Source organism: Coturnix japonica, chromosome 33 (assembly GCF_054131305.1).
Source record: "Coturnix japonica strain WE chromosome 33, WE-NBRP24, whole genome shotgun sequence".
NCBI classification, from domain to species: Eukaryota; Metazoa; Chordata; class Aves; order Galliformes; family Phasianidae; genus Coturnix; species Coturnix japonica.
Genome location: NC_140695.1, coordinates 5,403,103 through 5,475,191, shown reverse-complemented (window position 1 = coordinate 5,475,191; position 72,089 = coordinate 5,403,103).

Sequence of the window (72,089 nt, the reverse complement as noted above, 5' to 3'; positions counted from 1 at the left end):
TTTGATTCGCCAGTTGGAGAATCAGGGAGTGATCAGTAAAACTCACTCACCTTTTAACAGCTCCATATGGCCAGTGCGTAAAGCCAGTGGAGAATGGAGGCTGACAGTAGACTACCGTGGCCTGAATGAGGTCACACCCCCACTGAGTGCTGCTGTGCTGGAGAGCAAATAATTCAAATTTTTCTATGAGCCAGTTTTGCTATTAAGTGAAGCAAAGTAAAAGGGCCTGCCCAGGAAATTCAGTTCTTAGGTATAAAGTGGCAGGATGGATGTCATCACATCCCAACAGTGATTGACAAAATCACTGCCATGTCTCCACCAACTAGCAAGAAAGAGACACAATCTTTCCTGGGTGCAGTGGGCTTTTGGAGGATGCACATTCCAAACTACAGCCTCATTGTAAGCCCCCTTTATCAGGTGATGCAGAAGAAGAATGATTTTGCATAGGGCCCAGAGCAGCAGCAGGCTTTTGAACAGATTAAACAGGAGATAGCCTGTGCCATGGACCTGGGGCCAGTACGGACTGGACAGGATGTAAAGAACATCCTCTATACTGCTGCTGGAGAGAAAGGTCCCACTTGGAGTTTGTGGCAAAGAGCCTCAGGAGGGACCCAAGGCCGACCCCTGGGATTCTGGAGCTGAGCGTACAAGGGGTCTGAAGAGTGCTACACTCCAACTGAGAAGGAGATCTTAGCCGCGTATGAGGGGGCTCGGGCTGCTTCCGAAGTAGCTGGTACTGAAATGCAGCTCTTTCTGGCACCTCGACTGTCAATGATGAACCGGATGTTGAAAGGGGAGGTTCTCTCCACCCATCATGCTACCGATGCCACCTGGAGCAAGTGGATTGCACTGATTAGACAACAAGCGCGGATGGGGAACCTCAATCGTCCAGGAATTTTAGAAGTGATCATGAACTGGACTGAAGATAAAAAGTTTGGAACATCACCAGGAGAAGAGGTGTCATGTGCTAAAGCGGCCCCACCATACATCGAACTACCAGAAAATGAAAAGAAATATGCTCTTTTCACTGATGGATCATTTCATATTGTAGGGAAGCATCGGAGATGGAAAGCTGCTGTTTGGAGCCCCACACGACAGGTCGCAGAGGCCACTGAAGGTAAAGGAGAATCAAGTCAGTTTGCAGAGGTAAAAGCTGTCCAGCTGACCTTAGATGTGGCTGAACGGGAGAGGTGGCCAATGCTTTATCTTTATACTGACTCATGGATGGTGGCAAATGCCTTATGGGGGTTGTTACAGCAGTGGGAACAAAATAACTGGCAACGGAGGTGTAAACCTATTTGGGCTGCTGAACTGTAGAAAAACATAACTGCTCAAAAAAAAGATATGATTGTAAAGGTGTGTCACGTGGATGCACACTTGCCCAAGAGTCGGGCTATTGCAGAACAACAAAACAACCATCAGGTAGGTCGAGCTGCCAGAATTGAGGTGGCTCAAATAGACTTGGACTGGCAGAACAAGAGTGAATTATTTCAAGCTTGATGGTTCCATGAGACCTCAGGCCATCAAGGAATGGACATAACATATAATTGGGCTAGAGACTGAGGGGTGGACTTAACTATGGATGCTATTGCACTGGTTATTCATGACTGTGAATCATGTGCCATAATTAAACAAGCCAAGAATATGAAGCCTCTCTGGGGGGAAGGCCAAGGCAAAAGTATAAATATGGGGAGGAGTGACAGGTGAATGATGTCACCTTGCCAGGATCTCATAATGATAAGCGTTTTGTGCTTACCATGGTGGAAGCAACCACTGGGTGGCTTGAAACATACGCAGTACCCCATGCTACTGCCAGAAACACAATATTGGGTTGTTAGAAACAAGTCCTATAGAGACATGACACCTCAGAAAGAACTGAGTCTCATAATGGGACACATTTCAAAAATTCCCTTAATAAATACTTGGGCCAAAGTTCATGGCATTGAGTGGATTTATCATATCCCCTACCATGCACCAGCTTCTGGTAAAATTAAAAGATACAATGGGGTGTTGAAAACTATGTTGAAAGCAATGGGTGGTGGAACACTGAAGCACTGGGAAAAGCATTTGCATGTGGTGCAAGGATGCTGTTAAAGTTCATATCCCACATGTGCCCTGTGTCTCATCACAGGATGTGGGGTGTGAGAAGGGCCCAGTCTGAACAAGCAGTCAATCCCAGTGAAACTCTGAACTTCAGATCCCTCAGTTCCAGTGCCCTCCTGTGCACACTCTCCCATAGTTTGATGTTCTTTATGTTCTGCATTGCCCAGAAGTGCACCCAGTGCTCCAGGTGAGGCAGTAGCAATGCAGAGCAAAGAGGGACAAACCTTTCTCCCACCCAGCTGGCAATAAATTGCTTGATGCACTTTAGGGGACTGTTGGCCTTCTTGGCTGGCTGGGCACACTGCTGACTCACTTAAAATTTTATGTTGAGCAGGACCCCCAATCCTTTTCAGTCAGACGTCTCTCATGTGTCCAATATACAGACAGTGTTTATGTCCAGGGTTGCCCATACCCAGGTGCACAATCAGGCACTTGTTCTTGTTATACTTTATGCACTTGGTGCTTAGTACCAACTGGTACCCACTTCTCTGACTTGTCCACATCTCTCTGCAAGTCCTCTCCACCCTCAGTGGAGGCAACAACACCTCCTCATCTGGTCTCATCAGCAAACTTGCTCAGAACATCTTCTAGTCCTGCATGCAAGTCATCTGCATAAACATGAAAGGAAAGTGGCCCTAAAATGGAACCCTGGGGAGCTCTGACAGTGACCATCTACCAGCCCAATGGAACCCACGGACTATAATCCTTTGGGACAGAACTACTGGCCAACTGCTCACCCACCACTGCTGGTGAACCTGAAAGGCAAAATGTCAGCGTGCTGGGTCAAACAGAGAAACACCAATATAGTTACATATAGCTGCATCAATTTATTGCCCGAAAGCCAGACTTTTATAGGAGACAGACAAGGGTGTCCAAAAATCACACACGCTAGTTGGAGGAAAGCTACTGCAATAACAACCCTATAACCCCCCTTCAAAGCCACGAGCCATTCATTCTTTTCCTAGAGATGTCCTTTGTTCTCATGCTGTTTATCCTGCTCCGCAGCTGCTGCTCTGTGAACTCCTTATCTCAATCCATAGCTGCTGCTCTGTAAAATTCTTCTTGTATTACAACACACCACGTTCTGTTTCTGTCTAGCTGTATGCAGGAATTTCTGTCCAGAAGGGTGCTGGAGAAATAGTATCAAAAGCTCTACTGAAATCCTCAAGGATTACATCAACTGCCTTCCCTTGTTCAGCTCAATGGATAAAGGTGTCATAAAAAGACCTGAAATTAAATAGGACCTTCCCCTCTGTATCTTGTGTTGTCTGTGACCTGTCCTTCAGTTGTTTTTCCATAACTCCCACCATCATTTTCTCCATAATTTTACCAAGCACTGTAGTGAGACTGACAGGTCCATAGTTGCCCGTGTCATCTTTCTTGCTCTTCCTTACAATGAGACAACATTTGCCAGCTTCCTGTCAACAGGTATGACCCTAGATTTATTAGATGCCATTGAAATGCGAGCCCAGAGCATGCTAAAGTGTCATCAGTGCAAGAACGTAGATGTGCCATAGCTTTGCAATGCCTTGAAATCCAGACTATGCCACAGATGGAGCAGAGAGGAAGATCTGCCTCTTCTGTTCTGAGCTCATCCTTTTGATAAGCTGAATATCACTACATACTCCATGGGGTCAGGTGCAAAAGACACAATGGGTGCCCTAAGCACGTGGCTGAGGTGGTATTTAGGATGGCCAAGAATACCTCCCTTCTGGCCCTCAGCTGATGCTCCAGAAGGAGGTGTCTATCTCATAGATTTTCCGTCACAGTTTACAAGCACTAGCACAAAACTAGGATCACCCAAGGCACCTTGGGCATCACTGAGAGACTGTGTATGAGTAGTGCAGTCCCTGTGGAATAAAAACCAAGGATTCAGATGAGGGACTCACACACAGACACCTCACTGTGCACATCTGAACTCAGCTAGGTGAACTTGTAGCTCCTGTGGTTCTTTGAAAAACTGATCCCAATTCAGCCCCAGGGTTTCCATCTGAGGATGAGATGCCTAACGCTAGAATAAGGATGGGATGGTCTGTTGATAACAGGACAAATGGAAACGGATTTAAATTAAAAAGGGGAGACATAGGTTAGATGTGAGGAACCTATATTTTTACACAGCAACACTGGAAAAAGTTGCCCTCAGAGGCTGTGCATGCCCAATGGATGGGATCCTGGGTTTACTCTGGGTTTACCCTCACGTCAGTCCATGTTTCTACTCATACTTTTGTCTAGGTGAACTCTCACTTTACTCAAGGTTTTACTCACAGTTTACCATCAGGGAGTGTGATCGGGAGATGGGCTGGTGGAGTGACTTGCTGGCATCCCCGAGGGAAGGCTGCCAGGCAGATACCCCCAGAAAAGTGGTTGACTCCCTGCCCTGTCACAGTCAGACAGACCTGACTGATGAGAAGGGTTGGAAGAGAGTCCCAACTCAACATCACAGGAGCTCCCCCATGCCTGCCTAGCCCTCGACCCCTGATCCATCTAAGCAACAGGTTTGACACTCTGAAATCTGAAGGAGATAAGAATGGGGAGGCAATGGAGGATCTGCCTAGGAGGAAACCTAATGCAAGGCAGTCACTACCAAGCCTTGTGACTTCCTCTGCCATGAAAGAAAGAAGGGTGGCCGTGGTGGGTGACTCCCTTCTCAGAGGAATAGAGGGCCCCATTTGCAGACTGGACCCCAGTTGTCAGTAAGTCTGCTGCCTTCTTGGTTTCAGGTCAGGGACATAATGAGGAAACTCCCAATGCTGGTTAGGTCCACTGATTATTTTCCACTACTCATAGTTTAGGTGGGCAGTGATGAAATTTCTTAGATAAGACTACAAACTATAAAAAGAGATTTCAGGAATTTAGGCCATTTAGTTCACAAAGTGGGAGATCAAGTGATTTTTTGTTCTATACCTTCAGTGGCAGTGAGGGACACAGAGCAGGCTTGGAAAGCAAAGCAATGAACAATTGTCTCAGAGGTTGGTACTGAGCCAGAAACTTTGAGTTCTTTGATCACAGGACAGTTTACTTGGCCCATGGTCTGTTATCCATGAATGGAACCCAACTGTCTCAAAGGGGGAAGTGAATCCTAGCATAGACGGTAGCGGGGCTTATCGAAAGAGCTTTAAACTAGCTACGATGGGGGAGTGGACAAAACAGGGCTTACCAGAGATAAGCCTAGGGAAATGCTGTTTGAGCTGGGAGAGAGGCAGATGCCTCAGCTGAAGTGCGTCTACACCAACGCACGCAGCTTGGTCAACAAGCAAGAGGAGCTGGAAGCAACTGTGCATCTGACAAACCATGACCTAGTTGCTATTACCGACCCATGGTGGGACCACTGCCATGATTGGAGTGCTGTGATGGATGGTTACAAGCTCTTCAGAAGGGATAGAGGAGGAAGGAAGGGTGGTGGTGTGGCCCTTTATATTAAAGAGAGTTTTGATGTTGAAGAGCTTGGGCTTCAGAATGAAGTGCATGTTTGTAAGGATCGGGGGAAAGGCCTGTAAGTGTGACATCTTGCTAAAGGTTTCTTATAGACCGCCTAATTGATGGGTGAGGCATTCTATGAGCAGCTTACTGAAGTCGCAAGATTGCCAGCACTCATTTTCTTGGGAGACTACAACTTCTCTGATATATGCTGGGAATATAATAAATAGCAGAGGAATCAGTCCAAGAGGTTTATAGATTGCATGCAAGACAGCTTCCTTAACACAGCTGGTATGAAGTCCTACCAGGGGTGGTTCCTTGCTAGACCTGCTCTTCACTAACAGTGAAGGACTGGTAGGAGTTGAGAAGGTTGGGGACTGTCTTGGGCAGAGTGGCCATGAAATGGTAGAATTCTCTATTCTTGGAGATGTCAGAAGGGTGACTAGCAAAACTACTATCCTGAACTTCTAGAGGGCGGACTTTGACCTGTTCAGGACACTTGTAGCACAGGTCCCTTGGGAGTCGCTCCTTATGGGTAAAGGGGTCCAGGAAGCCTGGACACTCCTCAAGATGGAAATCTTAAAGGCACGAGATCAGGCTGTCCCTGAATGCCATAAGGTGAGCCATAGGGGAAGAAGACCAGTGCAGATGAACTGGGAAAAACTATTGAGACTCAGGAAGAAAAAGAGAATCTCCGTCCTCTGGAAGAAGGGGCTGGGTACTTGGGGAGATTACAAGGAAGTTGCTAAGGCATGCAGGGAGGAAGTTAGGAAGGCACATTAATTCCCTGTCCCTTAATCCATGCCCAGAGCTTCTCAGCCATGTCACTGCCAACTGTAAGCTCCATGCAGAGTTCAAGTGGGACACAGAGGGCACAGCCTTCTGCTGGGTGGATGCAAGTGTTGGTGGAACCAGATGGGACAAAGCCCTCCCACCATGCCCTCCTGGGAAAATGGCCACCCCAAGAATGGCAGTCTGCCTCCTCCATGACCCCATCTGAAATGCTCCTGCACTGATTGATTATAGGGCTTTAAACCAGGTCCAAATGGGGAAGGGTGGGGAATTGGATGTGACAGAGAAGGGCTGAGGGATATTGTTGCTGTTGGAGATTGAATGGAAAGCCTCTGAGTTGTTCTATAGGATTGTGTGAGGATTCCTCAGAGAAAGTCTTGTTGCCAATACCCCGTCCTAAATCTTACTGTGTACCCTCTGGGGGTAACCCCAACCTACTGCTGCCCTAAAGTGCCTGTAGACCAGTGCGGGTAGCATGGGAAATAAACGGGACAAATCAAGAGAAAACCACAGAGCTTTTCCTTTCATGCAGGCTGCTGATTCTGAGCAAGGCCCTGAACATCAGTACCACAGTGTAGATGCAAGACCCAGACAGGCTAAATCAAAGCATGCTTCTGGAAGGGGATGCTTTCTGAAGAATCCTTACACTAATGAGAGGACCACAAACATTCACTCAGCGAACTCCAAATCTCTGTGCCTTTGCAGGCCTAGGGTCTTGTTTGGTTCACAGAGACACGGTGGGTTGATTCTCAGCTCTGTACTGTAGCAAATGGGGTACAGATTCTGCATGACGGATGGGCAAGGAAGAAGAGAAAAGGCTGCTGCCATCCATGAGAGGGCACTGAGCTCTGCCTGGGGATGGCAGAGGAGCCAGCTGAGAACTGATGGAAAGGGCTCAGAGAGGAGAGCGGCAGATTCTGTTCCTTGCTTCCTGATCAGGAAGAACAAGAAGAGGGGACAGGCAGGAATCTGAGTTACAGCTGGGATGGAATTGTTTTCTTCAGACTGTCTGCTGTGGTGCAGTGTTTTGGTTCTAGGAGAAAACCATTGATAACACTCTGATGTTTACAGCTGCTGCTAAGCAGTGTTGTACAGAGCCAAGGCCATGGTCAGTGGAGGGCACATGGAGCTGGGAGGGAACAGAGTGAGGACAGCTGACTGATAGTGGCCAAAGGGACGTTCTCTATCAGCTGACAGCAAGCAGAAATTGTATTGAAAGGGGTGGGAGTTCATCTCAGTCTCTTCACTGCTCAGGGCCCAGCTGAGCATCAGTCTGGTGGTGCTGAGCAAGTGCTTGTGCATCAGTTGTTACATACGATTCTATATCAACGGATATATAGTGATTACTATTACTCCTCTCCTTTTATCTCTCTTAGTAAACTGCTTTGTTACAACCCAGAAGTTGTACTCTTTTTCCCAGTTCTCATCCCCATCCCACTGGGAATGGGGCAGTGCACAAAGCACTGTGAGCTGCTGAGCCACATGTTGGGTTCAACAACCACAGTCATTTTGGTGCCTGATGTGAGGCTCCAAGGGTTGTGGTAACAGCACATCTGTCCAGAGTGGACAGGGCTTTGTGGGAGTTGGAGATGTGCAGGCCGTGGTGCTGATAGTTTCCCTATTTGTGAAGCTTGCTGAGTCTTCTCATGAAGCTGCATTTCACAGCTCCTTGCTTGCTGCTTGTTTTCCCTGCTGCATCATTTGTCAACTCTGGATGCTGGATTAGGGTATTTATTTTGCTATGCTGTTTGACCTTGGTTTGTACCACGATAAAATTGGCAAAGTGAAGTTTTGTGCACATTCGGCTCTTTGGACATCTTTGGGTTTTGGAAGTAATATTGTTGGTATGATTAGGAATTACACATTTTACACTGTCATCTCTGGGAGACCAGGGGTATTCAAGGAGAGACTGGATATTGTGTTGAGGGACATGGTTAAGTGGGAGCTATTGGTAATAGGTGAACGGTTGGATTGGATGATCTTTCAGGCCTTTTCCAGCCTTGGTGATTCTATGATTCTAGGATTGAGGTTAAACAATTATTCAGGAATATCAGTGAGAGATCTGCCCCAAGGTGAGAAGGCTCTGCATGGCAGGGGGTGTGGGACAGTCTGGGCAGCTGCCTGGAGTGGTGGGCACCCCCAGGGCTTTGGAACTTCATCTCCGAGCAACTGCAGGATCCTGAGAAACTGGTAGAATATTGGAGACAGGTCTGCTGTGGCACTGGTAATCCTAAAAAGGCCCAAATGACTGCAGTGTGCCAGGGCCTGGCCCACACCTACTGAGCTGTGTTCAACACTATTCAGCATCTTCAAGGGGAAGAGAGCTGGATCTGCTGACATTGCTGCAGCCTCTGCAACTCCTGGCACAGTCCCTGCAATAGCTCCAAGTTTTTGCTACACATCCTGCAGTTGCTCCAAGCTCTGGACAGATCCCACTGTCACTCCACCCCTCATAAGGAGCTCTGCGGTCACTTATGCTACAGGTCCTGTAGCTGTTCCAAGTATTGAGATAAGAAAATTAAGCAAACCACTGAGTGCTGCTGTAGAGACGACGGGACTGCTGTGAGACACACAAGACCTTCAGGCCTGTAGAAATGAGAGGACTCGAATCCTCTGTGCACTGTATCAGTGTAAAGAGAGGAGGAATGAAAAGAACTAGTTGTGCTTCTATCTGTGGCTGTACCTTCCCCAAATCCAGACAAAGTTGGATAAGAGAAGAGCTAAGGAAAAGCGTATTTTGAATGCTATTTATTTATCTCTTAACCTATTCGGGGAATCTGGTTCCATGTTTACATGAGCTCTTGGAGTGAGAAAATGGATAGTAGGTGTGAAAGAAGTGAAACAAATTTTTATTTATAAGTTCAATAACATTTTTTTGCACGTTGCTATATCTCACATAATCAATCAATCAATCAAAGATGCATAAAAGATGAAGAACCATCACTGGGAATCATGCGATGAAGATGTGCACTTTATTGAAGCGGGAATAGTGAGTATTGCAACACCTTCCTGAGAGCGTGCTTGATCTCCCTGTTCCTCATGCTGTAGATAATAGGGTTCAGTGTTGGAGGAACCACTGAGTACAGAAGTGCCACTGTCAGATCCAGGAGTGGGGAGGGAATGGAGGGGGGCTTCAGGTAGGCAAAAGCACCAGTGCTGAGAAACAGGGAGACCACGGCCAGGTGAGGGAGGCACGTGGAGAAGGCTTTGCGCCGTCCCTGCTCAGAGGGCATCCTCAGCACAGCCACGAAGATCTGCACATAGGACACAACTATGAAAACATAGCAGCCTACGTCTAAACTGATAGTAAAAATGAGAAACACAACTTCCCTGAGATTTGATTCTGAGCAGGAGAGCTTGAGGATCTGGGGAATTTCACAGAAAAACTGGTTGACAACATTGCCTTGGCAGAGAGGCAGTGAAAACGTACTGGCAGTGTGCAGCAGGGAATTGAGAACCCCAGTGCCCCAGGCAGCTGCTGCCATGGTGGCACAAGCTCTGCTGTCCATCAAGGTCCCGTAGTGCAGGGGCTTGCAGATGGCAACATAGCGGTCATAGGACATGATGGTGAGAAGGGAATACTCTGCTGACATGAAGAAGGTAAAGAAAAAGAGCTGTGCAGCACATCCTGTGTAGGAGATGGCCCTGTTGTCCCAGAGGGCGTTGGGCATGGCTTTGGGGAGAGTGGTGGAGATGCTGCCCAGGTCGAGGAGGGCCAGGTTGAGGAGGAAGAAGTACATGGGGGTGTGCAGGCGGCGGTCGCAGGCTACGGCTGTGCTGATGAGGCCGTTGCCCAGGAGGGCAGCCAGGTAGATGCCCAGGAAGAGCCAGAAGTGCAGGAGCTGCAGCTGCCGCGTGTCTGCCAACGGCAGCAGGAGGAACTCACTGATGGAGCTGCTGTTGGGCATCTGCTGTTGTTGGGCTTGGAGTCCTGCTCAGAGTGCAGAAGATAATGACAAGTCCAGACCATTCTCAGAGGCACTACTCCTGCTATACTATGAAATGTTTTAATTCTCCTACAACAGTGTACATTTAGCACCATTACTTGCATTTAATTTCATGTAGATCAGCATTCCTTAAGCAGAAGCAGCATATGGAGCTCTAACCTTCCTCTTATTTTCTTATCCCTTCTCCCTGGATATTTTCATCTGTTTCATGTCTCATATCTTTACCCCAAGTGCTCTTAGAGCCCCCTACCCGAGCTTCTGTGGCATTCAGTTTCAGTTAGAAAATGCTGCCTGTTTGTAGGATAAGTGAATTATTCATGCCTACAGAAAATGAAGATAATTCCATCCTTCGAGAAAGGGGAGGCTGAAAGCACATCATGTGTGAGTGTTCACAAAACAAGCAATTGATTGATGAAAAATTCTCAGAACTCTTATTGCCCCTTTTAGATTTCTGACTCCAAACCTCTTTGCCTCAGAACAGGAAATGGAAACCCCCTGCCTTGGCTCTCCTCTTGCAAAGTGCCCTCAGAAACATTCAGTTGTGCAGTGGAGCTGTGATCCCCTGCCCCAGGCAGCAGCTGTGGCAGCACAAACCCTGCCGGGGGCTCCTTACCCCACACGTCTCCCCGCAGCGCCCTGGGCAGCTCCCCGGGCAGGCTGAGTGCTGAGCCTGGCAGGCGGCAGAGTCCCATACCCGGCACACAGCCCCTGGGGCACAGCAGGGACCCTGCTCTGCAGGACAGCCCTGGGCACCCGTCTCAGCTGGAGCAGAAAGCTTTTTCCACAGTAAAGAAACATGCAGTGCCTGCAGTCAGATCTCCTATGGGATGACCCAGTTATAGTTACCCCTTAATTAAAAGCAGCTCATGGTCAGCTGTGAGACTTACCTTGTCATGGTCTGTGAGCAATGCTCCTGCAGTGAGCTCACAGCCCGCTCACACCACACACATCCTGCAAGCTCTCTCCAATTTCTCTCCTCTCCTTCTGTCACCTGCAGGCTGTGCTGTGCACGAGATCTGCTCCTGGGCACAGCTGTCTCTCTGCAGCTCTGCCCACTTTTATGAGCTCCCTGTGTCCCAGGAACCTGGACAAGCAAGCAGCAGATTATGTCATTTTTATCCTTCCCACTCATTTCCCCTGACATGTCCCTGGGTCCTCATGGCCAACAGCTCCTGAAAGACAACAGCATCATGACTGTGCTTTGAAATCCACTCAATTAACCACCACATGTCCAGTGGTCAGTGACTGATTGGAGACATATGGGGAGTGCTCCCAGAGATCGTTTGATGAAACAATAAGGGCAACCAGACAAGGAAGGCGAGGTTTGGACTTTCCCTGTGCAGGGCAGTGATCCAGCTGAGGCAGCGCAGGAGTCTCATCCCTTGACAGAAATCCTGGAGCTGAAATGGGATTCAGCTCCCCACAGAACCACAGGAGCTGGGATTTCTCTGGTTCAGTTCAGAAGTGAACAAGGAGTTGCCTGCATGTGAGCTCCTGCTCTGAGTCCTCGGTCCTTCAGCTGGGAGGCAGCAGCTCACACACAGACACTGGGTGATGCCCAAGGTGCCTGGGCTGCTCCTGATGTTTGCAAGTGCTTGTAAACCGTGTGGGAAATCCCTGAGATAGACACCTCCTTCCTGGGCATCAGCTGAGGGCCAGAGAGGGGATAGCACCGGCTGTCCGGTGAATTCACTCACAGCTACAAGAGCAGCACAGGGCCTTCAGGAAAGCCATGCCCATGGTGTGTCCGTGCTGCTACGTCACCTCCAAGACCCACGATCGGTCTAATGTTTGTGTGCCACCTTCTGCACACTGATTCTATAGATGAGCTATCCAGTCAGGCAATGTCCAGTGATGCTTTTCAATTAGGATATTTACTTCTGTGCTTTTGCACTAATGCAAACACCAACACACAAGAAGCTAGAAATCTTGGTAGAGCTGCAGGCCTGAGCTCCTGTTTGGACCATGGGGACACAGTTTAATGGTTTCCACAACTGCACTGTAGCACAAGGGGGATACCGAGTCTTTAGGATGGATGGGCGAGGAGACAAAGAAGGGCGACTGCCCTCTGTGAGAGTGCACTGAGCTCTGCCTGGGGATGGAAGAGCAGACAGGTCAGAGCTAATGGAAATGGCAAACAGAGGAGACCATCAGTGTCTTTTCCTGTCTTCCTGATCAGGGAGAGTAAATGGAAGGTGCCCTCTGCAGACAGATGGGAATCTGATGTTGTCTGTCCCTTGTCCCATTTGGTGGCCTTTGTCACTCCATTATCTGTGGCAGGGACAGCACAGCAGGGCATGTGGCATCCAGCAGATCCATGGAGAGCACAGATGGCAGCTTCTTGACCAAGCAGTGGAGGAACCAAAGAGGAGAGGTGCTCTGCTGGATCTCATACTCTCCGGCATGGAAGGACTAGTGGGAACTGTGAAGGTGAAAGGGGCATCAGGCCATGTGCAAGATGCAAATGTATCTCTTTTAATTTAATTATTTATTTTGAGGCTGTAAGCTTAATAGTTGATCATAAATGTCAATAAAACTGAAACAAATAATTGAAGACAAAGATGGAAATCAATGAAAATGTGTTAACCCTTCTCAACATGAAAAATTCTCATGAGTCTTGTTCCATTTTAAGTTGTAAATATGAATCTTTGAGGTGATTTGATGTCTTTTTTTTTCTTTTACTGAAACTACAATGTTTTCCAGAACTGTGTTCGCTGGACACAAATGCCTTCAGGTTCAGAGACACAGACAGCGGTGCCAGTGCCAATGCCCTGTGACTGTAGCCTGGTGCCCAGCACTACTCTTCCCTGCTGCCTATTTGATGTGCCTCATCCTCCAAGTTTTTTCAGCTCTCCTAAAGAAATGGCCATGGTTAAGGGCATGTTTTCAGCAGGCCATTTGGGCACACACTACTCCCACTGCCCTCCAGATTTCTCCATCCCTTGCTCTTTGTTCAGTCAGATACCTCCCAATTATCTGTCTGATTTCTGACTTTCAGGGGGATTACTGGAATTTGTTCCATCTCCCCAAAGTCTGATGGAATGTGTTGTCAACTCCTTCACTGTGATTTGATCTATCCCTTCCTATCTATTCTTTTTCTTTTTCTTCTTATACTTTTTCTTTTTCTCAATCACTGTCTCTTTTTTATTAAGGCACAAAGTCTGAAAGATGTTCATTAATGTCAGTAAAAGTGAAAAACAGAGTTGGAGACAAAGATATAAATCAATGAGAATGTGTTAACCCATCTCAATGTGTGAAATACTCACAAGTCCTGATCAGTTTTAAGTTGATACCTCTCAACTACCTGGCTGATCTATCCCAGGAAGATTACTGGAATTTGCTCCATCTCTCAGAGTCTGATGGCCTCTGTTGTCAACTACTTCACTGTGATTCAATCTATCCTATCCTACCTCAGAATAAATCATTTCTTTTAAAAATATTCCATATGAAAGACAAACTTCAATAGATGCCGCTTGAACATGGCATGCAGTTGATCACTGTGTTTTACTGTTCATTCAATTGCATCACCTTTCTTTCCATTTGCTGGCCAGATAAAAAAGAGAAATCTTTCCTTTTCCATGTGTAGCTGGTTCTCTGAGGAAAGCCAGTGGGAGTTGGTGCAAAGCAGTTTTAACACTGAGCGGATGAATGCAGAGGAGAAGAGTGATGTGAAGAAAAGTGATGCAAGTCCCATAGGTCCATTGTGAGCAGAAATTGGGTGGGGAGGTTGAGAAGGACCTTTGTCAACACAGTAACAGTACAGAACTCATTGGGACATCCTGGATTGGTATCAGTTGCACAGTGCTGCTTTAATGTCTTCTTTAAACCCAACTATAAATAAATAGACAATAAATTTATACTGGATTCTTTAAGCTCTCTCCAGATATCCCTCCTTTTTGCTGAACAAGTTCTGATAACCTGAAGAAGATAACAAGATGGCATAAGGCACAGGAGATTCTTTAGGTTATAATGGGCCCCAGGGTGCATTTGATGCTGAGTTCATCAGCCTCTAGTGCAGAGAGAAGTTTGCACAAAGTGCTCAACAAGACAAAGTAGGAAGTAACAGTGAAGTTTCTTGGAGTATTAATGGGCCCACTGAGGGCCATTACCAAGTAAGCTTCCCAAGGGACTTGTTAGAGAAGATAACTGGAAGCCATGACTACAGGCAGGCAAAGGCACTGGCATGCTAAGAAACCTCTCCTTTGCCTTACAAAGCAGACAGGTCAAGCCCTGATTGCAAGACCAGTGGTAGAGAGATCCTGTCTCTCATGTTGGCTCCTGGCATTTCCTGGGGCAATGGGTTGGAGGTCCGTATGATGTTAAATGAAAGACATGGGGACAGAAGATCCCAGGCTCTACATGTGGTGCAAGGACGCTGTGAGGTTCATGTCCCATATGAGACCTATGTTTCATTGCAGGATGTGAGAAGGGATGTGAGAAGGGCCCAGTCTGAACAAGCAGTCAATCCCTGTGAAACTCTGAACTTCAGATCTCTCAGTTCCAGTGCCCTCGTTTGCACATTCTCCCAGAGTTTGAAGTCCTTTATGTTCTGCGGTGCACAATCAGGCACTTGTTCTTGTTATACGTTATGCACTTGGTGCTTAGTACCAACTGGTACCCACTTCTCTGACTTGTCCACATCTCTCTGCAAGTCCTCTCCACCCTCAGTGGAGGCAACAGCACCTCCTCATCTGGTCTCATCAGCAAACTTGCTCAGAACGTCTTCTAGTCCTGCATGCAAGTCATCTGCATAAACATGAAAGGAAAGTGGCCCCAAAATGGAACCCTGGGGACCCCGACAGTGACCATCTACCAGCCTGATGGAAAAAACTGACTATAATCCTTTGGGACTGACCTACTGGCCAACTGCTCACCCACCACATTGTGTTTCTGTCTAGCCATATGCAGAACATTCTGTCCAGAAGGTTGTTGTGAGAAACAGTTTCAAAATCTCCACTGAAATCCTCAAGGATTACATCAACTGGCTTCCCTTGGTCAACTAAACGGATAACTGTGTCACAGAATGAGCTTAAATTAAACAGGACCTTTGCCTCACAAACTTGTGTTGGCTGCAACCAATGACAGAATTGTCCTTCAGCTGTTTTTCCATAACTCCCACCATCATTTTCTCCATAATTTTACCAGGCTCTGGACTGACAGGTCCATAATTGCCCATGTCATCTTTCTTGCTCTTCCTTACAATGAGACAACATTTGCCAGCTTCCTGTCAGCTGGCATGACCCTAGACTTCTTTAGATGCAATTGAAATGACAGCCCAGAGCATACTAAGGCGTCATCATTGAAAGAAAGTAGATGTGCCATAGCTTTGCAATGTCTTGAACTCCAGAGTATGCCACAGATGGAGCAGAGGGGAAGATTTGCCTCTTCTGTAGTGAACTCATTCATTTGGTAAGCAGAATAACACTACCTGATACATGAGGACTGTGTCTCTGCTCTGCTCTGCTCAGCTCACAGGGCAGAGGTTCAGGGTGTTGCTCTCATGTCAATGCAGGTAAACTCACTTTAACCTTTTTTCTTCTGTAAATGCTTCCTCTGTTTGTATGCTCAGATACACTTCCACATTCCCTCAAGTACACTTCCATATATCATTAACAATTACACTTTCTTATACCATCAAAACTGTTTGTCAAACAGTACAGTTCTACAGTTCACATAAACTCCCTTAATACAGTCTGTATTCTTCAGTTATAAACACTGTGCCACAGAACCAGCACTGATTGAACCACCTCCCTCACACACTTCCTCGCAAGCAGTACATAGTATTACATAAATGGGTTGACACTCATTGGTCGGGTGGAATGTACACCTCTCCTCAGGACAATCTTACTAATCTACAGAGTACAAACTCCCGTCTTCTTACATACAAGCAGAAAGTACATATGAGTGGACAGACAACACAGTCTTTCACTTTGTCCGTGTCTGGCCATTTCCCTCACAGGAGGAAGGAAACATGGATCGGGACTCGGCACTCACCCTGCAGCTGTTCTGTGTCTCACTCACACCACACTCACTCTGACATTTAGATCAAAAACCATGGTTTATTCATACTACACAATGCTGACAACGTTTTCTAGCTGGAATCTTAATAACACTCATACTCTGGTCGACCAGTTGCAAACGTTAATGTTTTTCCCAGAGTCGGCTTGACACACGGTACCAAACACTTAAAGCAGATGATAATATTGAACATACAACCTATAACCCCCGTGATTACAACTTGGAGAACCCAGGCTACCATTTGACAGGCTATCCACTATATCCCATACCCGTAGGAGAGACCAACCTAGGTCCCTCCTATTGTCAACTACCTGGGAGAGAGTATTTGTTCTTGTTTCCATTCATATGACATACAGTTCCCTTTCATAGGAACTCACCCAAGGAGTCTTCCTACCCCAGCTGGCAACCAAAGCCATGAGCTCACGTCCCTGGGAGCAGCACGTATGGCTGTAAACTGTGTAGGATGTCTCCTCAAGACATATGGGCTCCACTTACCATACACATACCTGGTCCACCTATGGGTGGTCCTTGTCTGTCCCTGCAGTGATCAGGTGAGGAAGGGAGTCCTTCAGAGAAATCTCAGGGTGCGCCAAAAGTGTCTCCCTCTCAGCTGGTCCTGCAGCGAACAGAGCTGGTCCCACCTGGGCCGCCAAATTGACTACAGGAATTGAACTCTATAACCTCTATAACTGATACAGTCTCCCATGACATACTTATACCAAAGCTGAGGAAGTATGGGATAGGTGATTGGACAGTGAAGTGGGTCGAGAATTGGCTGACTGGCAGAGTGCAGAGTGTTGTCGTTGGCGGTGCAGTGTCTGGCTGGAGGGCTGTAACTAGCGGCGTCCCCCAGGGGTCTGTGCTGGGTCCGGTCTTGTTCAACATCTTCATCAACGACCTTGATGAGGGGATAGTGACCACCCTCAGCAAGTTTGCTGATGACACGAAGTTGGGAGGATTGGCTGACACGCCTGAAGGCTGTGCTGCCATTCAGCGAGACCTGGACAGGCTGGAGAGCCGGGCAGTAAGACACCGGATGAGGTTTAACAAAAGCAAGTGTAGAGTCTTGCACCTAGGGAGAAATAATTGCATGCACCGGTACAGGCTGGGGGAAGAGCTGCTGGGGAGGAGCTCTGCTGAGAGGGACCTGGGCGTCCTGGTGGACGACAGATTAACCATGAGCCAGCAGTGTGCCCTTGTAGCCAAAAAAGCCAATGGCATCCTGGGGTGCATTAAAAAGAGCGTGTCCAGCAGGTCGAAGGAGGTGATCCTCCCCGTCTACTCTGCCCTGGTGAGGCCTCATCTGGAATATTGTGTCCAGTTCTGGGCTCCCCAGTAAAAAAAAGACAGGGATCTCTTAGAAAGAGTCCAGCAGAGGGCCACTAAGATGGTGAAGGGCCTGGAGCATCTCCCCAATGAGGAGAGACTGAGGGAACTGGGTCTGTTTAGCCTTGAGAAAAGAAGGCTGAGAGGGGACAGGATCCAGGTTCTATAAATATTTGAGGTGTGGGGGGCAAAGTGTTGAGGCCAGACTCTTTTCAGCAGTGTGTGGAGACGGGACAAGGGGAAACAGACAGAAACTGCACCATAGGAAGTTCTGCACTAATGTGTGCAATAACTTCTTTACGGTGAGAGTGACAGAGCACTGGAACAGGCTGCCTAGGGTGGTTGTGGAATCTCCTTCTCTGGAGATATTCAAGACCTGCCTGGATGCTGAGCTGTGCAACGTGGTGTAGGGAACCTGCTTTGGCAGGGCGCTGGACTCAGTGGTCTCTGGAGGTCCCTTCCAACCCCTACTATTCTGTGATTCTGTGAATATCATGGAGTTGTTTGGATGGGGAAAGACTACCCCTTTGAATGACCTTTTGTCAGGGCATGTCCTGGGATTCCTAGGATCCTCAAAATGCAGCACTGCTTCTGTCACTGAAAAATGGGGCCCTGTGTGGGACGGAGGGAGGGTCCATGAGTCCCTGGCCCACCTGACTGAGTATTTCCATGGTCTTAGCAAAGACATACTTACAACCTGAGAATGACAGTTAGCTGTGTTCATGGTGGCATGGCCACTTTTAATGGCCTTGAACTGTCTGAACATAACTGAAGAGGCTCAGGCTGATGCAAATCAGCTATTGAATGATAGTGTTGAAAAATTGGAAAGACAGGTGGCAGTTTTGATGGGAAAAAACCTAATTCAATCATTCTCCTATGGAAGATCAGTAACAACTGTCTGGAGGACCATGGGGGCCCTGTACAAGGGAATCTGTATAAAATGGACTCTGTAAATGAAGGCACTAAAAGGTCAGATTTTGAGGTTCCATTTGGACTAGATCTATTTGAGATCTGACTGATTGTAACCCAAAAATGAAAAAAAAAAAAAAAAAAAAAAATGCAGGATAGGCTGGTGGGAGTGCCCTGACCAGTGTCCACCCCCCAAACCCTGCTGCCCATAATACAGCAGCTGAACTGATGGATATAGTACAGTGGTTTAGACAGAAACCAAGAGAGCATGCCAGCATAGCTGCTTTGGTTATGGGACATGGAGGCAGAAAGTGCTATGGTGAATGGACTGGAAATTTCAAAACTGACATCCATTACTACTAACCCTGCCCTCAGGCAAAGACTTTATGCTCTTGTCTGGAGGGCTTATCGCAATAAAGATTGGCGGATTTGCTGCGTAGACCGGTCAGAACTCAGATCTGCGTTGTGCTTCCTGCGGCACCAAACGCCCAACAGTGGCAGTTCCGCTTATTGGCCAGCAGGTGGCAGCAGAGACCACGGAAAGAACGTCTGCGGGACAGACCCTGGGGATCCGTTCTTTTGATTATAGGGGAAGAACACAAAGATGGAAGAGGAGGGAAGGGGGAAAAAAAAAAGAAAAAAAAAAAATCAAACCACAGCAAACAAATAAAAACTTCTCCAAACGTAGCAAACGTGAATGTCTGTCAATAAATTAATGAGTAATTAAATTGATATCCCTTTCCCGCCCCCCCCCCCCCCCCCCCCCCAAACTTCTGAGATGAAAAAAACCCACTTCTTTTAGAAGAAAACAGAGTAGTAACAACTTCTGTACCTACATTCACCACTCTGAGATCCTGTCTGGGTCTCCCAAGGCTTGTAAATAACCACTGGGTCGGTTCTGATGTCGCGTGATTTGTTGTCAGTTCTCTCATGGTTCTCCGGTCAGTTCTCCGGTGCCAGGATCTGCCACAGGGCATTCTGACCACGGGCATCATGTTTCTACGCTGCCGCCTGCATTTAACAGGCAATGGGACTGCCCAGCATGTGCAAGGCAGCACCTCTTTCACACCACCAGAATGTTTAAGGCTGTTGGGATTGTTGTTAGCGTCCCATTAACACTGAGGCTAGAGATACCCTTAGGATTGACATTACTATTAGCATTACTTTGATGGTGCCCTATCTGGGTCATTTCCAGGGGATGTCAGGAGTAAGGCACAGTGTCAGGAGAAAAAGAACAGACTCTGTTACTTTATAAACGTGATAATAGAGAGAGTTCATTGGAAAAAATACAACTCTTAAATAATGCAAAGCATGCTTCTGATTGGATGCAGGCATCATCTGGGCTCTGATTAATATTACTCTTAAGGTAAAGATTATTGTTACCATAATGATTTTTTTTTTGGATTATGATCAGGGTTAAGGTTCCTTTTGCTACAAACTTCTAGCATCATTTTTGTTGTTGCATTTGGAGTTAGGGACGATTTTAGAATCAGGGTAAGGGTTAGGATTAGAGTTACATTGCTGGTTAATGCTGTTATCTTTACAGCTCCTGTGAGGGTTGGGGTCTGGGTCAGGTGTTTAAAAATGAAATGAAAAAAGAATTAAAAAAATATATTGAAAGCTTCAGATTTCCTTAATCTTTGTGGGAATCATATAATGTGCAACTCAGATCTACCTCTTCGTGCAGTGACTGCCTGTAAATTTGCTGGAGCCTAATATAATATGGCCTTGTGCTTTCCACTAACTCACCTTCATTTCATTTTCATTACATTTGCTTGGTAGTCAGATTTTGGTGTGTGGATATTTTAAAACAATCTAACTGACATTAGCAAAAAATTAAAAATAAAATTAAAAAAAATGCACAACAGCATCGTATCAATTTTTATAGATAAGATAAAGAAGAGCAGTTTCCCTTAGTTTTCTGTGCCTCTTTACTTTCTTACCCTCTCCCCTTGTGTGAGAAACTCTCAAAGTCAAAGATTTCTAGTTAGGCAAAGATGGCAGCGATAGCAGCAGTGCTTATTCATTATTGCAATACTGCGCGCACATCCCCTATTGGCAAGGGAGAAACTGCACACCAGTCAGTGAAATCAATTCTGTTCTGTGCCCTAAACCCACTGCAGGTGATGCTCTCATGGCTCTCATTGGTTGAGCATCTCAGGCTCACAGACTCCTCGAGACTGTGGCTAGGATTCATTTCCATAGAAGGTCAATTACCAACCTCTTGTTTTTAGGTCTGCCTTGTACTTTTCTGCGGACAGAGAAGGGCAATGTTTCCAAAAGTCAGTACATTCATTCTGTCCTGTGCTGGGCTCTACCCACCCTGTATTTATCTTGTGCTTGTCTCAATTCTCCCCATGTCAGAATGCCCCCAGTCTGAACTTAATTCTGTTCAGCAACTTTCTTGGTGGAAAAACTACTTATACAGCTGTTTTACAAGAGGGTTATACATTCAGTTAGGGCCTACACTATGTACTGAAAATACTGGAAACTTCCACTGCAAAAACACAATCTACCTCTCCCATCTGTGCAGCCTTGCAGACCCAGAGCATGCCAGGTTATTTCTGCTTTCATAGCATTTGCATGCTGTAGGGTGAGCACAAGGTTCTGCTGCTTGATTCTTCTGCAAGAGCTGCCTACCGGCAAATGGTTGCAGGGATGGAGGATGTGACAGAAAGCATTTGTCTCCACAAGAGCAGAGTTACATTCAGTGCAGAGTGTGAGAGTCAGGTTGGTGTGGAAAAGCACTGACACGCTGGGGATGATGCAGTGCTCACATGTCTAACACTCACAGACATTACTGTCAGAAGGATGGTGCTGTGTTGTGCTTCTACCTTTGGCAGCCCCTGGAGAAATGCTATGGCACACAGAACACCTTTGTATTGCACTGACTGCTGCCATGCAGCATGGATTTAACACACCAAATCCAGAGGAGCATGACTGCATCTAACTGCCCTGAGAAAAACTACTGTAGCTGAAGAGATGAGGAGGCAGCTGCTCATCTGCAGAACAAGCAGTACTGCCAGACATTGGGCCAGGTGAGCACCTCCTGCTGCAGCGTGATGATGACAGGGCTGGAGATGATCTGCAAAGCCAGCTTAAAAGTGGGAGACGTGAGTCAACATGGCAGGAGGACAGAGGTGTTAGGGAGCAGCCAAGGCATCAAAGAGTATCAGAAGGCTTTGAAAAGTATCACAAAGTGACAGCCAGGAAGACTGGGATATATCATGAGCAGCAACCTGGATGCTAGAGATTATTTGCTCCCATACAAAATGGTAGAGATCTTGCTGCAGACATCCCAAAGCCAGGCAAAATGGGAACCCAGAGCTCTGCCTGCACGAACCCCACAGCCATAGCATTGCAAGCTGAGCTGCCTTGCTGTTTGTTGCATTCATCCCAATCCCTGTGATTGAAGACTCAGAATGCAGTCGAGGCGATGACTGAGCATGAGAGTGACTTTATTCAATAAAAGACAGGAGGGCTTGAGAGGTCAAGGGTGAAGATGGGACTCCTCTTGTCAAGATGAGAGTGGCTCAGAGCTGGTGCTGCTGCCTGGTGCCTGGGACTGGCAGCCTGACTCTAAGTCCCCATCTAAGATGCTCAGCTTCACCTCACTGATGCTGCCCTGCTCCTGCATGGTGGTGCTGCTGCTGGGACACTCGGGCTGTGCTTGGGATGGGCAGCACTGCAAAGGCGCTGGGTCACAATCCAGGCAGGTGACTGCTGTGTCTGGCAGGCTCAGGTCAGGAGCTTCAGCAGAGCCAGGAGATATGAGAGCATGAACGTGGATGAGCCCCTTGTGTCCATCACTGTTACCATGTGGAAGGCTGTCATCCGAATTGCAGCGATTCATGCTTAATAAGAACTCTCCATTGATGGAAAGACACTGCTTGGTTTGGATCTTTGGGGTTGACAAGGGCTCGAATCACCTAGGAAGGCATAGAAACACAAGGGTTAGTTTCAAACATTTGCAAGTTGAATCATGAAAGGTTGTTGATACTTGGTAATAGAGTGGCGGCAGGAAGAAGCAAGTAGGCTTGAAGCAGCATAGCCACTGTCTTGAAAGTGATCCTCATTCAGGTCCAGCTCGTGTGTTGTTTCACTGTAATCTGCTTCTTTGGGTCTACCTAGTGGGCAGCAACACTCGAGCTGTTACTGATATCATTGAAAAGAACTGGAGACAATTGTTCTATTCCTAAGAGCTTCAAGGTGCCTAGAAGCACAAATAGAAACCAGCAGTATTTCATCACTTCACCAAAAGGAAGGTCAAACACCTGAGCTGTGAAGAGCAGTTACAGAACCTATGCATAAGATCACACCAGACATACTTTGTTCTAACAACAGTTATGGCACATAGTCCATTTCCTTCAATATTCCCAAAATGAAATGATGTGGAGCATTACAGGGAAAGAAACACTGCACACAGACACTATGACCCTGATTAGACTCAAGCAGCAGACTTAAAACAAGTCAGAGTTTTTGATTCCAGGATATTTCAGGACCTATCGTGTGAAATTCAGTTACACAACAGTGCCTAGGTGCCTGCGTTTCAAGCAACTTTCAGATCACAGCCATGTAAAATAAAAACAAATTCAGTGCAGAAATAGCAAGCCTGTACCTTAATACTCATGAGATTATCCATTTTTTACTGCATTCTGACTAAGTTCTTGTCACGGAGTTCTCTCTAGAGCTCACTCCGGGACAGGGGCACAAAACCCGGGGCAGCAGGAACAAAAGCCCCCCCCCTTTTTTCTCTCACGGCACGGTACGGCAATGCGGCGCGGCCCGGCCACGTGCGTTTAGGGAGACGGGGAAGGGAAGGGAGATTGCAATTAGGTCTAACAAAAAATGAGGGAGAAAAAAAGGTGATCTGAGAACGAATGGCAGTTTAATAACCTAATAACACTAAACAACAACAAGAGAGTTTCAACAAAGAGAATACCAAGTCCCCAATCTCACCGATGGAGCTGTGGAAGGCAGGAAGGTCTGACCACGTTGTCTCCTCGCAGGGAGCCGGTCCAGCAACCCCGTCCCCTTCCTCACTTCCCTTCCGGTGCCCCACCCCACATGCTCATTAAGGCAGTTCACAGAAAAAAACTTGTCCCCTTTACTCCCATTATGAAGCATGGTGTTCTGATGTGGAATACCAACACCAACCAAATTGCAAAACCATAACATTCCACCCCTTATTACACATCATCACATCATGCCTAACTTTTATCAACATATAAACAGAACAGTAGTTAACATGCATTACATATGTACATACAGATATATATATATATATATATATATACACACATGGAATCACAGGCTGCACTCCCCCAGCATCAAATTTCCCTGTGGCACGCACTGAACATCCCCATCCTTCTGCATCACCCACCAGGTGCACCCAGGTCCCTGTGCAAAGACAGTTCCACGGAGGGGCCTCCCCTTTCCAGAGGCTGGAAGGACCCAAACTGCTTTTCCTAGCATATTCTTTACATGCACCACAGGAACCTTGTCTCCCTCCACGGTACGCAGGGAGTTGGACTGTATAGGGCCGTCTCGGTTGGCTGATCCTCGGGTGTTTACCAGCCAGGTGGCTTCTGCTAGATGTTTCTCCCAGTTCTTAAATGTTCCACCACCCATCGCTTTCAGCGTGGTTTTCAGCAAACCGTTGTGGCGCTCGATCTTACCAGCAGCTGGTGCGTGATAGGGGATGTGATAGATCCATTCAATGCCATGTTCTTTGGCCCAAGTGCTCACCAGTGAATTTCTGAAATGAGTCCCATTGTCTGATTCAATCCTCTCTGGGGTGCCATGTCGCCACAGGATTTGTGTCTCTAGGCCTAATATGGTGTTTCTGGCAGTGGCATGGGGTACCGCATATGTCTCAAGCCACCCGGTGGTTACCTCCACCATGGTGAGTACATAATGCTTACCATTACGAGTCTTTGGCAGGGTGATATAATCAATCTGCCATGCCTCCCCATATTTATACTTTTCCCATCGCCCTTCCCCCCAGAGAGGTCTCATCCTCTTGGCCTGTTTGATCATGGCACAGGTGTCACAATCATGGATGATCTGCGCAATAGCGTCCATAGTTATGTCCACCCCTCGGTCTCTAGCCCACTTATGTGTTCCATCTCTGCCTTGATGGCCTGAGGTCTCATGGGCCCACCGAGCTAGGAATAACTCTCCCTTATTCTGCCAATCCAGGTCTATCTCAGCCACCTCAATTCTGGCAGCTCGATCTACCTGGTGGTTATTTTGTTGCTCCTCTGTTGCTCGACTCTTGGGCACGTGGGCATCTACGTGACGCACCTTTAGGACCATGTTCTTAATTCGGGCAGCAATGTTCTTCCATAGTTCAGCGGCCCAAATAGGTTTACCTTTCCGCTGCCAGTTGTTTTGCTCCCATTGCTGCAACCACCCCCACAAGGCATTGGCCACCATCCATGAGTCAGTATAGAGGTAAAGCACTGGCCATTTCTCCCGCTCAGCAATGTCTAGGGCCAGCTGGACAGCCTTTACCTCCGCAAATTGACTCGATTCTCCTCTTCCTTCCGTGGCCTCTGCGACTTGTTGTGTGGGGCTCCACACTGCAGCCTTCCATCTGCGATGTTTCCCAACAATGCGGCACGATCCATCAGTGAACAGGGCGAACTTCTTTTCGTTATCCGGAAGTTCATTGTACGGGGGAGCCTCTTTGGCGCGTGACACCTCTTCTGCTGGTGGTGCTTCAAACTTTTTACCTTCGGGCCAGTCCATGATCACTTCTAGGATCCCTGGACGGTTGAGGTTCCCCATCCGGGCCCGCTGTGTGATTAGTGCAACCCACTTACTCCATGTGGCGTCTGTGGCATGGTGAGTGGAGGGAACCTGCCCTTTAAACATTCAATTCAGCACTGGAAGTCGAGGTGCCAGGAGAAGCTGTGTTTCGGTGCCAATTACCTCAGAGGCAGCCCGGACCCCTTCATATGCGGCTAAGATCTCCTTTTCAGTTGGAGTGTAGCCCTCTTCCGACCCCCTATATGCTCTACTCCAGAATCCTAGGGGTCGGCCTCGGGTCTCATCTGAGGTTCTCTGCCACAAGCTCCAAGTGGGACCTTTCTCCCCAGCAGCCGTGTAAAGGATGTTCTTCACATCCTGTCCCATCCGTACTGGCCCCAGGGCCACAGCACGGGCTATCTCTTGCTTGATTTGCTCAAAGGCCTGCTGCTGTTCAGGGCCCCACGCGAAGCTATTCTTCTTTCGGGTCACCTGATAGAGGGGGCTCACAATGAGGCTATAATTTGGGATATGCATCCTCCAGAAGCCTACCACACCCAGGAAGGACTGTGTCTCTTTTTTGTCAGTGGGCGCAGACATTGCAGTAATTTTGTTGATCACATCAGTTGGGATGTGGCGACGCCCATCTTGCCATTTCACCCCTAGAAACTGGATTTCTTGGGCAGGGCCCTTCACTTTGTCTCGCTTAATAGCGAAACCAGCAGACAGGAGGATCTGGATTATTCGTTCTCCTTTTTTAAAAACCTCCGTCGCTGTATCACCCCACACAACGATATCATCTATATACTGCAGGTGCTCTGGAGCACCGCCCTGTTCCAACGTGGCTTGGATCAGCCCATGGCAGATGGTCGGGCTGTGTTTCCACCCCTGGGGCAAACGATTCCAAGTGTACTGAACACCCCTCCAAGTAAAGGCAAACTGTGGCCTACACTCTGTGGCCAAAGGGACAGAGAAAAATGCGTTGGCAATATCAATGGTGGCATACCATTTTGCCTCTTTCGATTCCAGTTCATACTGGAGTTCCAACATGTCTGGCACTGCAGCACTCAATGGGGGTGTGACCTCATTAAGGCCACGATAGTCCACTGTCAGCCTCCATTCTCCACTGGCTTTGCGCACTGGCCATATGGGGCTATTGAAGGGTGAATGGGTCTTACTAATTACTCCCTGACTTTCTAGTTGTTGAATGAGCTTATGGATAGGGAGCAAGGAATCCCTATTAGTACGGTACTGTCGTCTGTGTACTGTTCTCATGGCAATTGGCACCCGTTGTTCTTCCACCCGCAGTAACCCCACAGCAGACGGGTCCTCTGATAGGCCAGGCAAATCAGACAGCTGCTTAATACTGTCTGTTTCTATAGCAGCTATTCCAAAAGCCCATCTGTATCCTTTGGGGTCCTTGAAATGTCCCCTTCTTAGGTAATCTATTCCAAGTATGCAAGGAGCCCCCTGGCCAGTCACTATACGATGTTTCTGCCAGTCTCTACCAGTGAGGCTTATCTCGGCCTCCAATACAGACAGTTCCTGCGAACCCCCAGTCACCCCATGTATATGTATCCGTTCTGTCCCTTCGAAACCTGAGGGTATCAGAGTGCACTGTGCACCGGTATCCACCAGTGCTTTATATTTTTGTGGTTCTGATGTGCCAGGCCACCGAATCCACACAGTCCAATACACTCTATTATCCCTTTCCCCCCCCTGGCTGAGGGCAGGGCCCCTTTATTGGTTGTCTGCAGCGGTAGAGGCAACCTCAGTAGTGGCTGACCTCTTTTGTAATTTTCTTACCCGTGCTCGCAGTACAAAGTTGGGTTCGTCATGCCACTTCTTCATATCCTCTCCATGGTCACGCAGGTAGTTCCACATGGCACCACGTGACATAGGCTCAGTGCGGTCCTTCACTCGGGCAGGTGTGCGTTTGCGTCTGACAGCTGAGACTGCCACAGGTTCACTGTGGTTCCTTGCCGCAGACCAGCTCTTCTGCATGTTGTCCTGTCTTTTCTCCATTTGGTCCATTCTATCCACCATTTTACAGATGGCTGCGATGGTGGTACGGTGTGGCAGTAGTGAGTATTCGATATTTTGCAGTGAAAGGATGAGCTCAAAAATTTCAGGTCTCCTATCCAGCTCATCATACCTGTTAGAGTTCGTTAATAGTACACTGGAATACTTCCCTGGTGCTGACCGTATGAGTTTCTTGCATATTTCCGGAGTACCGCTCACCTTTTCTGGGTCATGGTAATCCTCTGGGTCCCCAGGGACAAACATGGGATCGAACAGCATTTCTGCCACAGCCATTTCTCTCAGGTACTGGATACCTTCCTCAGCTGTACTCCATTTTTCCAGTACAGGCTCCAAATCATTTTTGAGAAGACCGGTTGCCTTTACAGCTGATAGAATCCTCTCCCAGAGATTGGCGACTCCATCGAGACATCTGCTGATGCCTCTATCAATAGATGAGTCTCGAGCAATGTTTCCTAATTGACGAGCCTCATCGCAGCTTAGGGACATGCAGGAGGCCCCATTGTCCCAACACCGGAGCAGCCAAGTGACAAGGCGTTCACCTGGGAGTCGGGCAAACTCCTTTCTCGCACTTTGGATTTCAGTAATTTTCAGAGGTTTACGAGTAGAGGAAGCAGTGACTTTTCCCTCATCATCACTATCTTCTCCGCGTCTGTTAGTCTTCTGGGTTGCCTTTCTCGGTGGTTTTGGGGAGGGTCCCTCACCAGGATCTTCCTCTACTTCCTCCATCCGTTCCAGACGTGAGGGCACACGTTCCCATCTCTGGCCTTCATCGTCACTATCTTCTCCATGTCTGTTAGTCTTCTGAGTTGCCTTCCTTGGTGGTTTTGGGGAGGGTCCCTCGCCCGGATCTTCCTCTACTTCCTCCATCCGTTCCAGACGTGAGGACACACGTTCCCATCTCTGGCCTTCCACTGGGGCAACTGACACTGATGCTGGTGCTTCCTGTGGTCGGCTGGGATTAACTTGTTGCCTTCCCCTTAGGACTTGGATCTCATTCTCGAGACTCTCTATCTTTTTCATAAGCCATTCGATCTGAGATCCCCCTGATCTCCCACACTCACTCAGGGGTTCTATTAATTTCCCAAGGTCCCTCTGGTGTTCAGGGGTGAGATTACCTGATACTGGGGGTCCCGATGCTTCTGGCCCTTTTCCTGAGTCTCTCTGCACTATTCTTTGCAAGTCTCTCTGCAATTTATAGTAAACTACTACAATTAGAGAGACTAACAACACAGTATTCCAATTGACACCCCAGTCATACTTAAGGAATTCAGAGCATTCGTGAGCCAGTTCAAGCACGGTGCCTGTGATGTTCGTTAGTCTGGAAGGGAGCCAGGCAGATATCTCTATCCCTGCCAGCCATCGGCTTAATAAATCTACCCCTACCCCCAACATCAGGAAGTCCTTAAGCCAGGACCACAGGAACCTAGGGACTATCAGTCCTACATACAGGGCTGCTGAAAAAGACCACCTAATTACTGCCCAAAACATTGCCCTGAGCTCTGCCCGCATTCTCCACCAAAAATGTCACGGAGTTCTCTCTAGAGCTCACTCCGGGACAGGGGCACAAAACCCGGGGCAGCAGGAACAAAAGCCCCCCCCCTTTTTTCTCTCACGGCACGGTACGGCAATGCGGCGCGGCCCGGCCACGTGCGTTTAGGGAGACGGGGAAGGGAAGGGAGATTGCAATTAGGTCTAACAAAAAATGAGGGAGAAAAAAAGGTGATCTGAGAACGAATGGCAGTTTAATAACCTAATAACACTAAACAACAACAAGAGAGTTTCAACAAAGAGAATACCAAGTCCCCAATCTCACCGATGGAGCTGTGGAAGGCAGGAAGGTCTGACCACGTTGTCTCCTCGCAGGGAGCCGGTCCAGCAACCCCGTCCCCTTCCTCACTTCCCTTCCGGTGCCCCACCCCACATGCTCATTAAGGCAGTTCACAGAAAAAAACTTGTCCCCTTTACTCCCATTATGAAGCATGGTGTTCTGATGTGGAATACCAACACCAACCAAATTGCAAAACCATAACAGTTCTAAAACTTGCTCATCCCAGTTCACTTCAACAAGTTCCACCAGTTCAAGCAATGCAGTTCTGAGATCCGGTGTATGTTAGGCAGATAGAATTGAACAGTGCAGAAATAATCTCTGACAGCTTTAAGAGCTCTGTTCTGCTTACAAACTCTCAGTCCAAAACTATTCACAGTTTTAAGGAAATGAACACCTGAAGCAGTTGGATCATCTGCCATTTGCCGCATTCTGCTTCTTGGCATCATGATTAGCACAAAGGGTTTTCTGCTGTCCTGCAGAGATGGACAAAGTCCTGCTTACAAATGGACCAGGTTTCAGTGTACAGCAGAGTTTGTACCAGACTAACAAGCCACGTCATTCAATTCATGTGCTCAGGTTGTTATGCACTCCGAAAGGAAACAGAACTAACTGTTGGATTCTGAAGGCAATCTGTGGGGTCCTACATTACCTCCTGATTCTGGAAGAGGAAATTCTAATAGCAAATGCAGAACTTTGATCTTTGTAGACATGAGAAGAGCTGGCATTTAGGAACATTCATTTCAGGGAAATCAAATGATGTGTCTATATTTTTACTACAGATAGTATAGGGAGCAGCCAGTTGAAGAACCAGATACAAAAAAATCCAGCCCATTGGCAGGAAAATACTTCTCCTTAAATTCTGTATGCTATCATGGTACAGAATTAGGCTACAGTGCCACATAGGCCAACCAAGCGTAGAACCAAATCCACAAAATACTGGTAGACAAAGCAGCAAAAACAGGGACAATATTCAGCAGACTGTGCTGTGGCCTTTCTACCCACAGCTCAGCATGTTCTGCCATCCGAAAAGCAAGGCCTCTTGTCAAGCTCAGCTATTTCCCTTCTCAGTGTATTCTAGCACCACTGATACCCACTGGTATCCTCCTGTAGAGTGCCATCATATTGTCATCATCCAAAGGAAAAACCCACACAGCAGAGCATACAGCAGTACACCCATGCTCCAAATATCCGCCTGAAAAACAAAAAGACAAGCTTACAAACCTGAAGCACCTCAAATGGCTTCCTGACAGACTGGATTGTCTGCCCTTGCCAAAGCCCACATATAGCCCATGAAAAGCTGGCTCTTTCCCTCAGGAAATAAAACCTTATCGTCCCAGAGAAAGCATATAACCCTCATTCAATTGCCCTTTCACTCAGCTTAGAGCACTACTAAAACCAGCATCTTCACCTTAGCTCATCACACTGCTGCAGTTCCTTTTACAAGGATTTCACTGGCAAAAATGAAATCAAAGCCGTCACAAGGGATTTAGCACAGTTACGTGTTACTGGCTACGAGAGCTGTCAGCACAGTCACCTGTCTGGCTTTGCTGCTGTTCGGTTCTCTTTATGTAGAGGCACAACAAGGTTCAGACACAGTGCAGTTCTCACTTTGACTGTAAAGAAAAAGGAGGCTTGAAAAGCAGCGTGTGGAAAACAAAGAAACAAGAATTAGAACAACAGTGGGGCCATGGCACTTGTAGGAATTGCTCCGCCTTTAAAAGCGATTCAAGAAGGATGAGGGCATCCCAAACCAGACCAGTTTGGACAGATTAACAACTGCAAGTAGTGGGTTCCAAAATTCCAGACATGAAATCAAAGCTGGAAAAACTCTTCACATTTTCATCTCTCAATTTTTAGTTCATTGTGCATTACAACGGAAACAATTCTTCACATACAACTTGGAAGCTAAAGACAAGTCTGACAAAACAGACTGCACAGAAATGATGGATAATTAACAGAGCAAATTGCTCTTTCAAACACTTAGTAATAGAAAGAGATCTCTGAAGTTGCTGTTCTGTAGAGCCCCAAAGCAGTCGCTTGAGGCAGTTCAGGATTAGCCAGAGACAAACCAGCCAGCTGTGTGAACTGAGACCAATTGCACTTTTCTAGTCTGTGGCCACTGACAGCTTCTGAGAGCTACCAAGCGATGCAACCTAGCAGAATTCAGAAGGGAAACCAAGAGAGCCTACCTGAGCTCCACTGCCTTTAAATGCTCTGTGGAGAGGGAAGGGAAAGAGGGGAAAACAAACACCGCTCTACATCCCTCTGAGCCAATAGACACTTTGCCCTGGATTAGCTCTGGTGCTGCATAAGCTGGGCTTCCACAGCATGTGTTCAGGCGGTAATCAAGGCCTGCCTGGAATAACACAAAAAATAGAGAGAAACGTTTGCTTTAACAGAGTTTATGTCTTCTGGTCATAACACTTGAGAAGCCTCAGAGGCTTCTTCTCCTGTGCATATTTTCATTCATCTTAGAGTTTGCTTTCATTCAATGTGACCTCTCTAGGCAAATATTGTCTAAGACCATGAGCATCACATAAATGTGCAGATCTCAAGCTGCTCACTTATCTAGTACCCTTCGCATGATGCTTTATTTTCCTCAGCTGATCATCTAGATTGTGTCTGTTGATTGTGCAACAACAGCCTGTTGATCTCGATTACCTGTGAGAGGCTCTAACTTTGGCCAGGAAAAATCATTTGAGGATCAGTAATTATCTGGGACTCAGTAAGTCTTCCCATGCTTTCATAACAGCAGAGATACACACACACACAAACTCGTGGAACCCCACTGCTTTGCACAATCCTGTGCACACTCACGTGTGTCATGCACTGATTTCCCAGCCAGTCCTCATAGGGTCTCTTACTTAGGACGGGAGTGTAGGGGAGCAGCCAGAAGCTGTTTGCATTCCCTGCTGTCTGCTGGGCAGCTTTGCTGGAGATGCTTGGGTTGCTTTGTTTTTCCTTGGGAGGTGGGAAGGAGCTTTGGGTTGGAGGCACATCCCGTGCCAGAGCATCCCAATGGCACGTGTGGGGCACTGATCTGCAGCAGATGAAGGGGAGGAGGTCCCAGCACAGCTCTGCACCATGCTCTGCCACACTGGGCAGCTTGTTCCTGGCTCAGCAGCGTCATCAGACAAGAAGCAGGGAAGGAAATCAAGGATGGGGGGTACCATCAAACGCAGTTAGTGCATGCCTGTGCAAGACAAACAGACCCAGAGCTTGCAGGTTGTTCCTGCTTTTGTAGCATTTGTGTGCTGTAGCTGAGCAAAAGGTTCTGCTGCTTGAATCTTCTTCTGCAAGAGCCACCTACCGGTAAATGTCTGCGGGGATGTACTCGGTGTGCACGTCTGAAGCCATTTGAGAACCTAGTCGTTCTTGCTGCAGGACCCCTGTCTTCTGTTAAAAGCTGAACGGTCCCCAGAGCACCTGTTTCCATCAGCTACCACCATCCAAAGCAGCCAGCCTTCTTACAGTCACCTGGCCCAAACATCCCTTTTGCTCTACACTTGATTCCTGCAAGAGATGGGAGCTCGGCACGCACACCATCCTTCCAACACCCCATCCCTGCAGCAAGGGATCACAGCGCTGGCACAGCTGAAACAAAAAGGGTGTGCGAGTTTCCTGTTAGCACTCAGTGTGAACCAATCTACCACTGAGCAACACCGTGAGTCCCCACTCACCTCAGCACAGGTCAACCTGTAACCCCAACCTTCCCCTATCCATGTGCACACGCACACCCATTCACCACCCTGCCTGCTTTGCACACCCCCATGCACACTCTGCATCGTGTGCCCTCCTTTGCATTCACAGACGTGTGCAAACCATCCCTGGGAACACCTACGTGCCTACACCTTCCACAAACACCCCTTTGTGTGCACCTGTGTGCAACCCAACTCCTCAGCACACGCACGCGTTTGTGCCACCCTGTCCATGCACTCACCACGTGCCCTCCAGCAACCAAGGATTGCAGAGATGCTCCAGACTGTGCCAGAGATGGAATCTCAGAGTGCTGGGACATTATTGATCACTAAGGAAAACACTTGGAAGCATATTCAATCTGCAGAAGCTGTAATTACTGGGCACAGTTAGCTTTCCTATGGCTCAGCTGGAGGAGGCGGGTGCTCTCATACATCTGAGACACTCGCACAATGTTGGGATCATTCTGATGGAAACTATGTCTTCAGATATCATGGTTAAAACCATCCAAGATGATCATGCAGAGCCTTAGCTCTTGAGCAGCACTTCCTCCCCACCCTTCACTACTCCAAGCAGCTCCAACAAACTTCTCAGAAGAAATCCAGGCCAGCACAGACCTGGCAGACCAGAACCAAGTGCAGCTTGTGTGACGGCAGTGCCCACTCCTTGCTTCCACCCTGCTCCAGCAGGTTAAGGAGTCTGAGCCTCACTGGCCTTTGACAACTCAAGACTTTCAGCACCTCATGCCAACATTTCTCACTAAGATACACCTAAGGCATTGAATTCTCTTCTCACTACCTCCTCCCAGTCCTCCCCTAGGAACAGAAACAATTCAGATTCTACAGCAAACTACAGCATCTGCACTGCAAGAGCACACTGAACCACCTGCAACAATGAAACATGGTTTTGGAGAGTGGGTATGAAAACACACCTTTAGACAGCTGTCTCCCTGTAGCCAAAAGGAAACCAAGAAGGAAAAGTCCAGCCTGAAACATGCCCATGCTACTAGCCCAGGTTTTTCACAGTCAATGCAGAATCCATCCTGTTCTTGAGGTAACAAACGACCAGTGAGTCTCCCGTTGCTCCACCCCTTCTCCTTCAAAGCCTGAAAAAGAAAGAATAAACAAGCAGAAGAAACCCAGACGTACCTTTCCACACACAGAGCAGAAAGTGGAACAGCAGTTGTCTCCTTCCTGAGACATGGTGGGGAGCATCCCAGAGGAAGCCCAAGTTCTTTGCTTCTCTCCACAGGGACTTCAAGCACTCTTGGCAAGAGCTGCTTTGGTTCTTTCTTCAATTGCTTCCATCACCAGAATCTCCTTTGGAAAAGGAACCCGAATGAAAGAATCAGCAAATGAAAAAGAATGAGCAATAGCCACTTTACCAGCTTTCTTCTGACACTCAATTTAGACTCTTGACTCGGGCAAGGTCTTAAAATCAACTGGTTACAAGAACTGTCCCAAAATATATCCAGCTTCTGTACAGCTGCTGTTATTTCTGACAGCGAGTGTAATCACAGAATCATAGAATGGCCCGGGTTGGAAGGGACCTCAAGGATCATGAAGATCAATCACCTCCCTGTCCCTGCTGGCCATCCCCTCTTCTGATGGAGCCCAGGGGACCATTTGCTCTCTGAGCTGCAAGAGCACGCTGATGGCTCACGTTCTGTTTTTCATCCACCAGGACCCCCAGGTCCTTCTCTGCGGGGCTTCTCTTAAGGACTGCTCCTCCCAGTCTGTAGAAATGCCTGGGATTCCTCCAGCCCAAGTGCAAAACCTTGCACTTTGCTGTGTTCAACCTCATTAGATTCACGTAGGCCAACCTCTCGGTTGAGCTCCCTCTGAATGGCATCCCTTCCTTCCACTGCGTCAGCCGCACCACTCAGCAAACAGCAGAAGGTGCACTCCATTGCATCATTGGTGTCTCTGATAACCATGTAAAAAAGCACTGGTCCCAAGACAGACTCCTGGATGACACCACTTGTTATCGGCCTCCACCTGGACATAGAACCATGAATCACCACCCTCTGTCTGTGGCCTTTCAACCAATCCCTTATCCACCAGGTGGTCCACCTGTCAAATCCACATCCCTCCAGTTTAGAGATAAGGATGTGGTGGAGGGCAATGTCAAAGATCTTGCTCAAGTCCAGGTCAATGACATCTGTTACCTTCCTTTTGTCCACAAATGCCGTCACTCCATCATAGAAGGCCACCAGACTGGTTAGGCATGGCCTTCCCCTGCTAAAGCCACGCTGCCTGTCTTGGATCACATGCTCATTTCTTATGTGATCAAGCATGTCTTTGAGGCAGATCTGTTCTTCACCATCTACATCAGTTACACATTTGAATCAAATAATTGGTGTTCCTGTCACCAAGAAAACCTCTTTGTCTTCTACTCCTGCTGCACTTCTGTGCTTTCATCAGAAGCAAAGGAAGAGACCACCTCCTAGATCCAAATTTTAAGAAACCAACACCCAATAGGTGTCATCTGAAGTAAAATAGCAGAGAAATTAAGATGACTCTTCTGCATCCAGCTTGGATCACTCCCTCACTCAGGCACACCACCATCAGATCAAGGAGATGCTGCCTTCAGCTTAGAGACTGTATGGGAAATCACAGCTTGAACCTCTGATTAATCAGCTGAGGCAAGTATTGGGTCAGCTGCGGGAGCACAGGTGAGAGTAATCTAGCTGTGCTCCCAGAAGGGGTGGACCTCGACTCCACCTCCTCTGAGACCTCATTTAAAGGCTGACCACCACTGAGACAGCATGTCTTAGAGATTGCTCCCTAGTTGAGGCTGCCTCAGCTTTCTAGTCAAGGTATCGATATTGGTGAGTTTCCCTTTGCTAATAACCTTAGGCTATTTACCACCATCTTGGTTAATATCTTTTTATTAACCACCCTTACAGAGACCATAAGGGTTTGGGCTTCCAAACTCTCAGCAAGCATTTGGATCAGCCAGCTTCCTGCCGAGGAGCCCCCTGCATCACTGCTGCCTATTCTGGTACCGGACCCGCAGATGCTTCAGAGCTCATTAGCATGGACTTCCTTCCTCCCCTCAGCAGCTGCTCCTGCACTCACCTTCATTCCTACTCAGATACCGGCCGCTTCCAGCACCAGCTGACCTGCAAGACACAGAAAGGAAAGGTGGGAGTCATGCAAACGCACAAGCCCAAGGCTGTGTCACCACCACACATGGCAGCCTCGGGAAGTCAGCTGAAACTACAGCCTTTGTCAGAATGGAAACAGGCACCGTCAATTAAGTGTGACCTCTGAACTCATTGCCACCATCAGAAATAGGCACTGAAATCGCTCACTTCACTGCAGCTGGTTAACTCCAAATTCTTTTGCTTTTGGGAAAATGCGGACACGGAATTGAAGGACACCAGAAAAACGACATCTACTTCATTGTAGGTGGTTAAGCTTGGAAGCAGGACTTGAGCAAGAAATGCTTCTCAGCTCCTTGAAAGGCACTAATCCTGACCTCTGCCACAGGTGGCTGAGTGACACAAAAGTTGAGCTGCCCATTCAGAAGCACATGGAGCAGGCCATGGAGCGGTTACATACCAACACATGAACAGGCACTTTCCCATTGGAAGGGAAATCCCTTCTCCCTGCCATGCCATGCCCACACCGCTCCTCAGGGCTGCACTGACAGCACAGACAGAATTGAAACATCTTTTGTCATCATTGTGGTTTTTCACAGACCCAGACAATGAGATACTGGGTTGCTGTGTGGGTTCCCAGGCGGCACTGCCATTTCCAAGCCATTGCTTCCTAGGGGCACAGAAAGGAAAACGCCTGAACAAAATTTCACCCAGAGATTGCTATTTTACCATTCTTCCATGCAAAACAGGAGGACAGTACAGCGGATTTGTGCAGCTGCATCAACACCCTGGGTGCTAAAGGAATGCAAAGACAGAAATATCAAAACTACAAGGAGGGAAGCTATGTTTAGTAATATCTTTTCTCATTTACAACAGGCAGTTGGCACTACTAAAGGAAAATCCCAGGCCTCAGGTTCTGACAGTGCGACAATCTGGCACGGACTCAGATGTGAGTGATCCAAATGGTTTATTCCAGGTTCTAATACCACTTCTGTGAATTCACACGTTTTCTCTCTTAACTTTCCCACAGCCTTCACATGTCCACAGAACATCCCACAAACTCTCCTTTACGGCGCACGTAGGCACTCATCCCACCAGAGCCATCAGTCATTCCTAGCCATGTGCTTCTCCTCCAGTCACGGACAGTATCACACGGCCATCATGCATCTTAAATGACTTAGTTTTTCTGTTCTTTCTGGAGGTGTCCTTGGTTCCTAGCCTTACCTTCTCATGCCGTTCATCTTCCTCTGCAGCTCCTGCTCTGAAGAGTCTTCTTATGTTCCCACATGACAGGAAGAAAATGAAGACACAACCCCTGCCACCAAGGTCAGCTCTGCAGCACACGTTACCTGAGGAGCACTTGGCTACTCATGCAAACTGCACAGTGCCAGGAAGATTGTTACATGTTGCACTTCTTCTTCTCCTGGCTCAGAAATTAAATTTTCTAGCTAGAAAATGGAAAACAAACAAACAAGCAAACAAAAAACAACAACAACAAAAAACACCTCACCTGACATAAAGGAGACATGATTGTTACTATGGAATTCCGGAGGGCAAGGTATTTGCCCTCTCTATGAAGAAGCTGACTGCAAAGGACTAAGAACAGCCACGATCACGTTGAGAACTTGCGGGTAAAATTCGGGACTGAACCAATAATGGGCTTCTGGAGGTGAGGGTCTGCTCCAGGCCGCCTGGTCAAGGGAGCCTGTTGATGGGCCCTGCTTACTGCAGCTACCAGAAGCACCGCGCTCACTGACTCTCAACTTGATGGGGGATTCCAGTCAGGCTGGGAAATCAGCATGGCTGGCTGCAAGCTGTCTGAGAGACTGCTGGACTGCACTGGGAATAACTTTGTGGGCCAAGCATTAAGCACACCAAGCAGAAGGGAAGGTATTGGACAGACCGACCAGAGGTCAAGCGTTGCTGGACCTGCTGCTCACCAACGCTGAGGAGATCATCAAAGGCGTCAAGGTTGGAGGCTGCCTGGGCTCCAGCGATCATGCCCTGGTTGAGTTTGTGATCTCAAGCGATGTGGGCCTGGCAAAGAGCAGGACCAGGATGCTCAACTTTAGAAGAGCAGACTTCAAGCTACTCAATGGAATGCTGGCCAAGATCCCCTGGCGCGCTGCCCTCAAAGATAAGGACGTTGAGGAGAGCTGGCTACTGTTCAAGGATGCCCTCCTGGCAGCACAAGAGGTCTCCATTCCCCTGATTAAGAAAGTGGGCAGGAGAGGTAGAAAACCGGCATGGCTCAGCAAGGACCTGCTAAGAGAACTGAGGGTGAAGAAAGGGGTGTACAAGCTCTGGAAACAAGGCTGTGTCACCCGGGAAGAATACAGGGATGCCGTCCGAACTTGCAGATGTGGGATCAGGAAAGCCAAGGCTCAGGCAGAACTGAACTTGGCGAGGGATGTGAAAAACAACAAGAAAACCTTCTACAGGTACATTGGCCAGAAGAGACAGGCCAAAATGGGCGTGCCTACTCTGGTAAATTTAAAAGGAGAAATGGCTTCAACAGATGAAGAGAAAGCTGAGGTGCTGAATGAGTTCTTCACCTCGGTCTTCACTGGTGGCCAGGATTCTAGTCTTTTTCACGTCCCTAAGTCTTGCACCCCCACACCTCCATGTGGGGACCAAGGAGGTAAATCCCTCCCCACTGTAAGGGTAGAGCAAGTCCGAGAGTGCCTCCTTAGACTGAATGAGTATAAGTCTATGGGGCCAGATGGCGTGCATCCCAGGGTCCTGAAGGAGCTGGCTGAGGTGGTTGCTGAGCCGCTCTCCATCATATTTGAGAAGTCATGGCTGTCAGGTGAGGTCCCGGATGATTGGAGGAAGGGTCACGTCACTCCCATTTACAAGAAGGGGAGCAGGGAGGACCCGGGGAACTACAGGCCGGTGAGTCTCACCTCTGTGCCTGGGAAGATGATGGAACAGATCCTCCTGGACAACATGCTTGATCACATAAAGAACGAGCATGTGATCCGAGACAGCCAGCATGGCTTCACCAGGGGAAGGTCATGCTTAACTAATCTTGTGGCCTTCTATGATGGAGTGACGGCGTTGGTGGATGAAGGGAAGGCGACCGATGTCATCTACCTGGACCTGAGCAAGGCCTTTGACATGGTCCCCCATCACATCCTCATCTCCAAATTGGAGGGAGGTGGATTTGATGGGTGGACAACTAGATGGATAAGCAATTGGTTGAAAGGCCGCAGACAGAGGGTGGTGGTCAATGGCTCTATGTCCAGGTGGAGGCCGGTAACGAGCGGCGTCCCTCAAGGGTCTGTCTTGGGACCGGTGCTCTTTAACATCTTTATTAATGACATCGATGAGGGAATGGAGTGCACCCTCAGCAAGTTTGCTGATGACACCAAGCTGAGTGGTGCAGTCGATACGGTGGAGGGAACAGATGCCATTCAGAGGGACCTTGACAGGCTGGAAAGCTGGGCTCGGGTGAACCTAATGAGGTTCAACACGGCAAAGTGCAAGGTTTTGCACTTGGGCCGGAAGAACCCCAGGCACCTGTACAGGCTGGGAGGAGTTGTCCTTGAGAGCAGCTCGGCTGAAAAAGACCTAGGGGTCCTGATAGATGAGAAACTTAACATGAGCCAGCAGTGCGCTCTGGCAGCCCGGAAAGCAAATGGGATCCTGGGCTCCATCAGGAGAGGGGTGGTCAGCAGGGATAGGGAGGTGATCGTCCCTCTCTACTCTGCTCTTGTGAGGCCCCATCTGGAGTACTGTGTCCAGGTGTGGAGCCCTCAGTACAAAAAAGATATGGAAATTTTGGAAAAGGTCCAGAGGAGGGCCACAAAGATGATCAGGGGGCTGGAGCACCTCCCCTATGAGGACAGGCTGAGGGAGTTGGGTTTGTTCAGCCTGGAGAAGAGAAGGTTGCGAGGTGACCTCATTGCAGCCTTTCAATACCTGAAGGGAACTTACTCCCAGGAGGGGAGTAAACTCTTCGAAAGGGCTGATAATAGCAGGACTAGGGGAAATGGTTTTAAGTTGAAGGAGGGAAGATTTAGGTTGGATGTTAGGGGAAAGTTCTTTACTAGAAGGGTGGTTAGGTCCTGGAACAGGCTGCCCAGTGAGGTTGTGGATGCCCCGTCCTTGGAGGTGTTCAAGACCAGGTTGGACAGGGCCCTGGGCAACCTGATCTAGTAAATGTGTATGTTTGGTGGCCCTGCTAGGCAGGGGGGTTGGAACTACATGATCCTTGAGGTCCCTTCCAACCCGGGTAATTCTGTGATTCTGTGAAGGGAAGCATTACTGGACATGCTGCACAGCAGGGGTTAAGACTGGAGGTGGTCAGGGCTGTAGTGACCATGCCCTCCTAGAGTTCCTCATCTCAAGGAATGCGGGCCTGGCAAAAAGCAAAGTCAGGACCCTGAGCTTCAGGAGAGTCAGCTGCAGGCTGTTCAAAGAATTCTTGGACGAGAGACACTGGAAAACTGTTCTTAGGGGCAAAGGGTTCAAACATCCCTTTGTGTGCACCTGTGTGCAGCCCAACTCCTCAGCACAGCCCTGTGCAAGCACACATTTGTGCCACCGCATCCACGCACTATCTATGTGCTCACACACACTCACACAACCACATCCCTTAGTGCAGCCCTGTGCGCACACACACTCACACATGTGTAACCCCTTCCTTTCACTCCCAAAGTGCACGCACACACCGGTACCACAATGTCCTTGTGCAGCTCCAACACTCTGCACACCCCTGTGCACGTACATATATGTGCATGCTCGTCCTTGCACACATACCCACAGACCTACACACACCTGAGCAACACCACTGGTTTGTACACTCATGGACACAAATGTGTGTACAACACCATCCATGCACAAATACACACACACACACACACACGGATCCCCACTGCTTTGCACAATGCTGTGCACACTCACGTGTGTCATGCACTGATTTCCCATCCAGTCCTCGAGGGATCACTTACTTAGGACAGGAGTGCAGGGGAGCAGCCAGAAGCTGTTTGCATTCCCTGCTGTCTGCTGGGCAGCTTTGCTGGAGATGCTTGAGTTGCTTTGCTTTTCCTTGGGAGGTGGGAAGGAGCTTTGAATTTGAGGCACATCCCGTGCCAGAGCATCCCGATGGCACAAGGGGGATCAGGGCCCCTCTATTGGTTACCTCGGTGGCTTGCAGCAACTGGAACTTTTTGCCTATTGAGAAAGCTAAAAAGTGTGAGTTCCTCCTGACCCATATCAACAAAAATCTCAACCATAAAAAAGAGACGTCTTCGTATTCAAGCAAATGACAACAGTAAGACCATGCATGTTGTTTTGTTGTATTTCCTCTGTAATCATGGGGAGGATATGAAGAAGTGGTATAATTCATCCACTTCTGCACTTCAGGCACAAGTTCCTTAGAATTGGAAGAGACCCTTAAAGGCCATCTAGCCCAGCTCCCCTGCAATAAAAAGGGACATTCACAGCTAGATCAGGTTGCTCACAGCCTGGTCATTAGTCATCCCAGAGGCAAAACACACACTGAATGATCTCTCCTTCAGTCATAAATCCTTGGAGACAACAGCATTGACACTGCATGTTACTGAAGCAGTAAAAGAAATTGCTCCTGTAACTCTCCTTGTGTTAAGTAAAATGATGATAAAAAGCAATGGAATGCTTTGGCAGGACACCAAAACCATCCTCCTTCCTTGATATCTGCTGCAATGGAACCTTCCACTGGAAGAAAGCCTCTGATGACTTGTCACCCCAGAGAGGTCAGCTTTAGAAGCAGGACTGCTGCACAACAGAATGAACTGGAGCTCCTTAGCATCTCTTACATCCAGGAGGGGTGTGATCAGACCCACCTATCACCTTCAGGTGCGCTTTCTGACACCTTGTCTGACTTCACTGTCACTGTGCCAGCATCCTCAGGCTTAACCTGCTTCATTGTCAGTGTGCAGCAATTGCCAACGTTCTTGATGTCATTGTAATTGTTGGTGTAAAGGAGGTTGCCATTCAGGAACCATTCCACGTCCTCGTCATTATGGGACAGCTCGCAGGAGAAGACAGCAGAGCTCTCTTCTTCAATTTCTACATCCTGCAGGTGCTTCGTTACTTCTACATTGCGGGCTGTGGGGAAACAAGGTGAACTGTTACCACTGTTACTATAAATCATACTGGGATGTGGTAGAATGGTTGGACTAGATGATCTTTGTGTAATCATCTATGTGAAGATAATACATGTATAAAGTTAGCAGGAGAGAACGGCAGAAGTCAACCTCAAGAAGAGAAATCTGAGGTGAAATAGGACATGGAAGAGGCCACCCTCCCTGCTCATACCTTCAGCTGTCAGCGTGGCCTCAGTCTCTGCAATTCCTGCCTTGCACTTGTACACACCAGCATCATCGGGCTTCAGCTTCAGAATTCTGAGCTCTACTGAATGCTTATCCCTCTTGATCTTGTACTTCTCAGAGGGCTCGATGGGTGTGCGGCCCTTGAACCATTTCACAACCTTTGGAGAAGGCCTGAAGTCACAGGACAGGATGACAGAATGACGTTCCAAAGCTGTCTTGTCCTCCAACTTCCTGGTGATTTCTATATGGTAATCTGCAAAGCAGGGGTGGAAGAGAAGAAAGGATGAGGACAATTGGAAGAAGAGGAAAGTCTCTTGCGTGTATTCCATTCCAATTAATGTCAAGTTCACAATGGTTCTTTGAACGACTCTAAAGATAAAACAAACGATTGTCTATAGGGAATGCCATTGACTACATTTCTATGAAGTAATACTGTACAGTATCTACCAAATGCAAGGTCCAGCTCTTGTTCTGTGCTTATTAAATTGCTCCCAATTGTTGAGGCTTTTATTCAAATAAGACTGAGTTGAAAATATAACAAGTACTTTAGGATGTGAATGGATAATCTTACGCTGGGGACAACAGCAGATAAAAAGCCTGCAAATTTCTTTCAGATGAAATCAATGACAAACCGCACCAAATTTAGGTGCTACCAAACTTAAACTTGTCTAGTTCAGAAATACAATTAATTTCACCTGATTTGACTTCTTTGCTATAGCCAAGGACAAAACCTCAGCTCTGTAAATCTGAATAGTAAGCACATCACAGCTATTCAAACACATCTTTTACTGAGATGCAGCTGTCTCATTTAGTGTCCAACGACTTTGAACTGGAAATGGAGCAGACCAAAGCAGAATCTAAACATGGCTTCTACAAGGACTGATCAAATGCGGCCACCGTCAAATTCAAAGTATCTGATACAGAAGGATCACACTCACTGTCAGACAAAACCTCTTTGGAGAGGTGAACTGACTGCCCTGTTCACCCCCACTTTGGAAATAACTGCACTCATTTCCTACCTGCTCCCAGCAGTGTGGGATGGTGGGATAGCATCACACGTCCCACACTAAGCATCCCACCATGTCACTTGTTCCACCTAAACCTCAGTCCCAAAACAAAAGGGGAACTCGCTTCTGAACCCTCTTCACTTCATTTCAGATGTCTTATATGCTTGATCTCCAACCCACCCCCCACTCAGGAGAAAGACCCCCCGCTTACACCCTACCATCTTGTTGCATTCTGATGTTGTCATCAGCCTTCAGCTTGTTGTCCTCTTTGTACCACTGGGTCTGAACCTCATCGTGTGAAATCTCACAGACAAAAGATGCACTCCCATATTCATTCACTTCCACATCTTCCAGTGCTTTAACAATCTTGATATCTCCAGCTGTGAAACAGTAGAGATATATTTGTCAGGGTATTTCCAGAACTGAGTGCAGCATCTTTTCCTTACACATATTTGCATAGAAAATAAGTAGGATTATGTTTTATTCTAAACCATCATCCATTCCTGAGTCATTTCTCTCTTCAACACAGTCAATGCATTATTGCCCTTGAACTTAAAGACAGACCTACTAGCTACAATGGAGCTCCCTGCAAACAGTTTTCATGGAAACCAGAATCTCATTTATTCTAAAACCTTTCAAGCAAAATTAAGGGTAGAAAAACAATAGAACTGACTGAATCTTTAAGGTCATTTAGTTCCAGTCCCCCTGCTATAGGCAGGGACACCTCCCTCCACACCAACTCTTCTCCTCAGGGTCAAGGCTTCTCTCAAATCATTCTCCTCTAAGCCTGTGCCTGTGCTTGGGATTGCCCTGACCCAGGTGCAGGGCCTTGTACTTGGCCACACTCAAGTTCATGAGGCTGCCAAGGGCCCACCTCTCCAGCCTGTCCAGGTCCCTCTGAGTAGCATCCCTTCCCTCTAGCACATCAACAGCACCGCTCAGCTTGGTGTCATCTGCAAACTTGCTGAGGCTGCATTTGATTCCACTCTCCATGTTGCCTACAAAAATGTTAAATAACACTGGTCCCAACACCACCCTCCACCTGGACACTGAGCTATTGACTGCAGCTCTCTGAGTGTGACCATCCAGACAGTTCCCTATCCTGCAACTGGTCCATCCATCAAAACCATTTTTCTCCAGTTTGGTGACCAGGATGTCATGCAGGACGGGATCAAATGCTCTGCACAAGTCCAAGTAGATGATGTCAGTTGCTCTCCCATTATCCACTGATGCTGTTACTCCATCATGAAAGGCCACCAAGTTTGTCAGACATGGCTTGACCTTGATGAAGCCATATTGGTTACCACCAATTACCTCATCTTTATTTTCCAAACTACGCCAAGGAGAACTAGACAGAACTCTACAGTGTTGTGTCACTACAAACCTGTCTGAACCATTGGCTTCTCTGCATGCTCATCACTAGTCTCTCCTTAGCTTGTGTGCCTACAAACAATGTATGGGGAATGTCAGCCACAAATCTTACCTAGGGGACATCTTTGCTTCAAAATCCTTTGAACATCACACAATCCCTTTTAACTCTCCAGGTCTGCATTTAGTTATGTCAGAATCAGGCCATATTTCTGTGCTGCTATATCCCTTTCCTTCTGAAGGGCCTGGATACAACTTGGATTAACCTCAGGAGAAGAGTTCCTGCATAGAATCATAGATTTACCCAGGTTGGAAAAGACATTGAAGATCATCAAGTCCAACCGCAGCCTAACCAGTACCCTAACTCTAAAAACCCTACACTAAATCATATCCCTGAGTACCACATCCAAAAGGCTCTTAAACACAACCAGGGATGGTGATTCAACCACCTTTCTGGGGAGCCTATTCCAGTACCTAAAATCTCTAGTATCTAAATCTCTCTAAAAGAGCACAGGTATTAATCTGACCAGAAAGGTTCCTGTTTGTTCATAAAATGAGCCTTTTCCGCTCCATCTTGCATAGGCCACTGGGCACAGGGTAGCTGGGAGACCACAGAAAAAGTGGTTCTGTGAGCAATAGGGAAACTACTGCCTAATCCAACTCCTCCAATCTCTGCGCTCTGCCAGCATGTCTAAATAGGGTGGCAGATACACACAGGAGATAAATATTTCCACTTCCCTCAGCCAACACTGCTCTGAATTTCTATGGGACACACAGTTAGATGAAAAGGCATTTGACAAAGAAGGAAATGAAAGAGTTTAATCTGCTGTGTCATTCTCTCGGTAGCCAGAATAACTAACCCTCGCCAGTGTTAGTTCAAAGAATAGGCAGATTTTATCTCCTGACATGAGCAGTAATTCAAAGAAGCTGGTATATGATCCAGTATCCTGCATATTCACTGCAGGCAGGCAAAGACATTATGAGATAAGGGAGATCTACACATCACTTGTTATGAACACCTCATAAAGATAAAACCACACACAAGAGGAGAGTTTAGGAAGAGGACCACTCTTGGACTACTTTCCAAGAGGCATCAATTAGTAACTCTCTTCGCTCATTTTTCACACTACTCCACAGTGTCCTCCTGAGCCCCCTTACTCCTGTTGCCAACTGCTGATGCAGGGAATCCTGAGGAACCAAGGATTCATAGTTGTTCCATCAGTAGTCCTTGGTCAGCTCTCCCTCCCTGCCCCTTCTGTTTTGATCCCACTAACCAAATTTTAGTTAGTCTGAAAAGAGGATGGAAACCTCCGCAGCAATTAGTTTCTAAATATCTTGCAATGGGCAGCTTGTAGGAGCCCCATCTCAATGCCCACAGCACAGGAGGCAGGACTGCTTAGCCCATGCACTAGTGCATTTACCAGCACAGATGTAAGCCCAGATCTATGCACACCAAATACAGGCTCTCAGTTTGCACAACGAGGCATCCATGGAGCTGAAGTATTAGGCAGATATTGTGGTGGGGCAGCAGTTATTGAGACGCCAGACAGAAAGGACACAGATAACGTGGCAACTCAGCTTTACCATTATGACTGATGATGGAACATCTAATTTCACTGCTCAAAAGAGAACTTCCATATAACTGGAAAGAATGAAATTCACAGGGGAAACCACACACAGACACACACAAAAGCAATACAAAGGAGATGAAGGATGGTTCACATACTAGTGATTCACTCTGAGACGCAAGCAAATGAAAGAGTATCCCCAACCATTTGCCTCCTGAAATGCTAAGTATATAAACTCATTGCTGTGATAACTCTGCCAGACGTGAGTCATACACTGTAAAACCTTATGGGGTCAATCAGTTTAACTTCATAAATTCATTACACCAACAAAAACAGACCATCGTGTCCAGGCTGGTTCATTTCAGCTCTTCAAAGCTGTTGGTAAAACTGCCTGAGAGCTGAAATGCTTACCAGCAAAAGCTAAAAACTGTAAATCAAATGTAATAGGCTGGCTTTGTCTACTGTATAGAAATGATGCCTGAAAAAAAGAAAATAAAAAAGAACGTAAACCAGAACAAATGGAATGGCTACATAAAACAGCCAGTACTGAAACAGCAACCCAACCTGGTTGCAGAATGAGAGAGAAAATGAGAGTTCACCAAAGTCATGGGACAGGACACATGTTCATGTTCATGCTAACACTGAACCCAAGTGGCCACATGAGGACAGCATCTAGTAGGAAATCAGAAAAAAGCATCCTTTCATACGTCCCTTGGGAAGGTGGCATCTACCAGGGCACAGCAGACCCGTGTGTTCAGTAACAAGTCTGATGCTTCAGAGCCCAATGATGAGCTACAAACTGGGGTTTAACCAATGCAACACATGGAGGGAAAATCTGTCTTGAGCATAAAGAAGAAAGAGAAAGGTATCCAAAAGGACTAACCAAGAAATGCCCAAACTGCCCATGAAGCATTTCTTCCCGTGGTGCAAAATACCACAAGAGGATTTATTTGCTCTTTCAGTTAAACATAAAATGAACCTTTAGGGTAGCTGATGTCTTGTCTTAGGCTGCTCAGCATGTGAATGTTCCCTGATCTTCATATTCACACTTGTGAATAATGAGACTTCTCTTATTTCCCTGGGAAGTAATGCCCACTTTTTTACTTTGACAGAGCTCCTTCCCATCCTAGAAGGGAAAATATCAAGTCAGATCTCCATTAGTCCTTCCATCTCTGCACTCAGCAAAGGGAGCCTTCAGATCTATGCTTAATTCACCCACTCCCCTAGAATTAATGGAACTGTGCTTACTGGAACATATGCTGAAGCTTAAGCACAGTGCAGTGTTTTCAACATGAAGGAATGGCTATAGAACATGCATAAATTCTGGCTGACCTATGACAGCTTAAAGCACTGCGGAGGACTGTTAACAAGCCTGTTTGGACATCACCTTGAATAAATGACGTTATCCCCAAGTAAGGGAAGGAACAGCTGAGCACCGGGGAGGTACACAAAGTGCCAGAGCAAATTCTCACACTGTCAGGTGCAAAGAAAACTGAGATTTCACCCCAAAAACCCAGTTCACAACAAGGCTACAAAATCCCGGCTGAGAATTTCTGTGTTAGACTTGAAGCTCAAGACTGTACTGTAGTTCAACCAACAATATTTTGTGCAGCATGACCTAAAAAGTTCACAATAAAACCAAAACAAACTTCAATTTCAACTTGATAAATGAACTCAGGACATAATAACAAAGAGTGCTGATCTGGGCAAATAAAAGAGCATAAAGAAAAGAGAGCAGTGAAAAAGCTATCAAGGAAAAGCTCAGACTCGCATCCCTTGGAAGTGAAATTAAAGGCTCTCATTCATTTCCAGAGAAGTCAGAAAGGAAAATACCATTACATGCCATACCTTGAACCACTTGACGTCCATGTTGGGCCTGGACAGCTCACACTCAAATGTGACCTTGTCCTTCTCAATGACGCTACTGTCTGCCAATGGTTTGCTGATTTTCACAGGCAATTCTGAGAAGGAGAAAGAAGAATGTGGATTTAGTTGGGAACTTAGTTTTGTTCATAACCAGGTCCATGGGTGCTGTTAAATGGATCCTTCCAGATGGAAAAAACATTTCAGGTGGCCTCCTAGATTTTACCCCTTTTTGTGTTGCACGCAAGACTGAAAAAAAAAATTACTTCTGCAAAGTTCTTCTTGTCATAAGGAAACAAATATTTGGGGAATGGCAGAACCAGGTAAAATTTTCCTTCACGTCAAGAAAGTATAAATTTCACTCTCATGCTCTTGGTGTGGTTTCTGCTATGATTATTTGGACTAATTAAGCTTCTCCCTGATGAAAGCCTAGAAGTATATCACAAGAAGGACCAACTTACCCGTGACCTTTTATTTGTCTTACTCAAGCATCTCCTCCTGACCAAAACTGACAATAAAAGATTCAGCCAGACTACAGGTTTGAGCAGCTGAGTTGTTTCTAGGATCTCCTGCAATCTCAAGCTTGGAACACACACTTGTCTTTTGACTAAGTGTCTCTTATAGTGCAGTAAAACAACAGGTTTTCACACGGCGATTCCTCATTTACCTTGATCTGAAATCATTCTCAAACCATGTGGGATCAGTCCAGGGAGAAGGGGAGGAGAGGGGAAGGGAAAGGGGAAGTCCACAGTCCTCTAAAATCAGGCTTCTTAGCCTAAAGCTCAACAGCAAATAGCAGTCCACTTCCCCACATTGCTAGACTCCGAGCATTTAAAGAACATCAGCTGACCTCATTATGAGCTCTAACATAGCCAAAGGAATTCATATATTCAAATATTCTCTTGAGTGATGAGAAATATGGAGCATAACTTCAGACTTCTGCTGTTAAACTCTCACTTCTATCATAAACCAGAGTAAGAGTTCAATGCTGTTTTAGATGGAGGACTCATATTTTAAATAACTCATCTCATTAAGGCTTGGATTCCCTACTACAATTAGTTAAATTCCAGTTTGGATCATGCTTCACCTTGGATCACTTAGGGCTTCAGCCACTTATTGGAACTAACTCAATTTGTCTACAGAGAAGCTGTTTTCTATAGCAACAATAAGCTGTGATTGCAACTGGATGTCGGGAGAGCACAAATCCCGCAGTTATCCTGTACCAACATCCTCTCCTTCCATCAGAACAGCAAGTTTTTAAACCAGACTCATGCAAGCTTGCATGACACACCTTGTGTAAAACTGTTGGCAGCCATCAGGACAGCCAGTTGCTTCCTGTATAGACACTGTTCCATCAGTTTTGGTTTTTTGTCTCGCTAGAACAACAGCCAGTGTCTGAAAACTCCCACAACTGAAGCAACCACGCTGATATACCGCAGTCACTGGAGGTGCTCAAGAGCCACGGGTATGTGGCACTGGGGACGTGGTTAGTAAGTCCAGTGAGGGTGGGCTGGGTTGGACTCAGCTATCTCAGTGGTCTTTTCCAGCCTTGGGTGCAACTTGTAAGAGGGAATGAAGCAGCAAACTGCCCAGCACTGAGCTGCATTCTTCTGACACATGGTATCAGTGAACTGCTGTATTTCCCTATCTTCTCTGGAGCTACTGATCTAACCTAACTGAAAAAGTAAGCCTGAACCTAGATATAAATCAGGATCATAGTCACCCATGGTTGCTTATATATTCAGAAAGACACTCCAGAGGGTAATTCAGCGCATCTAGAAATTAAAGTAGAAGTTCCTTAGTCAAAAATATTCCACAGCCAGATTTTCACCTCGCTACCACTACATTAAAAAGGAGAATCCAACTTGTGGTGTGGGTCATTGATGTTGTTCCGGGGGGAATTGTGGCTGTTCCATGCCCACAGGGTAGAAGACAGCCAGTCTTCCTCTAAGCCACATAAAAAGCTGCTTAGTGCTCCCAAAGCGAATGCTCACCAGTTGTTTCCAACTTGAAGGTCATCTTCTGGCCAGCAGCCTCGCAGATGTATTCTCCAGCATCTTTCTTCTCCAGCTGCTCCACAACCAGACGCCGTGTTTTGCCCACAGATTCCATTCTGAACTTTCTGGAGGAGGCAAGCAGTCTTCCATCCTTGTACCATTTTACTTCTGTTGGATCCTGTGCTACTTCACAGCTGAGGGAGGCACTTGCTGCCAGGGCAGCACTCACCTCTTTCTGCACCTGCTCCTGGTTTATAAACACAGGTTTTGGCTCTGAGGGAAGAAAAGAAAAAGTATTGACTGAGGGACCGAAATGAGACCAACTTGCAGGTTTGTATGTACAGGTTGGAACAGGTTTAGGTTACCACTTGTGCCCAAACTAATAGCCTTCACTAGAGAATATCAGCTCTTCTGTTGAAACAAAGTGTCAAATCTAGGCAAGAAAGAACCTAGGAACTGAAGGAACCAAGAGGGTCCTTGAACACCAGTCCCATGGTTGCAAGTCACTATGCAAACATATTGAACCCAAAAGAACATCTGTCCTGCAGGCAACCAAAACCTGAGTTCCTTTTACTTAAGACCCACTGTGAAACATCAAAACACATAAACATGTGATAGTCAAACCACTGGCTGCCTTTTCATGACCCAGAACAGTACTCCTGGCTTCCTGAACAGACTCCTCATGGCCTCTACCATTGCCACAACTGTGACTGTCAAAGGCACAAAGGAAATATGCTCACCAACGCAGTCCTTTGTTCTTTGTGTGTGATTTGCAGATATCTATCTTACTTTGAGCTCTGGCAATAGTCAGCTCTACCAGGTCTCTTACTGTGAGTAGCAGACTCACCTATCCAGATGCAGCCTCCAACATAAAGGCATAGTAAAAAGGCAGTGTACTACTAGGAGAAGTTCCTGCTTCTCCTGCCATGAAAGGCTGCACGTAGAACATGCACTCCAGCCTCACTGCACATACTTATCTTAGTCAAATGTTTAGGTGAACAAGAATTACAGTTTGGGATCTCAGGCACAGGAGAGATTTGAATAATATCTTGAATATTGCTTCCACTGTACATATATTACTAATTATTGCTCTACAGACAGACTGAAACAGGTCTTTGTGTCATACTGAAACCAAATACTTTCTACAAACCCAGGCAATCAAGTCTAGGGAAAAAACCTCAGCACAGACTACAGTGATCCAGGTGCAGTATAATAGAAACTAGATTTTACTTTACTGTTCTCTGCTGTATTTCATACAACACCTGTCTTACCTGTGACATGAATCTTGAAGGTGAGTTTCTGGCCAGCAGCCTCGCAGCTGTACTCCCCTGCATCTTTCTTCTCCACCTGGCTCACCACCAGCCGACGCTGTTTGCCCTCTGACTCTACCTTGAACTTCTTGCTCGAGGTGATCAGTTTCCCCTCCTTTTATCACTTGACCTCTGTGATAAAATGTTTGCTCATTAAGACCGGGATGTGGTAGCATTGTGGTGGAGTGCTTGTTCATTAGGACCGGGATATAATGGTGGAATATGGAGGCCACAAAGGTTGCAGAACACTCTAATTTTATGGGTAGATTGTGTACTCTGCGTAGTTACAGGCAAAGCGCGCCCCGATGGATACAAAGTTCCACGGAAGGACCAACCAAGGAACGACACACCAAGTCGCACGATCACAACCGACCAATTAAAGGACAATACGCTCGGGATGGACAATACAAAAGAAGTTGCAAGGGACGGGACGGCGCGGCAGTTGGAGGAACAATAATCCCCCTGTCGCCCAGCGCTGAATTGCCTTTTAGTTTTACCCGCTACAATTAATAAAAGTTTATAATTGGAACATTATTGGCTCATTGCTTATAAATTGATGACAACCTCCATCTTCTCCTGGGCCACCTCGCAGCTCAGCGTGGCATTTTTCTGTTGTTGCAGCCTTCACCACCTTCTGTACCTTCTCCTTGTTTGTAAATACAAATTCTGGCTCTGAAAAGAGAGAGATACATTAGTTTGGCCTCTTGAAAGAAGAGCAGGTTTTGGGGAAGGAGTCAGAAAAATGAATCAGTTCTCCCAGTCTGATGCCCCAAGAGAATGATGTGGAGAGAAGTTGTGCAATTTATGGATGCCCCATCCCTGAAAACATTCAAGTCTAGGCTGGATGGGTGTTAGAGCAACCTAGTCTCAAAGAATGTGTTCCTTTCCAGGACAGAGATTGGAACTGGATGATCCTCCAGGTCCCTTCCAACAAAAGGCATTCTGTGATGCTTCTTGTATGACTCTCATGACTCTTTCGTCCCCTAGCTGCCATTTACTTATGTCTTCAAAACATTCCTGTAGTATTCTCTCCCATGCTAAATGAGCCCTTCCAAGACAAAAACATGTTACATAGAGCACACCCCCTAGTGCTTGACACAAAGCCCCTGTTCTGAAACTTCCTGAGACGCAGCTGCATTGCAGAGTTGTTCTAGTGGTACAGGCACGTGGGAATGGAGAAGTGCAATCAGAACTTTCTTGTCTATGGCCTCATTCCCACAGCAAAAGGAAATTCCTGAAGATTTTAAAAGATGGAGCTGCCTCACAACTGTATTTAGAATAATTTGTTCAATTTCCTCATCAGAAATTAACCACCCCAAGGTTCAGCTCCAAAAATTTTAAGCATAGCAGGGAAAACTTACAAACTAATGACCGTTTTCTAAAACATTCTAGAATGAAAGGCCAAAATGTGTTCTCTCTCACCTGTGACATGAATCTTGAAGGTGAGTTTCTGGCCAGCAGCCTCGCAGCTGTACTCCCCTGCATCTTTCTTCTCTACCTGGATCACCACCAGCCGACACTGTTTGCCCTCTGACTCCACCTTGAACTTCTTGCTCGAGGTGATCAGTTTCCCCTCCTTGTACCACTTCACCTCCATCTTCTCCTGGGCCACCTCGCAGCTCAGCGTGGCATTTTGAGTCAGTGCAGCCTTCACCTCCTTTTGTACCTTGTCCTTGTTTGTAAACACGTCTTCTTTCTCTGCAGGGACATCACAACAGTCACACCATTTTGCTGTAGTCTGCTGCAGAGCTTACTCCAGTTCCCCATTTTCATTATACTTGCCCTTCACAGGGACCATCATGATGCCTCATTAAGACAGGAAAATACTTTCCCCTCTATTTTGCCTTGGGAAATGAATAGGCATATCATTTCATATCATATCATAAATCTAAACATTTCGCAGTCTGATAGCAGATTTGGACATGAGATTTAGAACACCTGCACGCACTGCTGAACCTCCTCCCTTCTCTTTGTTTCTTCTGATGTCTCTCTACATTTCCAGTAAATCAGAAGGGAATGGCCCTCTAGAACAGGTTGCCCAAGGAGACTGTGGATGCTCCATCCCTGCAGGCATTCAAGGCCAGGCTGGATGTGGTTCTGGGCAGCCTGGGCTGCTGGTTGGCAACCCTGCACATAGGAAGAAGGGGGTTGGAACTGGATGAGCACTGTGGGCCTTTGCAACCCAGGCCATTTATGAGTCTGATTAGTGGCATTTTCCACCTCATTGTGTCATTCAAATTTTGTAACCAGATCTCATCAAACACCTCCCCTTTTCTCACTCCTTGCATGCCTGGTGTGCTCTTGCACTGTAACCCTGCAGACACCAGCTGACTACAAGAGCTGCACAAGTTACCCTCCTTGCCTATTGTTTGTTGCAGTAATTCATTCCTGGATGGAAAAGCACATGTAGAAAAGTGTTGCTATGACACTAGATGACAAAGAAAGTCCTATAGCCAAAATGTTTTGCACCAGAGAGGCTGTAAGTTGATCCTCCAAATGCAAGACACACAAAATGAAGCGTTCCTTTATCTCTGGGATTCCAAGCATTTTCTCACCTCTGACTTTCACTTGGAATGTTGCTTTGTCATCTTTTGTTTCACAGCTGTAGCTCCCTTGGTCTTTCAGGGTCACATTTTTGACCATGAGCTTGCGGTGCGTCCCCTGGGAGATGATGGTTGTCCTCTGGTCCTGCTTCACCTCTATTTGATCTTTCTTCTATACGACAGCTCCGCTTGCAGCTGACACCTCACACACCAGCTCCAGGTCTTCAGAAGGACTGACTGATATTTCTGGAGTCGTTTTGGACTTGCTGACAAAATTAATGGCTTCATCTGAAGAAAAAAAGAGAAAGTGGTTTACATCCTGACTCAGGCTTATTCAGCACAGCATTAAGATACAGTTAGAACTGATTGTAATGTCTCTGCTCATTACATCTGGGGGATCAAGTTTCACCTCTGGAGGTACTCACATACAAACGTGTGCTTGATTCTCCTGTGTAAGGAAAGAGTAAGTTCTATGCAGACAGTTCTTATTTCTTCTAATCAATTCTGTATTCTGCACATGTTCTTCTGAAGCTAAAATGAAGGCAGCTAAGTAACCTGTTTGCAATACATAAACAAACCAATTCAACACCTTGTCTCTAAGCTAACAAGCAGCGTTTGATGAGCACATCAGTATTTCATGCCCTTCATTCCATCCAGACTGTATTGGCAATAACTATGCTGGTATTAACAAGGATAGCAATTACAAGCAAAATGGTAGAAATACAGAAGATATAAGGAAAAGGGAACTCACCAGAGCTGAGGCGATCCTCCCTGGTGAGCGATCTCCAAGAGATGCTGCCTCAGTGAGGGTCAGCCCTTAAATGAGGTCTCAGAGGAGGTGGAGTCGAACTCCACCCCTCCAGGGAGCACAGCTACATAACTTTCACCTGTGCTCCCACAGCTGACCCCACACTTGCCTCAGCTGATCAATCAGTGGTTCACATTGTGATCTCCCATACACTCCACCCCTTCACAACGTGAACCAATGATTAGGTGAGTTCCCCTTATTACAGAGACCCAATCACGACGCTGATACAATCTCCCGTCGCATTAGATGTTGATATTATTCAAATGATGATGATTGGATGGGTGTTTATGATCTTCCATGGGCCAGTGCTTGATAGATGTTACCGGAGACAAATCATCTTGAAGTGCAGGTCCGTCTGCGTTTCATCAGTCCAGAGTAATGGTCCTAGAGGCTTAGAATCAATCTTAAGGGGAGTAATATAGATGTTTCAAGGGTACTAGGAGGGGAAGATCCGCCCTCCAGGGCAAGATACAGGCCGTATTCTTATCTTGGGTCAATACTTCTGCTTGTACTGGATTATGTCCCGGCCTCCGATACCATACCCTCTGGCCAGATATCTGTGGCTGTATAACTATATCTGGCACCAGAGGAGGAGTCTTGATCTGCCATAGGGACATAATAGGTGTTCCTTTAGCAATAAAGGCCGGAGTATTGACCACGATGTCAGTAGGCCATGTACCTATCACCGAGGGGGTGACTGAACCTCCCACCTCCAATAATCTCCCCCAAGGTGCAAGTAGGCCACACCATTTGGGTCCTACCTGCACCTTCCAAGGCCAATTTATCTTATGGATTCCCGGTTCTAAATTCTCAGGGGCAGGGAGCAGAAGATTATTTTCAGTACCAACCTGCGGTTTTACCTTATTATCGGTGCCTGTAATTTGGATCCTAAGAGGGGAGGCCCATATAGTTTGTAACATTTTCAGGGCACTGGGTCTGCCATCCCGAGGTCTTTCATTCAGGTCCCGCACGGTTTCATATAATCTTTTTGTCCACCCCTGCAGGGACTGAGAGTCTGTTTTCAGGGCAGCCTTAAGGATACCATTATAACGTTCAATAAGGCCTGCCCCTGTTGGGTTATATGGCAGGTGGAATCGCCATTCAATGTTGTTTTCTTCTGCCCAGCGCTGTATCATCGCTCCAGTGAAGTGAGTCCCTTGGTCACTCTCGATAACTTGAGGTGTCCCGTATGCAGACATCAGTTTAGTAAGTGCCTTAATTGTGTATGCTTGATTTGCCTTTGGTACAGGATAGGCTTGCAGCAGTCCACTTACAGTGTCAACGCAGGTCAGGGCATATCTCGCCCCCTCAGACCGAGGGAGGGGCCCAATGTAGTCGACCTGCCATCTCTGAAGAGGACTATATCCTCTAGCAATGTGGGATGTTGTTTCAGGCAACGGTCTCGGTCTCATCTTTGAGCAAGCATCGCAATCCTGACATGCTTGAACGATATCAGATAGTTGTACAGGCAGCCCCCATGCTTTAGCAGCTGCCCACATTATCTTCTGTCCAGCATGCCGTAGCTTCTGATGTAACCAACGGGCAATATTTTCAGACTGTGAATTCTCAATCCATCGGATTCGGGCCAGTGTGTCAGCTTCATCATTTCCTGGTGACTGCAAGGGTTGATGACCAGAGACATGGTAGACACATACTGTCCTGTGTTTGACCGTATTCCAAATGTCTACCCACATGTCTTTACCCCAAATCGGTCGGGCGTGGATAGTCCATTCCTGGGTAGCCCATTGCGTAATCCACAGAGTGAGCCCCCGGTACACAGCCCAACTATCTGTACAGATGTTCAGGACGCCGTCACCAGGTTCTTTAGTTATAACCATCCACACGGCTCGCAATTCTGCCCATTGGCTGCTTTGACCATCCCCCTCATCAAACCAGATGGTCTCAGTAGAGGGATGGTATGCTATTGCTCGCCACTTGCTCGGGTTGCCTCTGCTGGACCCATCCGTATACCAGGCATCTTCAGGAATAGGATATCTTCCTTCCTGAACGGGACTCTTCTCTGGTGGAGCAACCATCGGTTCTTTTGATGTATCACTGTGATACGTCACTGGGCCTAGGATCTTCTGTAGTTCTTCTTTAAGTGGAGATGAAGACAGACTGCTTCTCTGGCTTAGATAGGCGACCCATCGTGCCACCGTTTGTGCTTGGGCCACCCCCGTCTTAGGAAGGTGAGTCAAATCTCTCACCCACCCCTGGATTGGTAATGAAGTCTTAACTATGACCTCTGCTGTTTGCGTTATCGGCTCTACTGCTTGTAATGCCGAATAGGCAGCCAATAACTGTTTCTCAATCATGCTATATCGTTCTTCTGCTCCGTGCCAAACCTGAGACCAGAATCCAATGGGGGTTCGAACAGAACTCTGGCGTTGCCACAGGCCCCAGCCAAAACCATCTTGAGTAACATGAACATCTAGTTCAGCTGGGAGGGTCGGATCAAATATACCCAACGCCTGAGCTTGTTTAACTGCCAGTTTTGCCTGTTGGAAAGCATCCTGTTCTATCTTTCCCCAATTCCATGATTGACCCTTCTTTGTAAGCTTGTATAATGCCCTTAATAGCTGAGCTAAATGAGGTATAAAGGAGCGCCAATACCCCAATATACCCAAACATTCTTGCAATTGTTTTGATGTTGTAGGGACTGGAAACGCTTGGACTTTATCTACTACCGCACTGGGTAGTACTTTGGTTTTCCCGGACCAAATTACTCCCAGGAATTTTACAGATAGCCCCGGACCTTGCACCTTCTGTGGGTTTATAGCCCACCCTCTTTTCTGCAGGTAAGCTATCAACAAATCTGCTGCTTGTCTCACCGCCTCTAACGAATCGGATGTTAACAGGAGGTCATCAATATAATGATATAAATTGACATTATTTGGCTTTTCCCACTTAGCCAGATCACGTGCCACTAAATTATGACAAAAAGTGGGCGAATGTACGTACCCTTGGGGTAGGACCTGGAAAGTCCATTGCCTCCCTTCCCATGTAAATGCAAACTGATCTTGCGATTCTTCACTGATTGGAATACTGAAGAATGCATTCGCCAAATCCAAGACACAGTGATATGTTTTGATTTCCCTGCTTAGTGTGTCCATTAGGGAGGCAATATTGGGTACAGCCGCATGAACAGGTGGCGTGACCTTATTTAATTCCCTATAGTCTACTGTCATCCTCCATGTTCCATCCGGTTTTCGCACTGGCCATATTGGGGAGTTATATGGGCTATGTGCAGGCCTTATAATACCCACTCTTTCTAATTCCTGCACCGTCTTTGTTATTTCATCCTGCCCACCCGGGAGTCTGTACTGTTTCACATTAGTAATCCGGCGTGGCTTCGGCAAACAAATAGGCTCATGTTTTGCATGGCCTCTCAATATTGTCTGGATTGCCCGGATACTAATGCATCTCTGCCGCAATCGGAACTCTCCCACTGTTGTATGGAGAGCCAGACCCCACAGGATATCAATTCCTAATATATACTCTGGAATTGGGGCAATGGATACCTTGTACTCCCGTGGTGGAAGACGCCCGACCCCCAGTTTTACCCAGGTTTGGGTGACCGGAATGGTTTGTCCCCCAAAACCTCCAATCATCACTCTATTACCTTTAAATTTAGTTGGGTCTCCATATATTATAGATGTCTCTGCCCCGGTATCAACTAGGGCCATAACCTTCTGTATATTCTTTCGGGACCAGTATATCGTCAGTTCCACATAGGGCCTCCGGTCCCGTCTAGAGGCCCTAGGAGGACTGACATCCCTCGTCAAGCCATGAACTGAGCCAGATTCAAGTCTTTTACCTCCGATACCTCCGGTGTCATAACCCGAGGCACCTTCTGAGAGGTGGCTTCTTTTTCCTATTTGGAACTATAAAATCTTCTAAATTCCATGTTGTTGTTGGTCGCCGCTCTATAAATCTTATCCCTGGCCTTTTGGGTTTATTCTGAAATTTTTGTTCATCCTTCAGTTGCTTCCACAACTGAAGGAGAACCTGATTGGGCTGCCCATCAATTTTTGAAAACTGAACGCCTGCCCGGAGCAGATCATTAAACATTTGTTTCCGGGATACCCTAACAGGTCCTGCCCGAGAAGTTCGCGGGGCCGATCTTCTGGCTCGCACTATTGGAAAAGCCTCGGCATCCTCAATCACCCTGATATTGCGCTTAGCTCGTAAACGCTCAGTTTCTCCGAGGTCTGCTACCAATTGGGCGGCTTGTTGGACTACTGCCTCTGCGGATACTACTGGATTAAGTATGGAAACCAAGGTTCCATACATATGAGAGGGTGCTTACTGTAAAATTAGGTCCCTCATTCCCGCAGAAAATTTAACCATATCAGGGCTATCGAATGTGTCTTCGTAGATAGCCTCTCTCATACCTAATTCGCGTATATAATTTTGAAGGTCTTCCATAGAAGACCACATCCCTGTGTTTACTGGCATGTCAGTTTTATTTGTCCACACCATGCAGCAAGCAGCCATTCTCCATTCTACAATTGAATGGTTTTCTTCAGGGAACTGAGTCCCAGCATACAGTCTCTGCTGAAGGGCAGGATGTACTGTTATTGTGGCCAACTTAGATACTTCGGGGCCACTAACCAGTACACTATCTGCCCCTGAATCCCATAACCGTAATAACCAAGCCGGAACACTTTCCCTTGGCCTTTGCCTAAATCGTTGCACTAGGTCCATGAGTTCAGTAGGCGTATATGGACGGGCTGTTACATGTAAAACAGATTCAGCAGGGGGCCATTGATCAGGAGGCACTCCTGCTGGTTGATCTTGAATTTTCTTTGTTTTTTGAGTTATTACTGGACGGACTTCTAGTGAGTCCGTCTCAGATGGTTTTTCTAGATCAGATTTAGTGATCTTATTTTGATTCATTTCTTCAGGATCTTGATCGTCATTAAATGAAATGTATCTAATTTGAGGGTTGGAGGAAGAAAATGACGGTTTTTTTCCTGTCAATAGATTGATCTCACCCTCCAATTTTTCAATACGGGCCTTTAACAATTCATTTTCATGTGCAATGTTGTTTGATTTTATCTCTGCCCGATTTAAAGCATTTAATAATGGCCAGGCTGCCATAGATGCAGCCATTTGCTTTTCTTTTGTAATTAAGATATCTTTTTGTAGTCCTAGAAAGTAATCAGTTAGACAATAGGCATCCATGTTATTTGGTACTCTTAAAGGGCCCCATTGTTCAATAATTGTTGCTAATTGGTAATATGGGGACGCCTCAAAACCTGGAATTTGTCCAGGAAGGCATGTCCCTAAGGGGGTGGTCTTCTCCCCCTTGTACCAATTAAAGATTTTCCACACAAAGGACATTTTTTTTTTTCCTTATATTTCTAGATGCCAAGTCAGTGGCTCCTGCCTGGCTTGCCAAATGTATTGGCAATAACTATGCTGGTATTAACAAGGATAGCAATTACAAGTAAAATGGTAGAAATACAGAAGATATAAGGAAAAGGGAACTCACCAGAGCTGAGGTGATCCTCCCTGGTGAGCAATCTCCAAGAGATGCTGCCTCAGTGAGGGTCAGCCCTTAAATGAGGTCTCAGAGGAGGTGGAGTCGAACTCCACCCCTCCAGGGAGCACAGCTACATAACTTTCACCTGTGCTCCCACAGCTGACCCCACACTTGCCTCAGCTGATCAATCAGTGGTTCACATTGTGATCTCCCATACACAGACAGAACCTGCCTGAGGAGCAAGCTGATGGCTGTCAGCTACAGGCAGACCTAGCTTTGTACTGCATTTCTTAGAGCAACAACTGTTGCTTTCAGTCACTGAATATACCAAGGCCAATTACTATGCCAGGAACATTTATGGCATCAGTGAACAAAAAATGCGTTAAAAATTGTAATAGACAGGAGCCATTTATTCTTTTATAACTAGGTGACCAAAGAACAACAGTCCTTCTAGAGTCAAGCTGTTAAGAACTAATAGCATCAATCAATATCACATAGATAGATTACTTCCCTGCCCTAAGACCATCTTGCGACCATTTGGTGCTCCTAATTAAGCCCTCTTGATGGCATTTTGTCTGAGCCATGCGACATTTTGTGATAGGAGTTACTGCTAGTGTTCCCTTAACCCTACACCAAAGTAGGAGGTATCCATTCTCAGGGAATCATGCAGGCTTCCTCTGTATTTGATGCTCAGAGACAGCCCCAGAACTTTTTAAATCTTAGCTTAGCTCTCATCCAATAATGTTCATCAAACAGTGCAACTTGTCCTTTGGGGATGCCTTTGTTCTGCATCAACCAGTTCCAACGGAGTCTTCTTGGCTTGTTTTAGATCAGTTTTTCAACAGATAAAGCCAGGGTCTTTGAATTACAAAGTGAAATTGCAGAATGCATGATTCTCAACCAAACAGAACAGCAGGTGGGATGCAGGGTGAATACCTGAACCAACACCACCTGCAAGCAATCCTTCAATATCTTAGGAATCTCTAGCCACCCCAAATCCAGTGTTGTGCTTGATCTATCATCTCTGCTGAGTTTTTAGCTAAGCTGATGGTGAGCATCACGGTGGTGATGGCTGAGCAGTCAGACTAGAGGGTCTTAATCAACCGTAAGGATCCTGTGATCAGAGGAACGTGAATGTGCTGTTAAAGGTCACAAGCGCTGCACTGCAGCATGAGCATACACAGCGAAAGGCTTTCAGTAGAGCTTCAGTTCATAAATGAGGACTGGGTTATGGAAAATAGGCTCAAGATATAAAACAGAAAACAGATCTTAACGCCAGGTTCTGTGAATGCAACCAGCTGAATTTCACAGATATTGAATTTCAATGACAATTTCTTGTGTTATTTTACCCTCCAGCTCCACCCTGAACAGGAACATGTCAGTGACAAGCATTACTCCTCCAGGCTTGACCTAACAGTGCTTTACTTGCACTATGAGCTAATGGCTGTGCTTACAGCACCTCAGGGAGACACCTCAGAGATCACAATGTCCTTCGGGTACAGCAGGAGACACTCAACTCTCCAAATGTGGAGTTTAATTTGTCCAAAGAGGAGACAGGATTCCCATGCTAATAACTTAGGACCATTTCAGTCATAGGTTTAAAGATGATGTAAGTGCTGAGGCAATACATGAACTAGATGAATGAAGCCCAGATGTCAGGGCTCAAGTCGTGACTCCAGCCCCAGCTGGAGCTAAGGCTGTCTTGAATTCATCACAACACAGTTACATTATTTGCTCATACTGTGGATTTGCATAGGGACAACAGGAAGGTCAGAATTGCTTCAATAGAGCTATGCAATCTTTGTCCTAAATACTGGAAACCCACAGCGTTGGACAAATAAAATGAATTAAGTCTGAAGTGCTTTACATGGATTGTGATCCTATGTTTGCCTCACAAACTTACCTGAGACTTTCCAATCAAAAATCAGAGTGTCATCTCCAATTGTGTAGATGTATGTTCCCTCGTCTTCTTTCGTTACAGCTGAAGCCACAAGCTTATGCAGTTTCCCTTTATCTTCCATTGTGAATTTCTTACTGGTCTTGATTTCTTTGCCATTTTTGTACCACTTCACCATGACATTGGCTTCAGAGGTCTCAGAAACAAATTCAGCTTGTTTTCCAGCAACGGCCCTGATTACTCCTCCACTTGTCTCTTTGATTACGAAGTTTGCCAGTGCTGAAACAAAATATGAAGACACAAAATACATATGATGGTAAAGAACTGCAGGGACATTGGTGACCATGAGGCATTCATTTATCATAAGATCAAACGTGCACGTTTAGTCCTAGTTCTAATTGCTAGATTCTAATTCAGAAGCTGGCAAATTGGCAGCTTTTATAAACCACGTGCCAGATTACCTTATCTCCACAAGTTGAAGGACATACACTGGACAGGGGACAGAGCCAAAGGAAGAAGCCCAAGGCTTCAAGAAAATGTCTAAAATAGGAAAACTGAGGAAAGAATTGGAACAAGCAAACTAGAAGGAAATCAATGCAGGGGGTATCTATTACTGCACTGTAACCCCCTGGCAAACAAATCGAGCCTAAAAGATAGAGATATCACTTAGGACTGAAAAGAAAAACAGAATTCCTTTATGGAAATTAATTGGAGTGCAAAAGTTAGATGATAAAACTGGCCCCTATTAACAAACAGTGGAATAATTGACTTCAAAGATTCAAAATCTCACCACTGTCTTAGCCAAAAGTTTAAGCCTAAGGCCATGGTCCTATTTTACTGAGGGTAATTGAGCTTGTTTTCCAACTTCTTGTTAACATATCATTTTAAAACAGCGCACACAACTGAGTTGGGTCTGTTGAGACAGCGCAGTCAGAGCTGCTAAAATCAAAGTCTGGATTATGCATGCATTTGTTCTGCAGTTCCAAGAACACGCATGTATAATACAAATTCAACAACGTTCTACAGAATGCCTGTATTTAGGAGCTCGAGAGCCAGCTGATGGACACTGGGATGACTGAGATCCTGTCAATACATTTAACTCCATCCTATCATACAGTCAAATTTCATTCATTTTTTCAGGAACTGTCTCTTATCATTGTAGTCCTGTCACCACTGCTGGATGTGAGCCCAACCACACAAAAGCAGCTGCTGGTTTTCACTGCAGATACTGCAGTAAGGAGAAACAGCCTCCAGACTGGACCAGCTGAGCGTGGCCCTACCAGGATTTGCTCCAAAGGTCTTATTACCAGTAGTGCTTCCCGATGAAATACATGGGGGTCCTCCTTTGATTCCAACCCCAACCCACCCCACCATGCCCCCTGATAACATCCATCAGGGCCACATCTCGACAGCTCCTGAACACCTCCAGGGATCCCACCACCTACCTGGGCAGCCTGTGCCAGTTAATTCTATGGGCAGACCTGCCAGTATGAAATATTATGCTAACATGACAAAGAGAGAGAAGAAAAGCAAAATTAAGACTAGCTGACAAGCCTTGGCAGGAAGTTCTGCTCTCCATCAATTTAGTCCCTGTGACTCTTCACAGGTGTTTTCTACATTTGGGATCACTGCTACAAAAAGAGATGTTGACATCATCTCTTGTGGCCACCCTGACAGAAGAGCAGGAAGGCTGGATGCTCTTTTTCCTGTCTTTCCCTTGATTTCCTCTATATCTTAGGGACGAATCACAGGACAGAACACAGAAATCAAATGGCTCTACAAAGCAGATTGGCCAGTTCAAGTCAAAACAGCCACTGAAAACACCCCAGATGCTGTCTGACAACAGCTGGACTGTCGGGGAGTCAGGTGAATGCAGTCTGCTGGCCCTGGGCAGGAAGAGGACAGCCCAGACTATCACATACCTTTCACTGAAAGCTGATAGAGCATTTTATCCCCCTCACAGATGCACTGATAACTTGCAGCATCATCCATTGAGTCGTTGTGAATTTTCAGGGTGTGTTTCTTCCCCACAATTTGCAGTTCATAATTTTCACTGGCCTTGAGCTCCTTCCCATCCTTCATCCACTCCACAGTAGCGCCTGTGTCTGAAAGCTCAGCCTGCAGTTTGGCTTCCTCACGCAGCCAAGCGCAGATCTTTTCTACATCTTTGCTCTTCTTGGTAAATCTCACTGCAGCACCTGTCAGGAGCAAAGGCCTCGTTATTTCAATTTATATCAGGCTAACGTGGTCAATGTTTGCTGCAACATCTCTGAAAAAGTATCACCTTCTGTTCCTGCACTCATCATTGTGTCAGTGCTGAGCAATTCACGATATTTCATTTGGTCTTCTTGCTGGATTTACTAAGTAAAAATCAACCAAACATCTCCTTCTACTGATTAATAATGCTCTAAACATGCTTCTGCAGAGGTTTCCACCCAATGACAAACAGGTCCTCCCATCATGAATGTTTATTTGTTCTACTTTGTCATGCAAAGCTGATTGATAGAGATATTATTGGAATGATTGCTCCCCTACTTCTAAACTATTCCAGTGCAATCAGAAAGGCTGTCTGAACCTGCAGCTGAAAGTACTGCTCTATGGTCATGCAGTGGTAAACCTGGTGACTGAATGCACTGGCCAATAGCTGTGAACTGCAGACGTTCATCAGCTGGCATGCTTGCACGTTGTTGTAAGGTCAATAGTAAACATGGCATCCCCTCCAGGTACAGCTTCACCAGTTGTTAGGGGGGATTTCACAGCCAGGACTGGGTCTGAGGAAGAACATGTATGTCTTAATGCTCTTTAGATGCAAGTCTGGTATCTCATTTAGAGATGGAAGATTAAATCATAGGTACATTTCTACTTCTCCCTTTGCATGAGTGCTAGAAGAAGCACTTCTGTGCTTAAGATCTGTTACAGAAAGTTCTGCCTCTTGCACATGTGAGATATCAAAAGATAAGGATATTCATGTCTCTGTCACAGAAACAACTCGTATCACTTTAGTGGTAGCTGGAGGTTGATAGGAGATAGGAGAACTAGGAATAAAGGAAAGCCTTTGGTGTGTTAATGCACTGCTAACCTTAAAGTCAAAGGAAGCATCTTTAGGGAACCAACACAGCTGCTCAGCACACACTGACCCATTTCCATTGGGGTTTTTGTGCTTACCAAGGTGCACGCTCCCTGGGAATTCCAGAGACGGGCTCTGTCCATGCGCATTGACTGCAGACACTCGGAACTGATCATCAGCCTCTTCAGACAGATTGCTCACCGTGAACTCTGGGACGGGGACATGAGACTCGTGGCACCTCACCCAGGTGAAGCCAGTTAGTTTCTTGCATTCCACAATGTAGCCATCGACTGGAATGGGGCGGTGCATCTTCGGAGGGGACCATGCCAGCGTCACTGAGGTTTCTGTTTTATTTTTCACCACGGGGTCAGTTGGGGGCTGGGTGGGAGGTTTTCTGGGAGCTGAACAGAAATAAATTTCAGAAATATTAGCATAAGGTCATGTAGGCTGGAAAAGACCTTCAAAAGACCTTCAAAATCAGCAGACTCAACTTTCAGCATGACCTACTGAGTCCCACCATTAACTACTGTGGTACCTGAGGACATACATGACAAGCTTATTCCTGCAGGTATTTACATAGTGAATATATTCACCCTCTGGTTGCTTTGGAACATTTTAGAGGTTAAAATCCCATCAGACTTTTTCACTGTGTGCAGCCACTGATACAGGCAGGAGGCTGGGAATTACCTGATGGGCTCTAGTTACAGACTACTGACACAGTAAAGGATTGATTTCATTTAATTTTGGCCATCAGAAAGTTTGGTGTCTGGTTTCAGTCACCCATCTGGGCTCCAATTATAATCATATGGAGAACAGCACATTCAGGAGAACTCATCTCAATAAACCTGAATGAAATCACAGAATCATAGGATCATGGGAGGGCTTGGGTTGGAAGAAACCTTCAAGATCATTAAGTGCTAGATGCCAAAGGTCCCACTAACACAGTATTAAGCCAAAAGCTAGATGCTGGAATCAGATCTCCTGACCTTACCATCAGAAACTGAGATGTCATATTTTGCTCAGAGGTGCCTGCTTGTAGGAGGGACAGCTTCCGAGCTTTTTCTGCTCCAGGAACCAGCTCGAGCTTCAGAATTTAAACAGCAGTCAGAAATTAAACTGAGCTTTGTCACCTCCATCAAATAGAAGGAGTGGTTGGGTGGTACAGCTTTCCAAATCGCTTAGAAACTGTCACAACAATCAGATGCCTAACTTTTCTTTTTTAACTTGTTAATACATAGAGCTTAATAGCATCAGAATGCCCCAAGCACTTCAGACAACAGGACAGCTGTAAACCCTTCTTTAAGGATTCCTTTGTTTAACCACTGAGTAACTGTAATTCAGTGGTGCTGGTAGGAGAAGGGAAGTCCTAATCTTCCCAGATGGTGAACAGAGTTGATGTTCACATGCAGACTGGTGCTGCAGCAGAGCCAGAAACCACTCATTTGGGAAACACAGCACCAAGAAAATAATGGGAATAGCTTCATAAAATCAGGAGCTTCACTCAAATTTCATGTCAGATCTATAGTTCTTCCTATTTTCAGGAAGAAATGATTTCCCTTTTTCTTGTAGTTTTATTTTCTTTTCCTTTCCAGCAAGCAGCTTTGTAGCTTACAAATTGTTTTCTAATCACCTCCTGGTGTGGACAAATCACACAGGTCTGACTCCATGTTTTACATAGTTAGCATATTATATTTGTTCCACTATGGAACTGTACAGTCATAGAATGGCCTGGGTTGAAAAGGATCCCAAAGATCATCCAGTTCCAACCCCCTGCTATGTGCAGGGACGCCATCCACCAGACCAGGCTGCCCAGAGCCACATCCAGCCTGGCCTTGAATGCCTGCAGGGATGGGGCATCCACAGCCTCCTTGGGCAACCTGTTCCAGTGCGTCACCACCCTCTGAGTGAAAAACATCTTCCTAAGATCCAACCTGATCCACAACCCCTACACACCCTCAGAGCCCCCTAGAGCCCCTAGTCCTCCTATTGCCCACCACAGCCCCATATGCCCACTAGAGTCCCCCTCAACTCTCTTTACAGGCCCTGCACAGCTCTATATAACAGTCTTATAGAACTACCTCTAGTAGAAGCAATCTCCACACAGAGATCCTTTCCCAGCACACTGCGCCACGGGGGGAGCAAAACGGGGGGGGGGCACATACACACACAGCGCCGGGGGGGCCCGTAACCGACCCCCACCCATCCTTTAAAGGGGTGGGGGGTCCGTTTTAATGGGGGGGGGGGCGAGATCACCTTCACCCCCCACCCCCCCATCCCCACCCCATCCTTTAAAAGGGGGGTGTCCATTTTGGTGTTGGGGGGCAGTGACAATCCGCCCCCCCACCCCATCGTTTAAAGGAGGGGGGGTCCGAGACCACCCCCCCCACCCCATCTTTTAAGGGGGGGGGTCAGGGGCTCATGGGGGGCAGCACATCGTGCACAACATTGTGGGGGGGGGGCTTTAAAAGGGGGGGGTTACAAAAAGCATAGCTCTCAACTATAGATGGGATTGGGGGGGGCTCAATCGATGGGGGGGGGCCCTTCATGCAGGGGGGGCACAGCGTAAGTCAGCAGCTTTGAGGGGGGGTGTTGGGGCTGTTTGGCCTTTGGGGGGGTTATTGTGTGCCCCACCCCCACCACCCCCACACACAATGGGGTGTTAATGTGGGGGGGGGGGGGCTTAGATTAGTTGCGTTCCCTATAGCACTGCCCCCCCCCTTCATTAACCCCCCCGCTTTATCCTTACGGCTGAGCCCCCCCCGACAGCGCCCCATTCATCTTGATGGGGTGGGGGGTTTGTCACACGACCCCGGCGCGGCTTACGGCACATCGTCGACCCCACCCCACCCCCCATAACCCCACCCGGGGGGGGAGGGGGCGATGTGGTGAGTGGGGGGGGGGTTCCGGAGGTGGGGGTGAGCAAAGCGCAATATGGGGGGGGGGGTCCTATAACTGGAGGGCAGCGGCTGCACAAAGAGCCCGCGGGGGTCGGAGAGCAGCACTTTGGCTGGGGGGGGTCCACGGGGTCCGGGGGTAATGCTGCCCCACCCCCTCCCCCACCCCCCACTGCCGACCCCCCCCCCGCGTTGCCCCCCCGCCCCAACGTCAGCTCCTGCGGCAGCTCCTCGTCGCTCTCCTCCTCCTCTTCCTCGTCTGGGGGGTCAATATGTGGGGGGGGGGGTCCCATCGGGCAGCGGCAGCTCCGTCAGCTCCGATTGGCTGAGCCGCAGTGCGCGGGAGCGGCTGTTGTGTGCCGGTCGGTGGAGGGGAGGCTCTTCATGGAGCTGCCCCGCAGCCAACAACAGCCTGAATGAGATCCTGGAGTCCCAGACGCTGGAGGATGAGCTGGGAAAGAGCAGAGGCTCCCCACAGAAGGGCAAATCACGTCTGATAACGTGAGTGTGGAGCACAGCCAGCCCCTTCCTCACATGTGTGGGGCTTCCATGTTCCTCTGTGCCCATTGCAATGTGCCACCCCAATCCTGCTGCCCAGCCAGGAGTGGATGGGATGAGCAGGTTGGGATGCACAGAGCAGTGCTCAGACATTGCTGGGACATTTGTGCACTGCTGTTGAGCTTCCCTTTGTGCAGCAGGGGAGAGGATGGAGGTTTACAGGTGGATGGTTGTTATTTCTATGGCATTGCACAGGTGGTAGAACCATGTCCATTCCCAAACTTATTCCAGGGCATGCGGGAATTTGTGCAGTTGTAGTTCCTGAATTGTGCTATTTAAAACCCTCCTGTAAATGGGGATGTTTTGTAATGCCTGCTGGGGCTGCAGGCAGCATTGCCTTCCTCCTTAGGGGGCAGGTTTAATCACAAGCCTCCCTATTTCCTATCACAAACGTCCTACAAACCATGTCTGGGCATTGCTGTCTCGGCCTGGATCTCAGCTCCTGAGACTGTCAGATGTGAAGCAGCAGCAGCTGGGACAGGGCTGGCTCTGTGTGCCCTCTCTGGGTCTGTGGGCACAGAGTGGGGCAGAGGGATGACTGTGAGAGGGAGGAATTGCCCAGCCACAAGAAAGAGGAAATCAGCTGAAAAGGGGAGATTTGAGAAGCACTGAGGCTGTGGCTGCTTTGACAGTAAGAAGAAACCAAGCTGTCACTGTGCAGATGGGAACTCCAGTAGGAGAGCTGTGGTGGCTTTACAGATGGCAGACAGCAGCTGGAGTGTAGAGCCAAGGGTAGGGGGGGGATCTTCCTCTTAGCAATGCCATGCAAAGAATGATGCAGACTCCTGCAGGGTCGGCTTTGCTGTGTGACCCTGGGTGGAAGCAGCTGGAAGGTCTCAGCCCTTCTGCATTATCCCAGGAACTGGGGCAGTGCTCGGTCTCATCCCACCTCTGCTAATAGCAAATGCAGAATCCCTTATCTGAGTGCCCTTTTCTCTCATGTAGAGTCACCAACCCTGGGAAGTTCACAAAAAGTTTGGGTGTTGTGTTGAGGGATGTGATTTAACTGGGAAGTATTGGTGATGGTTGGACTGGATGATCATAAGATCATCCAGATCATAAGATCTGAGATCATAAGATCATAAGATCATCCAGGTCTTTTCCAACCTTGAAAATTCTATGGAGTTGTAGCAGATTGTGGGGGTGTAGGTGTGGTATATATATGTACACAGATGGGAATATCCGTATGGAAAAGATAGATCCATGTGTGTTCTGGGCTGCACTGAAAAAGGGGTGGCCAGCAGGAGAGGGAGGTGATTGTCCACTCCTGCTCAGCTCTTGTGAGGCCATATTTGCAGCACTGTGTCCAGGCCTGGGAAGGATGTGGAGCTGTTGGGGGGGGTCCAGAGGAGGGCCACTGTGATGATCAGAGGGCTGGAGCAGCTCTCCTATGTGGAAAGGTGGAGGGATCTGGGCTTGTTTAGCCTGGAGAATGGAAGGCTGTGGGGAGACCTCATTGTGGCCTTTGAGTACTTGAAGGGAGCATATAAACAGGAGGGGGAATGGCTGTTTATGAGGGTGGATAATGATAGGACAAGGGGGAATGGTTTAAAACTGAGACTGGGGAGGTATAGGTTGGATCTTAGGTAGATGTTTTTTGCTCAGAGGGTGGTGACACACTGGAACAGGTTGCCCAAGGAGGCTGTGGATGCCCCATTCAAGGCCTGCAGGCATTCAAGGCCAGGTTGGATGGGCTCTGTCCATGAGCATTGACTGCAGACACTTGGAACTGATCATCACCCTCTGCAGACAGATTTACAGCCCCTGCACAGCTCTATATAACAGTCTTATAGAACTACCTCTAGTAGAAGCAATCTCCACACAGAGATCTTTTCCCAGCGCCCCTTTGTGACATCATAATGCCCCTTTGTGACATCATAACACCCTTTGTGACATCATAATGCACCTTTCTGATGTCATAATGCCCCTTTCTGACGTCATAATGACCCATTGTGATGTCTTAATGCCCCTTTGTGACGTCATAATGCCCTTTGTGATGTCATAATGCCATTTGAGACGTCATAAGGCTCCTTTGTTTTCATAATGCCTCTTTGTGACGTGATAATGCCTCTTTGTGACGTCATAATGCCCTTTGTGACGTCTTAATTCCCCTTTGTGATGTCTTAATGCTCTTTTGTGATGTCACAATACCCCTTTGTGATGTCATAACACCCCTTTGTGACATCATAATGCCCCTTTCAGACGTCATAATGACCCTTTTTGACGTCATAATTCCCCTTTGTGATGTCATAATGCTTCTTTGTGGTGTCATAACGCCCTTTGTGACGTCATAATGCCCTTTGAGACGTCATAATGCTCCTTTGTGATGTCATAATGCTCCTTTGTGATTCATAATGCCCTTTGTGATGTCATAATGCCCTTTCTGACGTCATAATGCCCCTTTGTGGTGTCATAATGCTTCTTTGTGAGGTATCTGTGGTGCCATTGATAATGAAGTGTGATGAACTGGAAGGCTTTCAGTAGAATTGCAGCCCTAACATAAACAATGACTTGAACTCTGGAATTCTGTGTAAAATCATTAGCTAGCTTGTGGTCCGGGTCTTCAAACCAAAGGCTGTGAGGTGCTGCTCTTGTTGACGCAGGCTGTGAAAGATGACTTGAGCTCTAAGAGTAATTTCCCTTCTGCTCTTTATATGAACGTCAAATCCACAATTAGAATATTAAGAAGATAATATAAAATTTTGTGCTGCTGGACTGAGGACTTCCATTAGCTGTTAGCCATAGTTTGGAACTTGCAAAGCAATCATATTGGAGCCTTGCTGGGCAACCTGCTCCAGTGTCTCACCACACCCACAGTAAAGCATTTCTTCCTAATATCCAATCCTAATCTACCTTCTTCCCATGTAAAGCCATTTCCCCTCATTCTGTTGCTACCTGCCCTTATGAAAAGTCCCTCCCCAGCCTTCCCTGTAGGCCCTCTTCAGATACTGGAAGGCCACTCTAAGGTCTCCTTGGAGTCTTCTCCAGGCTGAAGAGCCCCATCTCTCTCAGCCTGTGCACATAGTAGAGGTGCTTTCAGCCCTCTCTGATCACCTTCATGGCCCTCCTCTGGACCTGCCTGAACATCTCCAAGTCCTTCTTGTGTTGAGGGCTCCAGAACTGCGTGCAGTGCTCCAGATGGGGTTTCAATGAGAGGAGTGTGGAGGGGCAGCACCACCTCCCTCGACCTGCTGGTCATGCTTCTGTGCTTTAAGCTTATGCTTTAAGGTCCTATATGCTTTAAGGTTTAGATAGTGCAGTCGCCTCACCTCTTCAGGTTTATCTGTGAAGGTCCCTTCCAAGTGAACCGTGCTGATCCAGACAGTTCGGATTGCTCATTAAAGTGTTTTAGTAAGTTGGGCTGGTCCTACGAAGCAGTATGACTGCAGTAAGCAGTGTACATGGTGCGCTGTGAGTACTGCACACATTCCTCTTGGCAGCTTGTAGAACAGAAACTGTGCATTGT